This window comes from Zonotrichia leucophrys, chromosome Z (assembly GCF_028769735.1).
Source record: "Zonotrichia leucophrys gambelii isolate GWCS_2022_RI chromosome Z, RI_Zleu_2.0, whole genome shotgun sequence".
In the NCBI taxonomy this organism is placed as follows: domain Eukaryota; kingdom Metazoa; phylum Chordata; class Aves; order Passeriformes; family Passerellidae; genus Zonotrichia; species Zonotrichia leucophrys.
In genome coordinates this window covers 38,614,777-38,686,865 of record NC_088200.1, presented here as the reverse complement: position 1 = coordinate 38,686,865, position 72,089 = coordinate 38,614,777, and the positions used below count along the sequence as shown (strand labels likewise).

At 41.5% G+C, this 72,089-nt stretch overlaps 2 protein-coding genes across 3 annotated transcripts in view; both read right to left on the bottom strand.

The window, feature by feature from the left end:
* Positions 1-2,033, bottom strand: part of KCNV2 (potassium voltage-gated channel modifier subfamily V member 2) — a 5,152-nt gene extending 3,119 nt beyond the window's left edge. The window contains exon 1 of the mRNA XM_064736568.1: positions 594-2,033. Within this exon, the coding sequence (XP_064592638.1) occupies positions 594-2,033 (1,440 nt within the window). The remainder of the gene's footprint in view (positions 1-593) is intronic.
* Positions 2,034-37,074: 35,041 nt separating this feature from the next.
* VLDLR (very low density lipoprotein receptor) lies at positions 37,075-51,581 on the bottom strand. Of its 2 annotated transcripts, XM_064735274.1 has the most exons (19): positions 51,306-51,581; positions 47,343-47,462; positions 46,260-46,382; positions 45,277-45,399; positions 43,593-43,964; positions 43,364-43,486; positions 43,156-43,278; positions 42,578-42,697; positions 42,375-42,500; positions 41,829-42,000; positions 41,275-41,499; positions 41,002-41,120; positions 40,487-40,626; positions 40,243-40,384; positions 39,781-39,927; positions 38,773-38,862; positions 38,313-38,390; positions 38,035-38,204; positions 37,538-37,721 (listed from the first exon to the last, which is right to left on the bottom strand). In XM_064735274.1, exons 1-19 carry the CDS (start codon positions 51,517-51,519, stop codon positions 37,686-37,688), a joined length of 2,763 nt encoding a protein of 920 aa, XP_064591344.1. In that variant the 5' UTR covers positions 51,520-51,581; the 3' UTR covers positions 37,538-37,685. The 2 variants fall into 2 exon arrangements, with proteins under 2 accessions (XP_064591345.1, XP_064591344.1); XM_064735275.1 differs by lacking the exon at positions 38,773-38,862 and having other exon boundaries at positions 37,075-37,721; positions 51,306-51,577.
* Between the last annotated feature and the right edge of the window lie 20,508 nt (positions 51,582-72,089).

The following is a 72,089-nucleotide window of genomic DNA, read 5'->3' as shown; positions in this document are numbered from 1 at the left end:
TTCTGCAGCACAGCAGAGCACAATCTCTTGTGTAAAACAACTGTTGGTCCTAGTGGATTTTTAACAGCCAGAGTTCTGAGACAGCTTTCACTTTTAAAGTGTGGGTGATCTGACTGTAGTTAATAAACTATGTCTCATCATCTTGCAGTTTTATGGGTTGCAGAAGACCTACACATAGAATAAGAACAAAAATCCTGTTTGTAGAGTGCCAAATGCATGCATTTTTCCTCCTATTGTTTTGACAACACTGACAATGGCACTAAATTGGGAAATGCTTTTTTTTCCCTGTCTTTGACCGCTTCTTCTTTAAAAGTGAAAATACTGTCTGCATTTGGAGATATGGGAATTTCAAGACCACCTACCTGATTGTCTTGATTTAAGCTTACAGAGAGGTGAATGAGTGCATGTGTGTGTGTGTCTGTGTGCACGCAGGCATGCATATGTCCTGTAAGCTCAGAATTCAGAGCAGATGTTCACTGATCTAAGCCTGTTGTTTTCAAGACTGTCAGCAACTCCAGCTGGAAGGAGAGGGGAAGGGGAAGGGAAGGAAGGGAGGGTCTCTTTACTCAGCAAGGTAAGATGTGTTTACTTACGGCAGCCCACCACCAGGCATGGGGAATGCTGGTGAAGTTGGTACTGGAGACATCGTGCTCCACTGTGTAGACCATGGCAGAGAAGGCAAAGATGCCCATAGCAATGAAGAGCAAAAGGCAGCCCACCTGCTGGTAGCACTGGCGCAAGGTAAAGCCGAAGGCACGCAGCCCTGTGGAGTGGCGGGCCAGCTTGAGGATGCGGAAGATGCGCATGAGGCGCATGATGCGAAGCACTTGTCCTACCTTGCTCACTCGCCCTACCTTCTCGATATCGTGCTCGTGTTGGGAGCCCCGACCCCGGGGCTGGTCATCGTCAGTAAAGCATTCAAGCAGCAGCTGCAGATAGAGGGGCAGGATGGCAATGAGGTCTACTGCATTGAGGGCACTGCTGGCAAAGCGGCGCAGGTCTGGGGTAGAGACCAAGCGCAGCAGGTACTCCAATGTGAAGAATGCAATGCACAAGGTCTCCACATGCTCCAAGACAGGCCGGCTATCCCCACTCTTCCAGTCTACCTGCTGCATCTCCTCTACTGTGTTGAGTGCCAGGGCCACCACGGAGATAAGCACAAAGAAGCTGGAGGCCACTGCCATCACTTTGGCGGTGACAGAGGAGAAGGGCTTCTCCATGAGGTTCCAGAGGCGCCAGCGCTGGGGCCCGTAGTAGCGCATGTGGCGGAAGAGCTGCTCATTCTCCTCAGCCTCTGCCTGGGAGCGCAGCTCCCGCTGCACCTTCAGCTGCTCGCTCAGCTCGTCGCGGCGCTCCTCGAAGCAGATGCGGCAGCAGCGGGGTGTGTATTTGAGGCGCACGCCCCAGTAGCTCAGCTCCTCCAGGAAGCTGCGGGGGCACAGCTCGTCCCTCACCCGCAGCACCCCCGAGGCATAGAAATTGTACACCAGCTGGAAGACAGCTGGGTCCCGGTCAAAGAAGTACTCGTCCACCTGGGCAGCGTAGTCGTCGCACAGGCCCAGCTGGCAGCGGCGGTCAGTGGAGGTAGCCAGGCGGCCCAGGCGCGTCTTGGGGTAGATGGCCACTGCCTGGTAGGTGAGGCGGTAACTCTGGCCACCAACATTGATGTTCAGCACGGATGGAGTAGATGATGTGGCTGGGGATCTAGAGGAAAGAGCAGGAGAACAAGGAATAAACGATGAGGCCTTGCTTTCGCCCTTAAATGCATCTTCATGTTGCCAATTTCCTTCTTCTTTCTCTTCATCTTCCTCATCTTCATCATCCACATAATAGTTGTAATTCCCTTCAGGTCCTAGTTGGAGCAGGGGCTGGGTGTTCAAGGCAGTGGTGGCAGAGGTACCACTCTGCTTGTCTACATGAACGACTTCCTTTTCCTTCCCCTTGCTGGGCCGCAGAAGGATGTTCGGTGCTTCCATCTCTCTGCCTTTATGTTTTAGGAAAAGAAACTCTTGCTGACTGTTAAACTGCAACATAATATTATTCCTTACTCTTCTCCCCTCTTTGCATTCACGCAATCAAGCGGTTAACACCAGTCCTTTTCAACTCTGCAAAAGCTGGCAACGTGGTTTTCTTTCCTCTTTATCTCAGAAGTATTATGCACAGCAGTAGCTCTGCATATGTCTCCCTGCTGGCCACCACTCCAGTTGTTGTGAAAGCTCTGTGTGGGATATAGACACATGAAGACTGCTGTTGACCGTTTTAATCTTGCTGACAGCAAAGATCTGAGTGCTTAGAGGAGGGGATTTAAGGGCTATTATCCTGTTCGAGCCTCGTTTCCCTTAGGCTGTGACGTGAATGATTATGGATCTATAAATCTATGAAAAATCAGTAGGGGGGGAAATCCCCTAAAATTTTATTGCTAATAAAATCCACACATTTTCCTATTTAAAATATATATGGATTAAAAGTAATCTGAAATAAAAATGTATGAGGGCCAGAGAGAAAGAGAGCAATACAGATTGCTTTCATCCTCATGGGCATAGCATGGCTTGGCTTTCTTTAATGAAAATAATGAATAATTGATATGCAGATAAAGGGCAGGAACTCATTGGTGTATCTCTTAAAATGTTTTCAAAAGGTGAGGAAATAAAAGTAGTTTCATTTTATTTACAGTTAGAATACCTCCATTTGGTTAAGAGCCGAGGAATATTTCAGTCTGTGCCTGAAGCTTTGAATGTACTCAGGGAGCGCAGGTCTAATGTTCTGCTGGGCTCAGTGGAAGCAAAGGGCAGAGGTGTGAAGGAGTTTCCAGCTTCAAACTCTTAATGAGCTGCTGAGAAACAGCATAAAGCCAGTCTTGTTTCTCTTGCAGATGGTGTTAGTGTCCTATAAAGCTGCAGTGAGTAACTAGCAGGACAGGAGAGAGGCTTTCTCTGTGTTTGGTTGGAGGTTTCATCTTCAGCTCTGTTGGAGCTGGCATCAGCAATTCCTGTAACAATGACCATCCCCAAAACCAGGTTACTTCCCCTTGTCACTGGGAGCACTTCAGCTAAGCTGGAGCTCCTGAAAAGCAGGGGATGCACACAACAAAGTGCTGGTTCCTTGTGCGTGCTCTTAGCACCTCACTTATAGCTCCTAAGCTGCAGCTCATTATTCTGCCTGTATCCAGGCTGGTGCAGGAAGGGACAAGGCACCGGAAAACTACTAATTTTGGCAACATCCTTGCAGGTCTGTAAGGCCTTCCATGTGCAATTCTGTATTCTGCCTTCCGCTTGCAGCTCCCTTTCACATAGGCTGCTGGGACAGTGTATCCCAGAGCACTGCAGCAGTGCTTTCCCTTTGCTGTACTCAAGCTCGCACTCTTCTGCACTGGTCTCAGGTTCTTGCTCCTGCAGACCCCAGTACTGTTGTTTTGGTAGTCCTATGTGAAGCAACTGCTGTCCTATGTGAAGCAACTGGTGCTGCTATGATAGTGTCTCCTTCTTTTTTCCTGTTTCCTTACCTCCAGTTATAGCTTTTCTATTTATATTTAATAGTTCTTGACAAAATGGAAGATGCCACAGCTGAGCATTTTGCAATACTTTTGTTCTCAGTCTTTGTTCTGCTGAGTTGATCACATGAAACTCTTCAAGGTTTCTTTGAGTCACACTGTTTAAGGCCTGAATTATTTGTAATTCATATTTAACTCTGCTTGAGAGTGAATTTGTCTCCCTTGCCTGTTCTCTTTCTTGATGCAAGAGAGGCAAGCCCCCTATTAATAGGGATTGTCAGCAACTCTTTAGAGATACCAACCTGCTTTGCAGTTTGCTTTGAGCATTAAACCATACCATGGTGAATCCTTGTATAGCAACTTCAACACAAATTAATGCCAAGTTTCAAGGCTGTTTCTTTCTCCTAAGACAAGTGATTCAGACATAAGAAAAAGGCAGTTCGTGATGCCATCATTTTAGTGCCAAAAATGCTGGAATTTTTCTTAATCAAGATCCAGGGTAGACTATAACCATATTCCTTATGCCAGTCTCTGCTGTAACATTTAATTTTGCTTTTGTCAGCCTCCCTGGCCTCACTTCTGAGAAGTATCCACTAACATGTATTGCTCACTATTCAAGAGATCATTTCTTATGCCATAATGCAGCAGCAGGAGCTTCTACAGGGTGAACTTCATGGATGTCAGGTACCAGCTCCTCATGCACATGGACTCAGATCTTGGACATCATTACTCAGAAAAGCAAGGAAGATCACTAGCTTCAGTCTGCTCAGATGAATCTCTTTGACCTAAATATTCTTGGGAACAGAGTTCTGGGGCACCTGCTGCACTCTGCTCAAACTTGTCTCTAGCTGGCAAAATAGCTAAAACAAAATTAATTCGTATATGTTCTTTATTTTCAGGTGGGAGTTGATTCTGAAGTGCTAGATTCTCAGTCTAGACACATAAGAAAATGAAGTGACTAGAAAGAGCCCACTTTTCCCCCTTATCTACCTTATTAACTGTGCTGCTTTTCTTCATAAATGCCATTAGTAGTAATTGCTCATTTTCTTATATGGGGAAGAGGAGAGTATGGGCTGTTTAAAGAAGTGGTCTTTAGTAAAGTCTCTTGGCAATCTTTTTTTTCAAAGTTATGTGAGGGATATGCTTGTCTCTTTCCAAGAGCTCTCTTTTAACAGTGCAGGAGTAGTCAAACACATCATGTTGAAAGCCAAGCCAATGGGCCAAAATGTTGGCTAGGCTGAGCAGAGAACTTAGATGGAGAAGGAAAGCATATGAAACTTGGAAACAAGGTGACATGGGGGGATGACAGAGATGCTGCTTGTCTCTGTGGAGAGAAAATTTGTGTGACCAAAACTGAGATAGAATTCAAGCTGTGCAGGACAAGCTGTGAAGGAAAACAAAAGGGGCTTGTTTGGTTTTTATATGTTAACAGCAAAAAAAGGATCAGAGATAACATTGGTCCATTGCTTGATGAGGTCCAAAAAAATTGCAGACATAGCAGAGAATGATCCACCTTTGCCATCTGTCTTCAAGACCAATGAGAGGCTTGGTCTCAAGAGCCCATTGTTGGAAGACTGTCACTTGGGGAATGATAGATTCCCAGGCAATCCTGAAATTGTTTGAGACTTGCTGTTTCAGTTGGATGCACACAGGTGTATGGGGCAGATAGGATTCTTTCCATGGAAAAACTGGCTGATGCACTTGGCAGAACCTTTCTCCATTGTATTGAATTTGTCTTGTGAGTCTGGAGATGTCCCAGATCTGGAAATTTGTCCCAGTTTTCAAAAAGGATAAAAAGAAAACTCTGGAAGTTATGGGTCTAGCATTTTCACTGCAGTGTGTGGTAAAATCATAGGGAAGGTTTTTCTGGGAGTTACTGAAAAATACTGTTTGAGAGAAAATGCAGTCATTACAGTGAGCATGGGCTCACAAGGGAAAAGTCCTGTTTGACCAATTTAATTTTCTTTTATGTCAAAGTAACCTTAGGTGATCAAGGGATGCCAGTAGATGTGGACTGGTTTTATTTTACAGAGATTTTTGTTCTGTCTCCCACAGTACCCTGCTGGATAAACTGCCTGGCACACAGCTACTGGAGTCCACAACACATTGTGTGAGTAACTGGCTGGTGGGTCAGGCTCAAAGGGTTTTGGTAAATGTTACATCAGGCTGGCAGCCAGGGACCAGAGGTTCCTCAGGGCTCCATTTTAGCACCAGTGCTCTATAATGTTTTTCTAAAAAGATGTGGATGCAGGGATCAAATGCACATTGAATAGGCGTGGTGATGTTACTACACTAGGAAAAGTTTTGGACTCCCTTGAGGACAGAGAGGCTCTGCAGAGAGATGTGGGTAGATTGGAAATTTGGGCAACTACCAACCATTAGGAACTAGACAAGATCAGTCGCAGGATTCTTCACTTGGGATGGGGTAATCCTGGATGTACATGTAGATTTGACAATGAGAGGCTTGGGGGGATCTGAGGGGTTTGTGTTGGTGGACGCAAGCTGAGCATGGGTCAGCAGTGCCCTGGCAGCCAGGAGGGCCACCCGTGTCCTGGGGACATCAGGGACAGCATGGCCAGCCAGGCAAGGGAGGGGATTGTCCTGCTCTGCTCTGCACTGGGGCAGCCTCACCTCGAGGGCTGGGGGCAGCTCTGGGTGCCACAATAAAAGAACATGGAGCTATTAGAGTGTCCAGAAGAGTGCGACCAAGACGGGGAAAATTCTCAATGGCATGACAGGCCATTTGATTTCCACAGCTTGGAGAAGAAAAGGCTGAGGTGACCTCAGGACAACCTACAACTTCCTCAAGGTGGGCAGTGAAGTGAGAGGTGCTAATCTCCTCTCTCTGGTGATCAGTACAGGATAAGGGGAAATGGAATGAAGCTGCACCAGGAGAAGTTCAGACTGGACATTAGGAAAAGGTTCTTCATGGAGATGGTGGTCAGTGATTGAATCACATTCCCCAGGAAAGAGGTCACAGCACCAAGATTGTCAGAATTCAAGGACTGTCTAGAGAACACTCTTAGTCATATGGTACAATTTCAGGTAGTCCTGCGAGGAGTGGGGATTTGGATTCAGTGATTCTTATGAGTTCTTCCCAAATCGAGATATTGTATGATTCTCTGATTCTATGGATAGAAGAAGAAATGTGAAAACTTAGCAGTCAGTAACATTGGAGAATGCTATCCACTGCTATCAACCTGACAGTGCTCTGGGTACCAGCTTCCTGAAAACAGGATTTTAACAACAGAAAACTATACTTAAAATGGAGTGAGCAGATGGGTCTTTGCAAACCTTCATTTTTAGGAGTGCTGACTTTTCCAGGATAGGGCACTGTTGTAGTAATACAACTGTAGATATAATGCTCTTTCACTGAGCAAATCAGCTTCAGAATTGAGTGTGTGTGCTTTTTCTTGGTTTAAAAATAAGAGAAATTTTAAATTAAACTTGCTTTAAAGAATTTATATGATCCTATAAGGCTCAGTCGATTAGTTCCTACCTCATGAGGAATTTTTTGTAGATTAGTAGTTTTTTAAGGTCAGAACAGGCCTATAAGATCATTTGTTCTGACCTACTTGAACAATGACCCCAGAATTTTGTCATTTTGCATGTTTCAAAGGGTCCAGCCAGGCTCTTTCCTTAAGATCCAGTGACTTCTGAAGCTAAGTTGACCACGTGGGAAATATGGCTAATGGTGATTATTAGCAATGCAATAATTAATAATGTCCTGTTTATCCTTTTAGGGCCCTCAAGAAGCTGTGTAATAGGACTGAAGGTAGACTGACTGACTGCAGTGTCTGCTAAAACTGTAAGGGGTGACTCAGCAAGTAAGAGAATTAAGATTATTTTCTGTCTGCCTGTCCACATACCAGTACTTTGTAAGAGAGACTGTCAAAAAAAAAAAAAAAAAAAGAAAAAAGAAAATGGATTTTTTCTTTTCAGTCCTGAGCTAGAGCTTTTCCAAAATACCAGATCTATGCAGAGCTGAACTAACATTCACTCTATGCTTTGTCTCCACTCAGTTCAGTTATTTAGATTCAAATGCAAGGAGGTAAGCAAGAGGACCTGTTTTGCTCTGTAATGTCAGGTGTCTTTGCACCCTACCACCCCGGCAGACTTTCTCAGCCATCAGAATGCCATGCTGTTGCTGAACAAGTGCCTGCCTATTCACTGCTTTCTCTATTTCTGCTTGTTTGGTTTTCTTTTTCCCCCACTTGCCACGGCTGCAGCTGCGGCCAGCCAGACAATGCTAGAAAAGGATGAGTAAGTGGGAAGAGAGGCTTTTTGAGGGGTGGGATGATCAGCGTCATCTAGTCCATCTCTTCCTGCTTCCAGGGAAGAGCTCACGTGCCTTTGCTTCACTCATCAGTGTTGCCTTCTTCTGGGAGGGAAAAGCACAGAGAATGCCAGCTACAGACCCTGAGAAGAGGCAGAGGGGCAGGCTGGGGTTGTGGTCTTGTCACCTGAGCGCTGAGGCTGTGCCATCCAGGGCAGCAGCAGTGGTGTGTGTCCCAGGGGTGTACCAGCTGACTGCAGCAGCATCCCTGAGCACAGGCACCCGGGATAAATGCCGTGTGCTCCCACTGCTGCTGTGCATCAACCTGTCCTTGTCAGTACCTATTTCCGCCTTGGCCACTCCACATTATCACTTTTCTTTCCTGGTGAACTTCTGCTTAGTTTTGTAAATTGCAATTTTTTTGAACAGGTAAATCTACAGTGTTTAGGTGCTACAGCAAGTCAATGCAATACAGCAGCAAATACACATGCTGCTGTATTGCATTGTGACACACTCAAAAGTAACACTACCATATTCCCTATCTCAGTGAATTCATAATCCTTTTTTACAGATGCTGAAGAACGAAATTATTTTACCTGGAAACAAGCAGGAGAAGAATAAACCAGTATGTTCTCTATTTCATATTGCTGGGCTTTCCACTAGGCCTTGCTTACTGCATGTGGTGTCTCATTCATAAACATTAGCAGCTCTTCAAACACAGGCAACTGATGCCAGCCCTGCAGTGAGCACAAACAAACAGAAAAAACACACAACAGCAGCAGTGTGAAATACAAAGTTGTGTTTCGTGTCAGGTACAAACAAGCGATGTGTGTAGTTGTGAATGTGAAATGTGTGGACCCCAACAATGGGAGAGCTGTGAATTGTAATAATAACTGAAGAGAATAAAGCATGGAAAAAGCCTTTGAACCTATCTGTTGTTTGCAAATTAAACCTAGTTGATTTAGGAGCATTGTAATTAAAGTGTTAAAGATGTTGCTTTTTGCCTGCATTTAATCCATAAAGAGTTCTGCAATAATAACCTTTTGAAGTGTAATTTTAGAATATTCCTTGTGTCCTTGAAACTATAGTTTTGGAATTTATATAAAGGAAATATGCTTATCTCACGCCTTATTGAAGCAGAGAAAAACAGCTTGAGAAAGGAAGATGAACATCACCTCAAGGGTTTATGTTTTCTACCGAAGGGAAGCTGGACATCACTGTTGTTAGATTTATAGTCTCTGCAATTAAAAGGTGGACCCACACCTGGGGAGCTGGACCCCACCAGATGGGATTCGTCTTTCTTTTTTCGGAAACTGGATCATCACCATCTGGGGATACTCCTTTGAGATATATCCTGAGAAACTAAGATCACAATAGTGTATAGAATCATGATGTAATAATTTGGAATAAAAAAAATTGCTGATGAGTAAAAAAATTGCAAATAGAAACTGCTGAAAAAGCTGATGAGTACCCCTATAAATACTTGTAACCCTCAATTATCGGTGTGCAGTTGGAGGGAAAACTTCCCCCACTGTACCCAGTGCTGTATTGCTCATACTTTACCATATTAAATAATAAATTGATTGCTGCTTGAATATTGGCCTAGTCAAGCTTCTTATTCATAACAGCAGCAAGAAAAAAAATTTACTGAATGAGTGGGAATGAGTATGAACTATATGTAAAGAAACAGTAAATATGCTGGAAGCAGAGACTGAGTCATGGCAGTAACACATTGCTAAAGCTATGGGAGGAGTGACTTGTGCAATCAACGGCTTTACATTTTCTGAGCATTACAGATTTCTGGGAATAGACAGTTCTCTTGCTGAGAGAGTCGCCAGTTTTCCTTTGAAATCTTTTTCATATCACTGAAAGGGAGGAAGTATTGATGTGTTTATGCAGTGTGTCCACTTCCTCTCTCCGCCTGGAATTTATATTTTGGGTTTTTTTATTTGTTTTGCTGTTTCCTTATGTATGATAGAGGCACTTTTGACAGGCAGCATGTAGTAATACAGCGCTTTTTTTTTTTTTTTTTTATGTGAGAGGCCCCTGCAAAACAACCATGCTGCTATATAAAGAAAAAAACAGTAAAAAAAATCAACAGCAATAAAGTCACAAAATGGAAGCCACAGATGAAGGTGTGGAACAGCACCAAACAGCCCTTCCTGGCACAGTAAGCAGCATGACATGCATTCTCTTTTCAGATTTCTGGATCACTGGTGGGCTAGACATCAATCTGTCCTATGAATTACAAAGAGCCTACTGAGCATGTAAAGTGTGTCATTCTGGTACTGTTCCAGTCACCCTTCCATTTTTTTACCCTGTTCAAATTCCACCCCTAGCAAGAACCTGCCACCAGGAACACAAGTCTGAATGTGACATAGTTTATGGTGATCCAAAAATCAAGAGCTCAAACAGCACCAAACAAAAAACTCCAGCCAGTCAGCCAACCAACCAACCAACCAACCAACCAACCAACCAACCAACTTCCCTCTGCCCCATGCCACCTTTCCCGGAAAAAAGAAAAAAAGAAAAAGAAAAAAAGAGGTGCAAAATAAAGAGATACATTAACCTTGGACTCCTCTTGGTGGCATACTGGTGAGTTGTGTTGGACTCAGTTACAGAACAATATGATAGATACATGTGTCATGGCCTCTGGATAGAATTTTGTTTTGATTTATGCATTCTGTCACACACTGCTCTGAAAACTGCTTGTTCTTTTCTTAGGCTTTACTAAAAACCAGCTAGCAACAGGGAAAAAACCCAATTCATTTGTGCATGCTCCTTGTAACAGGATCACACAGAATTAGAAAGGACTTAATGCAAGGCACATATCCAGGAATAGTCTTTTCCAGGTTCTGTTCTTTAACAAACATATCCATTGAAATAACTTCTTCCATTGTTCCTTCTTGTTTCCTTGGGTGTAACTGGCCCTCCTGAGCCTTTCTTATACGAGCACTAGCAGCGATTGTAAATTAGCACAGCTTACCTGTCTCCTTAACATTTACTTGCTTCTTTTGCAGCTGAATTACCTTTATGTGCTACACCTGAAATCTGAAAGAATAGCTTGGCATCTGCCAGATCTTCCACCAGAGACATATCTAGCTTCACCCCAGCATTACTTTTAAGTAGGGGAAAAGGGGGCCACACTCCCTGAAGTGAATTTTCTGACCCTAGACTTTTAAGTCCATAATCCATAGTGATTTTTTAAGGCTGTGCTGTTGCGAAATTTAGTTTGCTTCATGTATATGCATGCCACACCTCTCCCTCTCCCTCTGAGTTTAGACTGCAGCTGCATGGCCTCTGCTTTTCTGACATTTACCTCTTGCTTCCTTGTCCTCCCCTGTTGTATCTGCTCTGTACTGCCTTGGTCCCACCTTTCTGCCTGTTCTACAGCAGCATCTCTCCCTACAGAATCAGTGACACCAGCTTTCCTCCAAGTCAGGTGTTTATATTCCTCTTGAAGACAGCATGCTTGAGGGCTCATCTCTCAGCTTCTTTATGAGCGTGTAGTGTGCTCTATCATGATGAAGTTCAAAGAATACAAAGGACTCTTTTACCAATGCTGCAAAATTATTAGAATTTCCTTACACACAAGAAAGATTGGCTAAAAATAAACCAGCTGCTCCTTGAACTTTTCAGAGGAAATTAGATAACTTTGTGCAGTGGAAGAAAATATTTCAGTCATTACTGAGATTAATTCAGTACTAATTGTGATTTTAAGTTCTGGGGGATATTTTCCAAACATTAACAGATTTATAATAAAGCTGCACACAAAAGAACAAATTGGTTCAGGGGCAAAAAAATCTTTTGCAAGCCTGGATTTTAGCCAGTTTTTGTGTATGGATGTTTGCATACACACATATTTTATGCATATGTATGCAAATCTGTCAGCAAGATTGCTATCCTTATCCTAACCATGTGCCATTTGCCAACCACTTCAATGCAGTGAGCATTTTGGGCATTCATGAACATATAGTTTAGTGATTTGAACAGGTTATCTTTTCTTTTCTTGCTGTGGCCGCACACTGCACTGCCCTGACTTAATATACAGGCTAAACTTTTCTAGAGAAGATTTCAGTTCTCAACTCTGTACTTCTCTTGCCCAATGCAATGCAATACCCCAAACTTTTTTTCTTTGTTGTTCTCAGAAATTGCCATTATTTGGAGAGTGAACAAGATCAAGAAAAGATCTTTAGCTGATATTGTCTCTGAAGATATAATGAATATGCCCTTGAAAGTATTGAAAGTATTCCTTTGATATTGACTTCTGGTAAAAAACAAGTAATTCCTTACCCTACCCTCAAAGTCTGGCAAGAGGAAAAACACAAGTAGAGCTGCAAAACTGCAGAAGGCTTTCAAATGTGACAGAATAACAAGCGCCTGTTTAAGCTAATCACTACCTTTGTCAAATACTGATTTAAAAATGGTCCTGAAAATTTGTTCTTTTACAAAATACACTGTGTTCTGCTGTTTTAAAAAAAGATCATAAATCCCTATTTTGTAATTATGAATGTTAATTTTGTAATGACAGGTTAATTGCAAGATGTTTTCTGCCAAACTGGAGTTGCAGACCTTTGTACAAAAGATGGTCTCTTGAAATTTGCTTGGGAGGGAGTATTTAGAAAATATTCTGCAAAAACATGATGTCATTGCTATTGTGAATAACTATTGCACAAATAAAGGATCTAGACATCTTAAAAAACAGTATCAGCAGACTTGCATTTTATCTCTCTAAGTAGCCTTAGGAAGGTAAAAGATGTATTGAAAGGTGACTCATAATAACTTTAATTTGATCATGAGCGACCTCAGGTAATCAGAAGAAAAAGTCAGGCATAGGTCAGCTCTTTTCCCTCATGCAAGTGCAAGTGAGTGGCATAAGTGGTGAGACACGGTTGCTGGAGTGGGTTCATTGCAGCTCAAACTGGGCACGCTGATGCTAATGTCCAAAGTGTGAGAGCATCTCATTCACCCTGTGTGAGGGTGGCTTAGCAATGAGCTATTGGCAGGGAGGCAGGGAGGCAGGCAGGAAGGAAGGAAGGAAGGCAGGGGGGAAGGGGGGAAGGAAGGAAGGAAAACATTTCCTAAGCTGGCACTGAGTGATCTGAGGGAGCAGTAAGAGGAAGAAGAAATGCAGTCAGGGCAGTATACAGTTCATTCACAAATGAGGGGTTTTGGGAGAAGCAATCCATACATAACTAATTAATAATATCTAATGTAGGTTCTTGGCAGTGTGGCAAACGGAGTTTTGCCTAAATTGTCAGCACCTCTGTTTGAAATCCATTGGAGGAGCTGTAAAGCACAGTACAAGTGTAATTATGCTCCACGTTAAATTTTTTGTATGGGTTTTTGTACCACTTACAGGACCAAGGGTATGGAGATAATGGCCAGGAGGTCCCTTCCAGCATGATCTTTGCCCTGTGATTAGTCAGTCATTTGTGATGGGTCAGGCACACATGCCTGTGTGATATTTTCCTGCCTCAGAGACCATATGGTCCAATAGTCATTTTCATATCCTGTCACTCAGTGATTTCCTTAATATGTTCTATACAGATTTCTTTCTTAGTAACTTGCTAAAATCCCCTGCTAGGACAAGTGGGTCCTGAAGGACAATTCTCTGTCACAATTCTGCTTCACTAGCTGCATTGGGTTATGTCTTACTTCATTAACTGTCTGCCATCCAATGTTTTACTTTGTTACCAGTTTAATTCTCCACTGGCTCATCACTGTACTTTTTACATGTGTCTTCACAGCAAAACTTGTCTGTATGGGGTCAAGGGGTTCAATAATCTGCCAGACATAATTTAGCTATGAAAAGTGTGGGATGCCATTGTAGAGGGAGATAAGTGTGAGGGTGGAATGGTAGGGAGCAGTGATTGCAGATCAGAAGGACCAGAGGAAGCAAGGAAAGAAGGAGACTTGATGTAAAACAGCATATGCAGAGGTATTCCTGTTTAAAGATGTAACAGGAAGTCAGGCAGGCGAGGAGACAGGGAGACATCGTACTAAATTGCTCACAGATTCCATAGAGTGATAAAGAGGGTGCTTAAAGAGGGCATTCTTTTCCTTACTTTCCCTTCTGCAATGAAAAAATAAATTATCCACTTTGTGATACTTTACTGCTCTACTTCTCTCAGGTTGCACTCAGGATTTTAGCTACTGCTGGGGGCCGTGTTCACAAGCCCACCAGCACTAACACAAGAACATCACCACCAGTGGCATCTTCAGTGGAGGACAAGACTAGTAAGAAACCTTGGTCTGCTGTCTTTTCTGGTTGGAAACAGTAAGGAAGCCTACACCTAGTAACAAGAAACTGCTTCATCTCTGTGCACCAGGGGCACAGTAGTGGAGGGCATCAGCATAGGAATGATAGTTTATGGCTAAGGAATACTGAGGTACTGAACATTGAATAACAAGGAAGATGATGAAGAAGCACCAAAATCCATCCTCACTGAAAAATCCCAGGAAATACAAAAAGCAATGTGGTTCATCCAAAATTAATTATCATCGGAGCTTACAGCAAGAGGTAAAGTAAGTAATGCACATGTAGGAGAAGGCGTACAGTAGGAGTGAAATTGTTGTGATCCTGTGATAACCAGTAGTCACAGGTCATCAGTTACTTCACCTTTTCTAAGTCTGTGGTGGGTTTTGCAGACCTTGGGGAGAAAGCCTAATTTTTAGAAGATGAGAGATGTATAAAGAGAAAGTTTCTCTCTGTACTGTTTTCCTACCATTTGTTTTTCTGAACCTTCACAGAGGTGGCTGCCAGAGCTATTTCTATTTTTCCTGGCTCTTCCTCCATGTTTCCCCCTTGAGATGAACCAACATGTTTACACAGAGTCTGCTGGAGGCACGGCAGTGCATGGCAGTCATGAAGCATCACAGGGCAGCTCTGAACTTGCCACATATGCATGGGACTTTGTGTAAAGTATTTTTCTTAGAATTAGATCACCATGTAGAACTGTAAGCTGAGGCACTGGCAGTTCAGATGTTCCCACTAGTGTTCCTCACTTCAGCCTTCTTGCCCCGTCTGCTGCTGATGTCCACAGCCTGTCTTGAAGCCTATGGTGCTCCATTGCAAACAGTGATTTGCATGCATATTGGGGGAATATTTACCTGAGAATAGGAGGGACCTGGCATACATTACAATGTCCTAGGTTGCTTTCCTGGTGCTCAGAATTATGAACTGCAGTTAGTTTTGTTTTGGCATGAACCATGCTTTAAGCTAAATCCTGATCTTAAATTGACTCAGCAATATATCTTTGGCTCCTGGATTTCTCTTTTTATGATTTTTTTCTAATTTTCTTTTTCTTCTCAAATGTGAGCAATTGCATATCCATCCTAGGCTGGTGGGACTAAAGTGTAATGAGCATAGAAAAGATATTATAGCCCATTTTGGTAAGTGAAGCGGCACACAAGGAATATAATTTACTTGACTGCAGTCTTATTTGTAAATTGAAGAAACATAGACACATAATACATTTAACTACAGATGGCATAAATCAGTCAATTTAATTTAAATTTAAAAATTTAAATTTAAAAATTCTGTGGTCCTCCCCAGAAGCATGAGTCTGCTTAGAATGGTGGAATGAGCTAAATCATTTAGGTGGTCTGCTAGGTTGTAATGGAAAGCAGGCAGGTTAAACTGGCCCTTGAAACTCAGCTGAATTTCAAGAGTATAGAGTCCATCCTTGACTTGATTTAGACAAGCTAAATCTACACCCACACATGCTCAGCAGTGGTAGAAGAAGCGAATCTTCCACAAGCTTGATCCTCTGTCTGAAGAAATCCATTTAAGTCATCATGATATTGTGCATGCCAGAAGGGAATCCTGCTTTAGCTGCAGTTCTAACAAATTATGGGATGATGGATTTTTAGTCCATTTAAGATAAACTTATGCCTTCAAATTCAAGACAGTATAAGACTTAAGACATGCATACTAAGACATGTATTAATAGATGTTAATAGGTCACTGACAGAGAGTCCCTTTTTAGCCTTTTTTAAATGCAAGCTTCCAGTGGTGTTCCACCTCAAAAGCTAGTGATCAAAAGAAATTCCAGTGGAGAAGGCATTTAAGCATTCAGGATTGCGTGTTGTCTCTAGCTTGAAGTGAGTACTGCACGTTCAGACTGCAGATGCAGCACCCTGGGAGCTGCAGAGGGTACTTGCATGAGCAATGAAAACAGGATCTGATGGCTTGTACATGCTGATAATGATGACTAACAAATGAAAAGGGGTTTTTGTGAGTTTTTTTCCATTTGTTGTGACTGGATGCCATGGTGATTGGAAGTATAAATAGGCAGATGGTTTAGATGGATAGAAACACTGGTTCTTTATGGCATAAAATACCAGTTTAGCTAAAAAATTCTCTGCATTTCAGCATAATGCTTGCACAGCACATTTATCCACCCTGAGATCAAAATTACTTTTTAGGAAGCAGTCTTTATCTCCTGGGAGAAGCAATACTTTGGGGTTTTAAAGCATTTCCTGGGACAACGCCATAATGTCAGAACACCAACATATTTTGGGAAGGAAGGATCTTCTAAGAGACTTAGGGGATAAAATCTTCCTCAGAGTAGTTTGGAACTGTGAGGTTTGGAGATTTTCTGACAGAATCGCAGCAAAGTGCTAGATAAAAATATTACACTTGTCATTTTTCATCAGTAATGCCCTAAAGGCAAATTTCATTTATCAGGCCTGTTCACATAAGAGTTTATGTCCTGTCTAATGAACCCAAAAAAAAAAAAAAGAAAAAGGAATTTATTTCTCTGTTTTAATTTGTTGCGTTAGCTGTAAAGTTAAATTATACTAATTGTTTACTGTGTTTGTGAGAGCTGGAGTACCTTAAGTAATTAATTACCCTGGAGTTATTGCTGCTCTCTGCGTGATAAGTGTAATATTCAGTATGCTGATGAGACCAGACACAGCCTTTCTCCCTGCCTTAGTGAATTCAGCAATATGATTAAAATGCAAGACCTTGCAGTCTCCCCAGCTGGGAGCAGTATGTGAAAGCACAGCTGTAGGTGTGGATAGACAGCAAACAGAGAGCTTTGAGCATGACTTTGCAGGGTTTAGTGTTGGACAGGTCTCTGTGTCCGTGATGCAGACGAGCAAAGGCTGAGCCAGGTCACCAGGTGCAAGGCTGAAGGTGTCCTAGTACACTGAGGTCAGAAATTCAAATTGCACTGCTACCAATCCCCTCCTGTCAGCTTCTGTGGAGAAGTGCATGGCCCAAAGCTGTGGCCTTCCCTGGCTAACCTTCCCTGGCTCTGTGTGCTGAGCATGACACTGTATGGTATGGGGTATTGCTGTGCTCAGCTGGGGTCAGCTGTGCTCCTGCATGCCCTCTGATGGCCTGGGGCGAGGGGCAGAAAAGGCCCTGATAGTGTGTAAGTGCTGCTCAGCAATAATGAGAACATCTCCATGTCATCACCACTATTTTCAGCAAAAATCCAAAGCACAGGCCCATACTGCCTACTAAGAAAATCAACTCTGCTCCAACCAAAACCAGATCATCTGTGAAGCCCCTCACACAAAGACACTGTGTGTGCTAAAGTTTTCCTAGCTCACAAATGAGACTAGATGAATTCTTAGAATAAAACATGAAGGACAGTTGTGAAGGAAGACAACTGCATTTAAGTGACAAATCATTCTGTCAAAGTATTCTGTCAAAGTATCACTGTATGGTGTCCTTAAATACTCCCTAGGCACCCACAGATGGCTACTGCCAGGGAGCAGACAGTGGGTGAGATAGACCTCTGAAATGCCCTGGCACAACTGGTATTTTCTCCTCATGTGATGACCTTGTCCATCTGTTGTAACTGTTGTCTGTAATGTGCCCACTGACAGGAAGTTATGAGGGCAGCACAGCCTTGGTATTCTGTATTTATAAAATCAAGGGAATTTGATTAAATATTTTGTGTTCCTAGTACAAGTAACAATGTTGAGAGAAATGATAAGTATCTCAGTGCTGCAGCACATTCCTCTGTAGCTGGTGCTTGTACAGTGGTGCCAGTTCCATTTCTGCCTAAATGACTTTCAAATGTACAGTATGCACATATGTCTGTGGTGCCATATTCAGCAAAGGTGTTGTATGAAATGTTTTAAAGGGTTAGTTTAAACAGAAAGCAGAGTGTATTCCTCTTTGAAGCCTGCACAATAGAATTTTTTCCTAGAGCTGGTAATCTGCTGCTGCTACTGGTTGAGAAATGGTAAGGGAAAACCTTTGCCTTTGCCAGATAAAGCTATGGTAAGGGAAAACCTTTGCCTTTGCCAGATAAAGCTGATTTATAGGGTTTCTCTGGGCAAGGGTTGCTCCCTGGCTCAGAGGGGATGTTTTGCAGGCACATCTGGAATCAGAAGTACTGAATGTAATTGTGATAATGCAACTTGTCCTTCTTACGGCATTTTTTACTTGTTGCATTGAGGACACAGCTCTCCCAAATGGTCTAAAACACTTAAGTGACTAGGTAAAACATCTCCAGATAGGTAAAATCTAAACCACGTAGCAGTCCAGAAAAATGAAGCCCAATGTCTTGCATTATCCTACTGCGCCATCTTGTCAGTTGCTATGAGTACCATCAATTCAACAGCTGAACTACCCTCACAGGAGCTGGCTATCTTGGGACTCCATATGGCCCTTCCTCCTTCTTGCAGCCCATAACCTAAATATGTAACAATTCATTCACCATCACACTGAGAATCTCTGTTACTAGAGTGACACAATTGCTGTGGAAACAAAAGGCAATTTGGGGACTTTTGCATAATGTTCCCCTCTGAATTCCAGGCTCTCTCTCTCTCTTCTCAAAAAAAAAAAAAAAGGTCTTATTTCACCATGTCTCGTGGTATGAAATATGTAATTCACAGGAGGGTGTGCCTTCATCACACTACACCTTAAAAATAACAGACTACTCTTCAGGAAAGAAGTTTTCATTTTTGGAAAGAGACAGTTTATCAGCCTTCCCTCTGCCATAAGGTCATCTTTATCCACTGAATGCTATTAAAGATCAAAATAAGGTTCAGATTTTTCAGCTGATGAGATATAGGAGAAAAAAAGGCAGAAGGCATTTCAAAAAGCAAAACTGAAAAAAGTGGAGTGATCAGTGCCTCCCACTGCAGGTGCACACTTGTCATTTGTGCGCCTCAGGGTAAGAGGGAGTCAGAAGTGCTTTCAATTTACTGTATTTGATTTCACTTCTGAGAGTAACAATCTGTTCAGGGACTCTAACTGTGACGCTGGAAGTATGTCAGATTTTGGATTTGCATTAATGAAGGATTTGGAGAAGAGAACAATACACCACTCATCCTAGCAAGTGTACTCAGAATACCCTTCTACAATTACCTGTTTGGCACAGGTTTTCAAATGCAGTATTTCTTGAGGTAAAATGTGTCATGAACAATTCATTTGCTTTGGCCAAAATGCGACGTTCCCAATGTAATTTGGGATCAGGAGAGAGGATGATGAAGAGCCTGCAGGGCATAACATAACCTGAAGAATCCTTATGGCTGGGATAGCGCTGAGCAATCTTCAGACAAATCATTAAAGATGAATGATAAACAGGTTGAAGAGAACAAGGATTCCAGTAAATGTTGATGGATCAGTCAGAGGAGTTTAGCTGACATCTCAACTAACCTGTCATTTGAGAAAGGATTTTTTTGGCTGTGAGTCACAGAATCATTTAGGTTGGAAAAGACCTCTATGGTCACATCTAACCTTTGACTGATCATCACCTTTTCAATTGGAAAAGCAAATCAAAAGTTCTTGGAAGTCTGTACATTTTTTAAACTCCCTTGAGAACTGAATGGATATGTAGAATTTGCCATTACCAGGCTTTCTTTATCCTGCAGCATGCAAGTTTGAATCACCAGTTCCACAGACAAGAGGTTAGTACAGCAATTACAACACACTTTACAGCCTTTTTCTCTCAGGACAGCTAAGGTTGAGAGTTGCTCAATCTGGTCTCTGTGAGGTATAAAAACATGATGCCATTAGATCTCATTAATGAGCTGCTGAGAGCCACACTCCACAGTAAGCAACATCTCCATTTTCCCAGGCAGTAAATCAGCACTACTCCATTAAGTTTAAAGGGCTCCAGCTAATTTACAACAACTGAGGGCATTTTGCTGTAAACTTAGGCTCCTGCAGTGTATGGGTTGCTTCATTCATCACAGAATCACAGCTATCTCTAGCTGGCAGACAGCACCTATTCAGATCCTTAACACAGCACAATAAAGCACAGTAAAGCAGGAAATGGATAAGAACTTGAGGCCCTTCTGGGATTGTATGGTGTATGTATATTTTCTGAACATTATATGGACTTTGGCTTATGACTCAGCCACTGTGCTTGGGGATAGGATAAAAGAGATTAAAATCTCTGCAGGATCGTAAACTATATATAATGTAATGATATATCTAACATAAGTATAGGACAGTGTAGATCCTATGCTAGTCCATTTGTGCAGTATTTGTAATCTGTCAGAAGTTTAGTATAGCCTTTAAAAGACTTTAAAATGCAATATTGCAACATTTCTGGCTGTTGTAAACCTGAAACAAAGGATAATATTAAAACTGCAGTTGAATGAGAAAGCATTTCTCATTGGGCTTTTTGTTCTCTTGAAGCTTTTTCAGAGCAATTTAGTTGAGCTCAGAAGAGAAACAAGGAATAATTCAAAATTTATATAAATAACTTTTTTTATACTGAATTAGGGCATTTCTACCTTAGATAGTAAATTTTTCTACTTTCTATCCTTTAGTGGGGCTCCTGCTTTTAAAGATCAGTAGCACTAGTCTGAAGGAGAAAGCCTTAATGGAATTTAGAAATCTTTGTATAGACCATTTAAACATCTGTGAAAGAATACAAATGTACATATTAGCCAATCAAAAATTTGTGGTTTTTTCCTGCTCTGCCGAAACCTGAGCTGTTGGTACTTCTGTACCCAATCTCGCCTTTCCAGAAGGACTGGTCCCTGCTGCTATGCTCATCTGTGACAACAGAGGGATACTACCTGGGCAGCAGGCACCCTAAGCAAACAAAAAATTAACAAACTGAGACTCTTCTGCCCTTGCGTTGGTTACAAGGAATACATATGTCCCAACTATTGGGAAGTTAGTTAAGAGAATGATAAAAGGTTCAGGCTGTGAGGAGGAAAGAACTAAAGAACTATTTCTTTCCCTCCTTTTGTTTTTTTTTTTTTCTTTTTAAGGGTACAACAACAACAAAAAGCTATTTAATTTTTGAAGGGTTTTGAAGGCTGAGATTTGTGAGTGGATGAAAAGGTGGATCCTGACAAAGGAGTGGGGAGGGGTGTAAGACAGATCTATGTGTGGAGTTCCTACTAGGCAGCTCTTTGTTCAAACTATGAAAAGTTAAGTGGTTTGTATGTACAGAACCAAGGTTTTCGACAGAGGGGCTAAAAGAACTTTAGAGATGAAGGTAGCAGGGAAGACAGAACACTTACAAGGAATAATGCAATAAAAATAATCCATTAAGAAAATACTACATGGCATGCAGCATCGGTGACCTTGGTGTATCCCCAGGGAGATTAACAGCAAATCTTAGGTTCTTAAGTCTAACACCAGTAGGTGGACTGTCCTCAAGAGGCAAATCTATTCTAAGCTCCAGAGGTTCCATTACAAAAGGAAAGAGATGATCTTGCTGCACCTGCAGGCAGATTCCCTGCTTGAACAGCAGATGATTGCAAGACACATTCTTAAGTCGTTAGCTCATCACCAGTTCTGTTCATTAAAATACAGCTGCATCAATAAAAATATAGAAAATCCATTATTGGATTGTGCTATGGACTCTTTTGGCCTGGTGCTGAAAATGTTTTTCCAGCTTTAGTTTCTGATGCTTCCTTCAATTCTGTGGCTGCTTTGGCTCCCATTTTGCCTGTTACATGTTTACCAAAATTATGCTAACCTGTGGACTCTTTAAAAATTACAAGAAATCTACAAAACTTCAAGAGAACTATTGTCCTGTTCTTTTTAGGGGAAAGCAGCTTGGGGAAATCCTAATATGGATGCCCCAATTCCCCTCCCCCTCCTGTTTTGGGAGGAAGTATTTTAATATTGTGCAGGGCTCTGGTTTTTGGAATGATTCCTGAAGGCTTCACTTTGTGGCTCTGAGGATTGTGATAGGCAGCTCAGTTAATAATAGATCTAGTCCTGAGTATGGAAAACATGACTATTATGACAATGAAAAAACCATTTTTTTCAAGAATGTTATGATTATATATTTTGCCTGAATGTTATTTTTTATATTACACTCTGTTCCCAATGGAGTGGAAATCCTTTAGGGTAGGATCACTTTTCCTGTTTCTATTCATTATTGAGTACAGTGGAGCCCCTACTTTTATAGTGAATTTGGGTTATGCTGAAATGTCAACAACATTAAAATAAAGATGATAATCTTATATTAACTTTCCCTGCTATTGTGCAATGAGCTGCACACTCAGATTTCAACATGTCCTAACCACCTAATTGCTGCTCTCTGGCTCTAGAGCAAGCCTTTTCAAATTTCAGACTTCAGATGTGCCCCAAATAAAAATGTGGCCACACAGTGGCTACACAGCAACATTAAAGTGATAGGATGTGACAAAATACCAATCATTTTTATTGAGGTGGATTGTAATTATTAATGCTGAATTAGATGGGAAAAGCAGCTGTGTCCTGCTACAAAATTCTCAATGGTACAGCTTCATTTTGTAAAGAGAAATTCCAGTGTGATTTCTCAACTCAGACTGAGACTTTCTACATTTCCTGTGGGAGTAAAAGTACTCTGACTCTGGTCACTGCAACAGGAGTTCTCTGAGGGCTTGCTCTCTGCATAACTTTGTCATATGTGAATTTCTCATGTGAGATCTCCCATTCAGGAGCTATTTGGACATGCTATTGAGTCTAATTAGAACATAAAACGACTGGAAAGACAGGGAAATGAATGAGAGGAAAATGTACATCCTGTGTTTTCCAGTTCTCTGTTAGCTGCTAGTAGGAATGCAAATGGCCCCTGGCTGTTCAGTGATTAGACAGTACCCCAAACAGAGAGACTTCACAGCCCACGAGTTCTGTTTTAGGTTGTATCACCAAAGCAGATCTATCCTGACTCATGACATCAGGACCTGTGATTTCATGCAACCACTGGTGCTCAGATGCTGGCTGCTGTTTCCACAGTTTAAGCATGCAGTTCAACCCCCATTCCTGCTGCCCAATTCTGCTGCCCTTTGCAGACAGGCAAGAGTGTGTGAAGGCACTGGGCCTTGCCTAGCCGAGGCTACAGGTGCTGGAGATGTGGCACAGATTACCAAATATTATTTATTATTATATTTACAAGGAAACAAAAGGCTAAACTTGCAATGCTACACAAGAAAGTCTGATAGCTATATAGATAAATTGGATTAATTGAGTTTTGTAAGAAAGATAGATATTGACTTCAACTATATGAATGTGTGGCAGGCAAAATGGCTTAATAACCCTAATAATAGATCTGCACACATGCTGTATAGTCTTTGTTTTCTTTGACAGCCACAGGCTGTGACAGATTGAAAGTCAAGGTCATAACATTCTCTGGGACTCTAGATGTTCTTGCATGTGATGCATCCATAACATTAAGTTTCAAGACTGGAAAAATTGTTAATGATCAGTTTTCCTTCTGTGATAACAGCTACATGAAACTCAGATAAGGAATAGGGGCTCGCTGTGCTTTCTTAACATTTATAAACATTTGGTTAGGGATACATCAACACTTTTCAGTTCTATACGTAAATTGCTGTAAAACTAACATTTGCAGAAGAGAATGAACAATTTAGATTACTTGATATAAGATTTGGAACCTTTCTCCTATTTTTTCTCCAGTTTTCACTACATTCTCCTTTTTCACTACATTTCACTACATTTTTACTACATTTCACTCCACTAATTGTGGAGTAAAATTGGTTATTATTGCTACTATTGTGGTTCAGCCATCACTGTGAAAAAACAAGCAGCGTAATTTCTTTTATTTGTGATGGTGCTTCAACACTCCAGCATTCACCAGAAGGTGCAATAATGGGCACTGACAGCAAAGACCCTGAAGATTTGGCTGCCAAATCTCATCACTGGAGTGATGAGATGAAGTTTACAGCAGAGGAAATGACTACTTTTTACAGCTACAATTTGGGTGGTTTTTTTACCAGCCTTATATTTTCTTCGTAGAAAAATGTCTTTTTAGATGAGAAATTATAGCCTACAGAAAACATCTGCTAGTAAGTTGATTAATTAAAGATTACATTCCCTGAAAGCAACTGTTGTGTCAGTCAGACTGAAAATGAGAGAATACAGAAAGCATGGCTGAAAGGCTGGGGGATACAATAGATGGTCGATATAATTGATGGTAGTAAAGGTTTCTGACAGGTCTGGATTTACAGGTCTGGAACAAGCCATGGTGTACAAATAGGCCAAAAAATTTGGAGGTTCTTCATTCTTAGTAACCCAAGGAATTTTAATTCATTAAGACACAAACTACTTAAAGCTCTCCTGAGTGTACAAGTGTGCAATTTTCCCCTATCTGCCTGCCTCGTAGAAAGACACCAAAGGCAGGTGTGTTTCATCCTCCTGCTAACAGTAGCCTCACTGAAAGAGCCATGGCAGAAGTTTGAAATCTTCCACTTGTACTGGGCTTTCTCACGTAACCTCTGGGGACTGCTGCTTTTCACCAAGCAGAAGTGAGAAGCCAAAGTGCCATTCCCAGGCCCTCTGCTGGGAAGCAGCATAGAGAGCCCTGAGCCCCGTGGGGTGGTCCCAGGCTGGAGCATTCTCTGGCCTCTTCCTCGAAGTGTGCCAAGCTCCAAGCCCATTCTGCACCTACCTGATATTACAGGGTTGATTTAGGGGAAGCTAAAAATCACTTGAAATTGCACTTTCTATGTGGAGTCAGCCATGGGGCTCTGTGTTTCACACCTTCTTGGGCACCAAGTTACAGAGCGTGATTCTAACACAGCCAATGCTGCCATCATGCTTGTGTCTTTAGTGGCATGCTTGGACCATTGTTCTGGAGCTGCAATTTTTCACCAGGGGTCTTGGCAATTAAGAAATATTAATTCTGGAAGATTTATGGCTCATGAGTTCAATAACAGTTGCAATTCGTTTTCAGACCTTTCCCAGGCTGCTGCTGAATGGCTGAGGGCCACTGAAGCCCCAAAACAAATTGTGTGTAATCATACTGTGATGAGCCAAAAATCTATGTGTTCTCTATAATCTTTCTCTCATGATGGTTTACTGGAGTCTTTCTGTCTATTTGGTTTCTATCTGTAATTGGGTGGATAAATAATTTTGTATGCAGAAACCCTTCACACTCGTTCCCAACAGTCAGGGGATACCCACCCTGCCCTCTGAGGAGGGAAGTACACCAACTGCCTTCCTGAGAAATTCAGATTTGCAGTAGCAAAACAGCTCATAGGTTTTCTGCTTTGAGGTCCAATTAACCATCTTTGAATTCTTGAGCAGGAAACTGCCTGGAGAGCCTGGTTTTTATTCAGCTTCATAGTACAATGTTTGACCTCAGCTACCAGTTACAGGACCCAAACCTCTTTTGTTTAAAAAGTAAAATCTCAGTTTAGTAACATGACCCCCCCTTCAGCTTGTCTAAGAAAGACATACAATCACAAGATAATTGAGCTGGTACAGAAGAAGCTCTTGGGAAAGAATCTACAAATATAGGATCAACGGTCCTATTTTAATTCAATAAAACAACTATTTGTTATCTTTAAAACATAATCTAAAATTAAAATAGTAGAAACCAAAATGAGATTGTCTCATTATTACAGGTAACTCTTGATGAATCTCATGCCATAGAAACAAATGTTTGTTTAAATCACAGGAAAGAAAATATGTTAGTACACATGTTCTGTGGTGTAAAGGGAATAGAAAATGGTCTAATAAGGATCTATCCTCTGATGCAGAATTAAGCCTACAGATTAATACTCAAGCATATCAGCCAGTTGTTCAGAGGAATTATTGCAGACTGCCCCATAGTGTAAGGTACAGCCCTGAGCCTGGGAAAACCCATTAACATGAAAGACAATGGAAATGCTAAACTAGGAATTTATTATCTGCTGCCTTTCTTTCCCCTCTTTCTTACAGCAGAAAACAGACTATTAATGCAATATATGAGAACAAATTGAAAAGGGCCAGTCAGAAAACCCCATTTCCAGCTGTTCTAACAACACTAATCTACTCCCTTGTCTGCTCGGCTCCCTTTAAAGGGAACATTCAGCATTACTTTTGAGCATGACACAGCCACGCTCTGTGTGTGTGTGTGTACGTGTGCATGTGCACGTGGAGAGGGCACATTTTGGAAGGAGCATCACACTGCAATTTCTCGATTTTTTTGCCAGCTGGAGCATAACATTGCCTTTTAAGTAGATTTTCTTGCATTTAATTTGTTGGATTAGCATAACTAAAATGGTGGTCATAGGACAGAAAAACATTGTGTCTCTGTCTTCTTTTCTTTATTGGCTTGCCCTCTGACAGTATTGTATTTCACTGTCTGCCAGCTGGGTGACAGACTGCCTGATGAAAATTTATCATGCTGCCCTCCGTGGTGGACACAACAACATGTCATGAGGAAAATATCCATGACATCATAGTTTTAGCCTCTGGTGGATGTACACACAAAATAGCACAAAAAACAAAGGTTATAAAACAACTGTTTCAGAAAAGGCTATTTCTCTGTGTGAATTCTCTTGCTCCTGCTGGTGGCTGACATTGTTATATTTATTAATTTTCTTCCATTAAAACACATAACACTATTACATACCAAAAATTAAAAAATATTCTTTCCTTAAAAACAATAAATTTCATAGGTCTTCATATTCAAGTACAGGTTTTTTTTTTTTTCATAAGCCCTGAAATACCATGGTTCTTTCTGCTTGTAACACATATCACCCAAATCAGTTCATGTCTCACAGCAGTGTTGGATTTACATGTGCATTTGAGTACATCAGAAGATAAAATTTTGCTCCCAATGATTTATTTAGTTGTTTTTTTTCTTTTTTAAAGTAACACAGATGATTCTACCCATTTAAATATTTAAACCTGTGAAGATGTCCTTTACCAGCCAAGGCAGTTTGAATTTTAGAATGTCACTATTGAAATATGTCATATATGTTTTCTTTGCATAATTTCAAGTAAGAGAATTCCTTCTGGCATTTAACACCATGTGGTAAAAATAGATTTCTCAACCCAAAAAATTGAAGAAAACTCTCTTTTGTTTTTTAAAGGCAGATCAAAATTATCCTAGAAGAGAGTGGATATTCTAAACTCAGAGTGTGTCCTCAAAGCTTCATTGATTTCTTAAGCTGGTATAATTGTGGCAAACCCTATCAACTCAAGAAGATTAAATTGCTTTGCAACAAATATACACTCCAGAGTTTTACAGCATCACAGACATTTTCCCCTTGCACAAAGACTGCTGTTTCCTGCACAGAGCAGCCAACAAGATGCCTGAAAATTGAGATAGAAACTTTTGCTGTAAATTTAATAAATTAATCTCAGTAATATCTTCATTACCAGTACCATTTAGGCTACTCTGATCCTGGAGATTTTTCTTCTGCAAAATGTGTCCTGCTGAACTTAGTTGACTGTTACCTTCACACTATTGCTTTGTCTATGAAGCTGCTACTTTGAAGAAACCAGGTTTCAGTTCCAGGGTTCCAGCTTTGTGTGGATGTTTGAGGAAGCACCGTGCTCCAGACTCCATGTGATCATATCTCAGACACTGAAAATTATATTCTTTTATTATGAAAAAGGAAATTATCTCTGACACTGAAGCAGTAACCAATTAAGAAACCTTCCTAATACATGGTACTTTTTGTAATTTGTGCCATTCTTTCTCCCCCTTTATCTGAAGCTAATAATTTTGTTTTGATTTTGTTGAAAACAGGGCAAACATTCATAAACATACAGGAAAAATAGTTGTTCCATCTTAAGTGTGCACAATGCTACACCTAATGTCAATTGTTATGCCTGGGTACAGGTCATGAATGTATCTCAATATGGGCGTCTCCTTCTTTAGTTGCACGTAGTGAATTTTAATTAATTGTAGTAAGGATGCGGATGACAATACGACAAAATTTGCTGCTTGTTTTACACCAAACAAGCTATTCTATTTTGCCTCTTGTATAATCGATTGTCTGTACACAAAAGATAAAAAAAAGAGCTGGTCAAGGGTTTAGTGCTGTTCAGCTACCGTTTGGCATGCCCATTAAATTACTGCACAAAGCAGACAACAATGCAGATTCAAGCCCCCAATCTTGTGTTAACTTGACTGCATAAAGGGGTCTCCAAGTTTAAAAACAGTTGAACAAAAGAGCCACCATGGAGTGATTAAGACTTATTTGGGTGCTGGAGTGCACAGCTGCTGCAGGGAGGAGGGGGAGAGACAGCACACATCCTCAGGGCTCCCTGTGCTTGGCACAGGTCCCAGCTGAAAGGGAAGGAACTGAGCAACCGAACAACATTTGTGTTCCTTGGCTTCTTCAGGGCTGTCCCAGTCCCCCAGCCCCAGCAGGATCAGTCCCACAGGGCAGCACGCTGCAGAGGGTCTGCCAGGCTGCAGCAGGGCTCCAGCGAAATGTGCCGCACCACACTCCAAAGTGCTCAGCTCTCCTGCAGGCACACCTTGTTCAACTCTCCTGCAGGCACACCTCTCTGCTCCCTTTGTGATACTGCACAAGGGCAACGGGAGAGAAGCCAGCTGGGGGAGTGGTCTGCCAACTTAGCAGTGAAATTTATTTCTTCAGCACGCGAAATTGAATGCTCAGCACTTCAAGCACAAACTTGAGCACTCAGCAGAGAAAAAAAAAAACCCCTTTGATTGTTTTGATGCCATCAACAATACAGGGGTGACATAGCTTCCAGCAGAAAGATGTCTCTTCCTATAATACTGACTCTGTTGTCTTGCTTCCTATGTAACTGATTATCCCAGACTGCTTGTGTTTGCTAATGACTTCAGGAGTCTGTTGAGAAGGAAGATCAGCACCGTAGAAACTAAAAATGAAAGCATCACGTGGCAATATTAACCCAGAAAGGAAACATTTCTTCATGACTGTTATAAAAAAGACAAATTACAGTGGAAAAATGCCTACTTCCAGGGAGAAGGCAGTGCAGGATTGGAACCAAAACAGGCAAAGTCAGGGAACCGTTTACATGCTCAGTACTCCGGTTTTATCAAAGAGCTAAAAAATTACTGATTTTTTAATGCCACCAGGAAGTTTTCTAGTACCACATTTTATTCACTGTCCTCCTTTAACCTAGCAAAGGATGGGCAGATTGGTACAGTGCATTCAGCTTCTATGCCAGTCTTCTGTCCTAAAGACAAAATGGTATACTGATACAAGCTGTGTTAACTTGATTTTTACTTTTTGTCTTTGGGATGAAGAAACTAATCAGCCCCAGACACTTTCCTTTGTCTCTCCTTTTACTTACAATTTTGATAAATTCTCCACTTCTTTGGGACATAGATGGTTTAGCAATATCACGATGTAAATGTTGCAATCACAGCAATGTATTATGATTTTGTTAAGTTTAAGAGAAATCTTGATTTAAAAAATATTCTTAGTAGCATAGTCCTATAAAACTGAATAGAACCGTTTGAAAGTCGGCAACACTATGTCCTTAAGGTCTTTTCTTACACTATTAGCTTGAAGCTTTTGAAAACGTTTTTATGCTGTTAATGTATGACCAGTACAGTAGGCATGTGTATGAGACTTCCAAACAACATAAAGTAAATCCAGATTATTATTGAACTTCCCATGTAACCTGAATATATGCACAATATGAGTCTAGGAGCTACTGATTGAGGTTGAGAGTTAACAAAAAAAAATCAGTCTTAAGCACGTCAACATATAAACTTGCTTCAGGAGTCAGGTCCTGAAATATATTTCTTTTCATTGAAAGCATTACACTAATTGTGCTAAAGAACTCATTCTTACTACTCTGATGGCTGACATCTGCATTTGAGTCCGTTTCTCTTTTCAAAGAACAATACCTTGTTTTGTGTCCTTGTACCAGAAAATCTTGTCAACTCATTGCTAGAAGAAACCAGCATCATAAAGATATGTTAATCAAATCTGAGTAATAAAGTCTGATCTAAGTTGCAAACTCACACCTTGCCCAGCCAAGCAGCCTGATTTAGCTTTGAAAGGAGCCCTGCTCTGAGCAGTAAGCTGTACAAAATTACCTCCAAGGATTCTTCCACGGCTATTTGAAATCCAGTTAATGACATAATATTCTGTGCTTACTCTTTCTATTTCTTTCAAACATGCATCTTACTAATGCAGTAAGTCTAGCAGAATGAACATATACATTATGTCATTGGATTAAACTTCATATATATGTAATTTCTGTTTTCTCTCTCCTTTAGAACCGCATGTTTAATGCAAAATCTTACAACTAACAGAGAAGTAAACATCCTTATGGTACACATCTGTGGTTTAGGAATGGTGTTCCCCAGTTCAATGCCCCCACCAAGACTCTCCCAAACCAAATTGTCATTCACTGCCCCCCTTCCCCTAATGCTTCCCACTCCAGCAGGACGGAGAGGAGAATCAGAGCCACAAAAGGTTAAAATCAGGTTGAGGTAAGAGCAATTTACTGGAAACAGCAAAGCGATAAGAAAATTAACAGTAACAAATACCATATTAACAACAAAATGTGTGAGACATAGAAATCATTTACATGGAAAGCCCACAAGGAATCCCAACCAGCTCTTCCCCATCATGCTTTCTCCCATCCAGAAATCTCAGTCTTTTTGGAAGAGAGAGTCCCTTAGCCTGTCCCTGGCAGTGATCTGAGGTGATATGGTGTAACATCGGGGTCTGGCCATCCCCGCTCTTGGCTGTTGCCAAAGATTTACCCTGTCCTTGGCCAAAACTAGGACAAGCACCTACACTGCTCACCAGAAAAAAAGAGAGGCAGAGCACCACAACAACTCCCCTCAGGTCTCTGCTAAAATTTGGTTAAGTCATGGCATTGGGCATCTTTGAGTGAAATCTGCTCATACAAGTGTGCTTCTGCATATGAGTACCACTAAGCACATGCACCCGTCATTCCACTAGAGCTTTACAAGCTGTGGTTTACATTTGTAATAGCACCATGACTTGGTACAAGTGGGAAAGCTGAGGCAGAGAAGAGATTTGTCTTAGATGAAGCAGGAAACAAATAGCAGAATAAGTGCAACACACTTTCCACTTGCCACGTGAGTTGTTTAATAGCCTTTCATACATACCTAATCTGAAGGCAGCTGCGACTCCTTACAAAGCACAGGACTGTATTGTCTACACTTCTAAGGTCCATGAAGCTTAAACAATCAAACATGATGGACCAGCACACAGAAACTCCAGAGTGCCAAGGAATCCCATGACAATTCCTCTTCATAGCTAACTGTGTCAGCTTGTGTATTTAAGATAAATTGCTGAGCAAGGCATTTTCTTCTGTGCCAGGCTGAGGATTTCTCTGAGTTTTGTTTCCTCTTTCCAGTGAACTGGGCTCTTTTTCAGTACACTTCTCTGTGTACTGCTTCTAAAAGCAAACAGTAAGTTCCTAGCAAATCAAGTTACAAATTTGCCAAGATGAGAAGACATTGATTCGATTTCCTCCCTATTTGTAACAAATACAAAGAAACAAAATTAAATAATTGGAAATGTATATACTCTGCTACTGTCTGGTAATGGCCCTTTTAATCCTTATCATTTTAAGAGCTGATCTGTACCTAGCTGGTCCTCTGGACTTTCATTTATAGTCAAACTTGAAAATGGTATTTAATGCAGCTCGTAAATTAATAGCTTGTACTGAGAACGATTCCCTGCAAGAAGAATTAATATGGCAGCTTCTCCTTTGACTTAAACTGATTTTCTGCTCTCATCTTCAATGTATTGCTCCCCTTTTAATATTAATTTCTGAAAATCTTAAATATCATAGGATGTCCTTCTGCCTGATTATCAGTCCTTGATCCTTTGTTTCAACAGATGGATGAGGCATTGCATGCTGCCCTCAGAAGGGGACTGGAGACTTTCCATTAGACCCAGACTTGCTGACAGGGACTCCTCCTTCAAGGAGCACCTAGGGATGTTGCTGCAGGCCTAATGGATGCCTCCCAGACTTTGTCTGCTATTTCAGTTGCCCTACATTTTGCAACATGAGCAGTAGGGCTTCTGCATATCTTGCTTTTGTTCCTGGATTTACCCATGTGATTGCTTCTGATTGTTATGAATTTGGGCCAGATTCCTTCCTGTGAACTATGGCTAAGACTAAAGACCTCATTTTACAGCATCAAGAGTCTTCTCAAAAACAACTGAAAGAGGAGGTGCAGGCAAAGGGGAAGCTGCCACATATTTAAGCACACCAGAGATACTGGAACAGTCTCTGATGAGGATCGAACTTCTCACAGCAGATCCCTAGCTCAGCCCTGTCTCTTGAGGCAGATAGTGAAGCTTCACTTCTTCCCTACAGGCCAACAGGCTCTGGAGATAAGTGATTTACACAAGTTGTGATTATTTCAATTCTTCACTGATTCATTAATGTGATTGTTACGCTCCTAATGACCAGGCTGGCTGTGTGACTTCCTTCTATTCTGAGGTATTTAAAGGCAGTTTCATTTTCTCAGTTGCCCCTACAGTACCATGTAAAAAAACTGCTACTTAGTGTTAAATTAACTAACTGCTACTGAAGTGTCAGATGAGAAGAGCAAAGTGAATGTCAGGTCTAATTATTAAAGCTATACGTCACAGTCACTTGCAGAATCCTACTCTGGAGTGGACCCTCTTAACTGCTGCGCACTGAAAGAAAGCATTGGGGTAGCTCCTAGTGAAAGTCATGTCTGTTATGCTAATACAGGGAGCACTAAACAGCTTTCTGACAGAGATTCTTGATGGTCAGCAAGGGACCCTTATGCGATATCATGTAATTGGGACCATCCACTGCTTGCCTGTGACATTCAAATTACAAAGACAGCTAACAAAACATTAGTCCTCAGCAGTCAGGGGGTATTTGCATCTGAAACATAAGATGGTGAAAAATGGCTTTTTTGAGTGGTTTTTCTCTCAGATGGATGCACTACATCAAATACTGAAATGCAGTTCTCACGACACCATTTGAATTATGCTCTCTGTAAGCAAGCAGTTTTACAACTTTTCTTTCTCCACATTCACTTACATAAATTAAACTAGAAGTGGAGGCTGCCAGAAAGACAAAGGGCTATGAAGAAATAGCTCTTTATATGCTACAATCTGCCAGCTACCCACCTCTGTCCAAGCAATTCTTCAAACTCTATTTCTGAGACAAGATATAGGTATGCTACAATTACAAAATCACCAGGTTTTACCTGGCACCAGAAATTTGATAATGTGTGTGGATCATAACGAAAAACTTACACATAAATTCAACAGATACCATTCACCCTCTGCCCCTAAATGACTTCCACTTATTCCTCCACCAAAAAAGAGAAGAGGGGCAGTGAGTTGAATGCTGTCTAATTAAAGAATAATCAGTGAAACCTTCTAGTAAAACTAGAATGACCACATTGCTCCTGTATGAATATAGCACATGTAACTTGAATTTTGTACTGAGGCTTCATTAAGGATCATTATTTGTAGAAAGTTAATGGGATTAAATTTTTTTACCACTAGAGGCACCAGCCAAAAAGTTAGAAACTAACAGCATTTCTAACTTAGACAGTAGCAGCCACAAGACACTGTGGAATTATAATCTAACTTTTAAGAAAGTCTTCATTTAAATGCACATATGACCTGTCATATTTAAGGATCCAAAAAAGGAATAAGGAATAATGTCTAAACCAAACCACACTTCTCAGCTGCACACATCCACAAAGGGGACATTAGAACATGCAGCACTGTTTCTAGATGATTGTGGCATTGACTGTATTCAATGATCAGCCTTTCAAAAATACTTTCACTGGAAAGAAACAAGTGTTTTGAATGTTAAGTTAATCTTTTTACATTGCTATCTACCTATCAGCTTCAAGTATATGCACTGACATTATGATAAAACATTTCCATGTATTTTGAAGTTTGACTCTAGGAAAGGATCTAGGAAAGGATCTTCTTAGGAAGGAGGGAAAAAATTACTTTAAAAACATCTAGTTTTTCTACAAAGGACATTGCACAGCAAAAATCCATTTCTGTGAAATGTGTTTTTCACAATCATTTGTTTTGATTTAATGCTTAGTGTTTCCTATCTTCAAGCAATTTATTAGAGAGCAAAAAGTATGTTAGTGAAGTTAGCTTTCAGTTACATGTTTAGGTTTTTGGGATGGGGGGAAGTTTTATGTATGATACAAAGCATTTTCCTCTGCTTGACAGTGGTGTGGAAGTGTCCCAACCAGGGTTGTGCAAGGAGAATTAAGACAATCATTCTTTCCACAGGCAGTCTTTATTTCACATGTTTAACAGCCTGGATATTCAGCAGCCTGATTGCACAGCCTGTCTGTTCCTCCCCTGCTCTAAAGAGTTTTTCATCAATATGGGCAAATTTCAAAGCTCCTTCAGGAGAGGAAAAGCAAAATCCAGCAAGCAAGGAACGTATTAAGTTTGCTTCAACAGAGCATACCAACCTCTCCAAACACCTTCTTCCAGTAAGTGACAGTACCAACCACGGTTGTGAGGCAGCTCAAAGAAGGAACACGAGCACATTCCTTCCCAGCCATGCTGTGCCATACCTACAGAAAGTACTGGCAGACCTCCACTTATATCCAGGTTGTGAAATGAAGAGAGTTTCTTCAGCTGTATGCTTTTTTCCTTTAGCTGAGGACTCTCACACTATTTCTTCCAGCCTAAGTTTTTGGTTTTGTACTTGTCTTATCTAGCAAGATTCAGCACTTGCATAAAAATAGATAAATGTATCTTTGCTGTTTCAGGAAAGATCTGATTGGAAATAAGGTATGTCCATTAAAAATGTAGGCAAATACAAGCTGGGTTGGAAAAGGTATATTGTAGCTAGCTGTAGAGGAACAAGGTGCAGAAGAGGAAGAAAATCACACACACAACATCAATTCCCTTTATGTTAATTTTCCTCTGAGCAATAATGTAAAATATTTACAGTGCTATAAAAACAAAGGCAGATCAAATAGGAGGCAGAAAATAATGTGGGGGTAGAGGAAGTGTATTAAAAGAAATTTGCGTGTTTACAAGATTTAAATTTAGCTTTGCAGTCACACTGGCCAGCAGACACTGAACAGAAATAGGCAATGTTTAGAATCAGAGGGCTTATTTATTTTTCTGCGAAGCCAATACTATACCATTACCTTGATACTACCTCAATGACCATCTACAGTCATATTTTTCTATCTATAAGCAGAAAATTCTTCAGGAGGAATATAAAACCAACCTAATAATGAAATCTGACCAAAGAGGTTATTAATGTCCCATTGCTCTGGGATACCACACAACTGCAGCAGAGGAGCTGAGACTGGGATGATGACTGAGAATTCCTTCTGTGGACACCAGCACAGCCACAGGGTGCTGCTGTAGGAGTGCTCAGTATGGCTATGCCACCTTCACTAGATGCCAGAGGAGTCATAAGACAAGGAGTAAAACAGAGTCAAACACTTGGAGATGGCAGGGGAAAAAAACTGTTAAAAAAGAGAGGATGGTATTTGTCAATGCAAGCTGGATCTCTTTTTACAGAAGGAATCTCTACCACTATCCAAGCCTGCTGTGCAAGTAAACAATGATTTCATAACACAAAAATGAAGAGGGGCAGGAAAGAATAAACCTAGTGAGACTTAAAACCAAACAACATTTGCAAATAAGTACAAGCTGTCTTGTATCATCTCCTGCTATTGCCTTATACTCCCCACTCCTCCCTCCTGCTATATGAAGCCATATAAATTTTATCTGGTAAAGTGTTAAGTCCCCTCTAAACTATAGGAATAAATTTTGTTTCTCAAGGCACTATTCTTTGTTCAGCACATTGGAGTAAAGTCAGAAAACAAATTCCTAGAGTCCACAGTGTCTGTAAATCTCCCTTGGGTTCCCAAAATATGTTTGAGTTGCTACATCAAATAAATATTAACCTCAGGAAGAAATGTCTTTATTGCTCTTACTGGTCTCTACTTATACCATTTGATATGATACTGGCAAGAGCAATGAACTTAATCAAAAATAGTAGAGCTGTTCTGTACAAAGACTGGGAAGGCAGAGCATTTTGCCTGTAAGTAGCTGCCATGTGAATTTATAATTAACCATCTGACTGAGAATTATGTTTTGTTTTACAACTTCAGAGTATCCAGAGTTCAGAGTTTAACTGAAAAAGCTGAATTCTACCCCATAACTAATGAACCTCACATATTACACAGCTATGAAAGGCACTTTATCCCAAAAGGTACTTTGTAAAATAGATACAGTATTGCTAGCCAGAAACTATAGAGGCCCCCTGACATCCTAATCTTTGCAAGACAATTTTGTCCACATGAGTTCCTGATATCTTAAATGCCTGCAGTCAATAGTTGCCAGAGAGAGCTGGTTAGAAGCTTCAACTCCCCGAAGAGTTGTGAACTTGCTAGAAACAACTTATTTTAAATCTGCACAAGTTGGCAGCTGTCCTCCTCTGTTAATAAAGGAGTCCACAATACAAGAAGACCATTAAGAGAACAGACCCCAGCTGTAACTGCAATGAGAACAGGCATTAGAAGCAAGCCTAGGAACTGATCCAAGTTCTGACTCAATGATTTTTTTTGTTACTATTTTAGAGACAGGATTGATTGAGAATGATTTAATATGTCATCACGAAAGCATAACCAAGAGATTATTGCTTCTTCCAAATTATGTCTTAGCCTTGAAATTGCATCCCTCCCACCATAAACAATTTTTTTCTTACCTTGAAGGGGGAAGGATTAGCAACAGTCAAGTAGCACCTCATACTACAAAAGGTACGGGGAGTAACTGCCAATAGCCTGGCACTGCGAGGACCTCACACTCACCTGGCAGAGGTGAGCTCTGACCTGTCTCCATCTTGCACGTCTGCCAGTGCTGCCTCTCAAAATATGGCAGCAGTAGTTGTGTCATTTTTGCCTGTGTCAGTGCTAACTTATGAGATCAGCTGGGCTTCTCCAACAGGAGACCCACACTGTCCATTACTCTGTGCAGACTATTACTCTCAAGAACAAACACGTTACCTGACACTTGTGCCTAGAATGCTGCTGAAATAATTGAAGAAATACTTCATGATCTGGCTGGCAGTGGTAGTGCAGCCTACTAAAGCTTTCAACTTAGGAGATACATCATTTTACTTCAGTGCTAACATAATAATCAAGAACAATACTTTAACTGCTTGACTCATTTTATTTTTATCCCCTTGGCTGCATTTGAGTTTTACAGTGGTTTCTTAAAGATCATTCATTCTTGTAGACCTCTAGGAGGTAACAGACAAGATTGAAGCAATTGTACATATAAAATTACTTATGTTTACAAATTTTTGGCAATCATAATAACCCGTTTTATCCTATTGCCATTGCCCCAATCATTGAAAAAGAGAGTGTACAATAATTTACATCTGAAGTATTTCAAAGTGCTTGATAGTGATTTTCCAATAATTATTTACAAGTGGCCTATAGACATATGTACAGGTGTTACAAGTTGTGGCTGGAATATGGCTTTCTATGGAAAGTGCTTTATATTTGGTCAGTGATGTTACTGACCAACCAACCCAAGGGTTACTGATAAAACTGTAACCACTAACAGCTGAATTGTTGTGGACAGGTATTTACAGAGTTGTTAAGCTGTAGAAAATAACTATTTACACAAGTGTTCCATAAATACAGAAAGTATCTTCTTTCTTCCAAGAATGGAGGAAGTCCTTCAGCCACAAACCTGGTTACTATCCCCAAAGAGTGTAAGACACAAGTAAACTGAAAGTGATTGCTGATCCACTGCTCACGCCATATCATCATCTGTGCTGACAACAGATATCTGTAAAAAAAGTAAGTACAAGTTAGCTACAGTTGCACTAATAAAAGACAAAGCAACACACATCATTGCTAGTTCTGCAGGCTAGTGACCACATTCAGCAGACTACTCCATCCTAGGTACAGACACTAGTTACCTACCAGAACTTTAACCTTAATTATAGGGTAAAGTTGTCAGTTGGTTCAACGCAGTAGTGTTGCAGCCAGAAGCTTTCAAAAGCAGTGACCTCTCCTAAATTCAATTCAGGTGCCATTTGGCAGTCTTTCTACTCCAATTATTAACCTGGATAAACCTCAGACATAATAGGTTTACTTACTGCAGGGTAGGTATGTCCTACTGAACCACTGTGTCTTCCAATATCAATTGTGAGGTCCTCTTCTGTGGTTTTCAGGTAAACTGGATTATCAAAATTCATGCTTTTCATGTTCTTGTGCTGCCAGTTACGCCACATGAAGTAGCCAGCTACTGCAGCCATCATCAGCAATACTGCAAGGGATAGAGAGATTGCGAACATGGAGTAGAGTCAGGTCAAGCTCCTAAGAGTGGCTTGTCCCACAATATGGTGTCCAAAAAGCTAGTAAATGCTCTACTCACCAGCAGGAAGAATGATCCAAGCTGCTGATGTTCTTCCAGCTGCAGTTACTTCAGAGGTTGTACCACTAGTGTTGAACGCTGCATGAGAATTTGACGCAGTGAGCTTGCGTACTGACAGGCTGGCAGATTGTCATATGCAAGCATTTCCCAAACCCAGAAGCTCCTACTTGATTAGCTTCTCTGCTAGAACAGCCTAACATGCTTCATCCTGTATTAGTTGGAAGTTTCTTTATTGTTTGCCTTTACTGAGCACTCCTGGGATTTCATGGAACCTACAGATTCCACACTGTCCTATGTGAACTAAATCTGTTTAACACATGCTCCAGATGCTACACTACACAAGCGATCTGGCCTGCGCTCTCTACTTGCATGCAAAGGAAAAAGCTTCCATGTGGGCTAGTTGGTCAGTTTGCATTTAATTTCTCTAATGTTTAGCAGTGTGAGTTATTGGGACCAGTACCTCCAGGAACTAGTCCAACAGTTGGAGATTTTTCTGTTGTGCTGGTATCTTTAGCCTCAGTGTAAGCCACAGTTGTTCCAGTACCTGAAACTAATTATAGATCAAGAACTAATTATAGATCAGTTAATCCTGAAGTTCTGCAATGGCTTTGCTATGAGAGCCATGGTAGTGAAGGTTCAGCAGATGGCAAAAATGATCATGCAGGTTGTTAGCTTCACTGGGAACACTGACTTTAACTATTTCACTAGCACACCCTCAGCAGAGAGTTCTTGATGAAAAGTAGTTCCAAGAACAAGGCCAGGCAGTTAATCAGGAATGAACTGCAGGAATTTAAAGTCACAACAGTCACAAGCCATCCCATCCTTCGCATTCAGGTTTTCTGAATAAGATTTTAGTTTTACAAGTTTACTGATTAGGTACAGCCTTTGATACCCATAGCAACCTTTTAGAGCAGCCAAGGGAGGCCAGCATCCTTGCATTTAGCAGTCTGTGGCAGTCAGAATCAATATGCAATACAGTCAGTGGCACCTTGGAGTTTCTAGTTCCACTCCACAGGACAAAGCAAGCCTGCTGCATAGTCAGTAGTGACAACTTCAGTACAGCAGCATGCTCAAAGGGAGGTACAAGCTTCCTCGGGCAGCAGCATTAGCCAATCACCTTTTGATCTGTGTATTTATAGGTACAGCCATGTTAGTTTATACCCCTGTTTTGTAAGAGGCTGAGTATGCTTTGTCCTTGTGCTTGCTGTCTGCAGAAAGCCATGGAGGTACAAGATCCTGTTGCAAATGATGATGATGACGCAGAAGCAAAGCATGGACTTTGAACAGCACCTACAGACTCTAAGGGCCACATTAAAGCATAAGGACCTCCCCTCCAGGATTAATTACATCAGATTAATTTTAGCAAAGCTGTAGCCTATAGTGGTGTATTTCCTTCCCCCTAATGGTTCAATACTCTCATACTCTTTCCCCATTCATCCTGGGAATGATCTCAGTTGTGTTACAGTACCTGTACATCTCAGACCATCCTCCTGTAAGAAGTACCCAGCTGGACATGCACAGGTGTACTTTGGAGAATGTTCATTTATCTGAGGAGCAGGCAGGCACAGGTACCTACAACCTCCATTTGCCATGTGCTCTTCACACCAGTTCCTACCTGTTGGTACAGCAATTCAGGAGTAAACAAGAGTGAGCCTTCATGCTCCAGGTGTTCTGCTGAAGTATTTGCTCAGTAATTGTTTTAGTAAAATTACATGTCTCAGCTGGTTATAGATTTATATCTGCTCTGCCCCAGAAGGAGCAATTGCAACTAGACCTCTCAACCCCCATGGGGCTGCCTATATTAGAAGCTCCAAGAGCAGGAGTAGGAATGGACAGCTGTACAGTGAAGGGATAACATTTGCCACCGTCCAGGCAGGGCAGGCTTCTTACAAGTATGCACTCACTTAACTATAAACTGTATTGAAATTACCTGAAGGCTGAACAAGTTCATGATACACAATGATGTCCTGTGCATCATTGAGGTTGTTCACAAGGGTAACCAAATCTGTTCCAGTAAATTTGTTGGCACCATAGACTGCCTCATTCTCTCCGTCAATCCAGTACACACGGTCCTAGAAGACAATGCCATGGCATCCCATTACCTCCATGGTGCTATCAGCCCCATACCAGCAAGAAGAGGATCTTTGACAATGACTATAGGAAGTCATTCTTACCTCAAAAATGGTTAGAGCAAGAGGATGAGGAAGGAACATATGTGACTTCAGCACAATTCTACGATCCTGGCCATTTAAGTCCACACTTGACACCATGTGTAGTTTGGAATCAAGCCAGTACAGGCGGCTTTTTACAAGATCTAGGAGGGGGAAAACACCAATGCATTTAGTGTCCACATGGAGGAAACCTCCAAAGCTCGCTGCAAGAATTGAAACACGCACAGGTTTGAGAATGGTGGCAGTGTTGCCCTAGTTTCTTACCATTCCAGCATACAGAGGGCTGCTGCAGTGATGCCTATGTGGCCTGTGCCTCAACTATAATATACAGCAGTTCAGGAAAAGTTACTATTTCAGTATCTGAGAAGTGTTGATGCCTGTTGCAGTGTCTTCAGGCATACAAAAGCTTCCCTTTCTCAGAAGCTGAAAATACTTCTCTGAAGAATGACCTTGGCTTTTGTAGCAAAAAAAATTGCTTAAGCTCCAGAATACCTCTGGCAGAGACAAGTTCAACATACCTAGAGCAATTCCATTAGGCCATTGGATTTCTGTTGTCACAAGCTGCTGTCTGTCAAATCCATTCATTCCTGCTTTTTCAATTTTTGCTGGCTCACCCCAGTCTGACCAGTACATAAAGCTGTGAAGCAGAATTTATGTTGTATGATGCACTATAGTACTGTGTAGTATCACTCTTTATTATGACCAATAACTAACAAAGGCTACCTAAGTCAGTTATCAGAACACGTAGCTGGTAGGTGTACTCTTTTAAAAGAGCTTGGACAAATACTCACCCAGAAATAGGATCTACAGCAATAGAAGCTGGCTCTCTCAGCTCAGAGAGAAACAAAACCTTTCTTTTTGTGCCATCTAGGCTAGCCACTGAAATGGTCTTTGCAGCTGAGTCTGACCAGTAGATGTTCTTATAAACCCAGTCAACGGCAATTCCTGCAGGGCTGTGTATGTTGTCCAGGATTCTGATGTGTGTCCCAACTTTATCACGGGTATCAATAGAGGCACTGGAAGACAAGAATTACTTGCTTTCAACCACTTCCACTGCAGATACTATCCCTTGGCACACCTCAGCAAATACTGCGCAAGATTTCAGAAGAAGATGCATGTGGGACTTTCCACAGAGTGCCTTTTGTACAAATGTAGCAGCAGTTACTAGGAAGTGCAACAGGCATACACATCGGTAGCTATGGGAGCTTGCATCAACTGTACTTTGTCTTTAGGACACCAGGAATCTAGTTTTCTTTACCAGAGACTAGAGAAATAGGTCTTACTTGGGTAAAACCATGGGATGGTTTAGGGAAGTACACTAGGTTCAGAAGCTAAGCCCATTTACCTGAAGATTGCTTTCTGGCTGAAGTCTGCCCAGTAAAGTTTTTGCTCAGCAATATCAGCATCTAGAGCTATAGAGTTTCTTAGCTGCTCTACAAGCTGAATATATTCTTTTCTCTCAAGGCCAATCTTCCTTATGTCCCGGCGGTTGGTGAAAATTAGACTTGGTTCTTTCCCTGTAAAAAGAGTTTGTTATCTATACTTCTGGATATTCAGTCACATGCTTTTCTTTTACAGAAAGTTTTAAGAGTCATCATATTTAGCATTTGCCATTCCACACTTGCTAGCAGATGCTGACAGAGGTCTTGGCTGTACCATACCTCATCCTTTTCTCCCTCCACAACTTGATAGGGAGGATCCTCCTGCCCAGGGAGCAGACACAAGCAGTTTATGTCAGGCAGCTTTAAGTACTGTATCATGGCATCATTTGAAGTGTTAGTAGTGGCCAGTAACACCATAATAGCTAGTGTAAAAACCACAGTAGTATAAACAGTGCATCATTTGCTGGCTCATTTTAAAATGGGGATATGAAAGTCATGTCAACACTCACCAACTGCCTTGCACACCCCAGTAGCAAGATCCATCTGATAGCCACGGCTACATTCACATTTGTAGCCCCCTTTCAGGTTGATACAGATCTGACTACATATACCAGGGTTCTGACATTCATCAATATCTGTAAAAACAAAAATTTAATTTATGCTCACTTCCAGTATCACCAGTAGAGGCCATGTCAAACTACTAGACACGTACCTCCACAGGTTCTCCTGTCCAGAAGCTCAAACCCAGCTGGACAGTCACATTCATAGCCAATAATGAGATCTCTGCAGATATGAGAGCATCCGCCATTGTTCACCAGACATTCATTGATGTCTAGAAGAGAGAATTGGCCACTTCTGAGAAGGCATTCTTGTTTAGTTTTATAGTCTTAGCCATGGAGCACTTTTCCAGGTACACATCCACTTTCTAACAAAGCCTGTCACATCTGATAAACTGTTCCGGCACTCAAAGTCACATACAAGAGAACCCCCCCAAATTCATGTTCACTCAGCTACCAGCACTTTCTCTGTGTTACAAGCAGGCAGCAATAAAGATTGAGGTTCCTGAAGTTTCAGTGTTTCTAATGCATTCAAGTGCTTTCCTGACTACAAAGAAATCATCCTATCAGCCAGTTTGGCTATGATAAAACTAGCCTATTAACTAGGTTGGTCTCAGTTGTAAATTTGCCACCAAGGAGTGCCAATGGGCATTCCAGCTGACATCTGACAACTCAGAGGCTGTATCTAAGCATATCTAGTAATCAGCATTGTGCAAAGAGTTTATTCACTTACTACACTCCTTGAGGGGCTCATCACTCCAGTCCTTGCAGTCTCTCTGCTGGTTACACACTTTATTGATATCTATGCATTCTCCACTCTTGCACTTGAATTTGCCAGGTCCAGAGCACTGAATAACTGACATAAAGAAGATTGTGAGGGTGACTCCCAACTTCAACAGATATTCTGCAAAGACTTTATTCTTGCTCAGTTCCACACTTACCATTGTTACAATTTGCTTCATCTGTGCCATCCAGACAATCTCTCACACCATTGCACTGCCTAGTCCCATGGATGCAGTTCCCATCTTCACATCTGAATTGGTCTGGTCTGCAGGTCCGAGAAGCTGAGGACACAGTCATTACAGACTTTTACTCCTGAGGTTTACTGAAGCAAAGGAAATAAAAGAGGAGTCAAGCAGTACCTCCTAGAGAAGGACCAAGTGAACTTACGGCAGTTGATTTCATCACTTCCATCCTTGCAGTCAGGATCTCCATCACAGCGCCACTTTTTGTGGATACATTCACCTGAGCCACACTGCACCTCACTGGCAGAGCACTTCACAGAAGGTGCAGGCTGGCGGCCACATTGCTCTAGAGACTCATCTGAGCGGTCAGAGCAGTCAGCATCATCATCACACACCCAGCTGAGGGGAATGCAAGTCGAGCTCTTGCACTGGAACTCATGAACTCCACAGGTAGGAGGTGCACACTCCAGCTCATCACTCCCATCACTGCAGTCATCTTGACCATTGCAGACAAAGCTCTTGGAAATACATTGCCCACTGCTGCATGTGAAGTCTGCTGGACTGCAAGTCACATTGCCTGGGGTAATGGGAGTAAGAGAGATTAGTACATTGTCACAAGAAGGCTGACTTTTGTGTGAAGATATTTTGTTTTTCAGCTGCTAGCTGACACAATATCAGCATCCTGTACAAGGCAATAGGGAAGCCCAAACAACCACCTACAGGACACTTGAGTTCCACAGACCATCCTCATTGCCTTTGGACATTGTAAGTGATAGGCATCAGATTTGAATTCCTGAGTGAAAATAACCTTTTGAAGTAGCTAGGCCGTCCTGCACTTCAGATTGCAGGTCTTTCAGAAAACAGGGTCTAACACTGTGAACTAAAGACAGAAGGTAAAAGAAATGCTAACTCAACAGACTGAGATTAAGGTAGTCTGATGTATGTACTGTAATTTGAAATTAAAGTGTTTTGTGCTGGTCCCCAGGACAGCAGTGCCCTATTTGCTTGGACCAGTAGGGATGACAGACCAAGGTCTTGCCTGAGTTGATCCTGTGGTTAAGCACACCCATGCAATTTATGTCAGTACAAATTATGCTGGTTTAATAGCAATGTAGCTCATAGCTCAGTGTGCCTAGGCTCATAGTTTTATCAGCTTCTTTAGAAACACTGCCTGTAGATTTACTTGTAGATTAAGGCATTAGTTTGTTGAGTAAGATGGCAACTCCACAGACACACAGCAAAATTCTGGAGATCTGTGTCTCATTAGGCCATCCACGTAAGGTGGTTCTGATGGAAGCCAGCCCTGTGCCTTTGGTTACAGCAAGTATGTCTCAGAACACCTCAGAAAACTCAAATGTACGCAAATTCTTTTGAATAAGCCAGGAATGCTGGCTTTAATGCTGCAATGGCAGCTTTACTTGCAAACTAGCCTGAAGTTCCATCCCCACTGCCCCAGCCACCCAAACATCAGAAATCCAGCTCCACAGATATTTCAGGATAGGACTATAAGGTAGATTAGCTATGCTCTTTGCTAAAAGTTGCTGCTACACTTTTAGGAAACAATTTGTTAATGTAAGCAGCAATTTCAGGAATTCTCAACAAGTTCTGACAGTTGGCTTGCCAAGTGACTAAACATACCTTTGGCTGCTGCCAAAATTAGCAGAGAAAAAAAGACACACATTAAAAAGCTTACATTATTGTAGCTCTTAATTTAGCAGGAGAGAGAATTGTTACAAAAAGTTTGCTTTAAGTAGCTGCAAAACAAGACTAATGTAGGAGAGATATTGACACTATCAAAAATTTATCTTCCCAGATGTACTGCCCAGGTAGCTCCTTTCCAGACAAGTCAATTTCAAATAGAGTTATGCAATCGCCATTTCTCTCCTTACCACAATTCTGTTCATCTTCTTCACTGTCACAGTCTTTTTCACCATCACATTTCCAGGACACTGGGATACACTGAGTTGACTGAGGACCACAGCTGATTTCATTTACCCGGCATGTTCTTGTGTCTATTGAAAAAAAATTTTAGTTCAATCTAGGAGCCACTTGGGTATCAGCATTTGTGCTGAAAATTGAGACTGAAAGGCTTCAGATCTGGACAAAGTTGCAATTATTTAGATGCCAACATCTGTATAAATTGATGGAAAAGGCTATACTATTCTGTAATGTTCAGTTTAAAAAAGATGTTTCTAATTCCTAAGAAATTAATATTTTAAGGGTACCTTTGTAGCCGTAGCTTTGTGACTACATGCTCATTACACTGTAGCAGCTTGAGCTACAACAAGTGGTAGTGGGGAGGAGTAATGCCAAAGTGCACTAGGACTTGGGCTGAAATCTTCCACACTGTGGATCGTACTGATACAGGAAAATGACACTTTCTATACTATAGATCTATACTGCTTGATGAGTCATGATACTTCAGACCAGAGCGTTAATACTGAGACCTCACAGCCAAGGCTCTGCACTGCTGCCTCCCACACCCAACAGGCAGTCAGATACGCAGTCCCTACATTAGCTCTGTAGTACTGGGGCTGCACTTGCAAAGCAGCTGCCTTGGAGAACAGCAATCAGTTGGCGGACAAGCCACAGTGACAGGCCTATCATGTTCTCCTTGCTGCTTCTGACTGTGGGGAAAGCCTGGTACTTGCTATCTCTTACCAGCGCAAGTGCAAGAGTGCCCACTCAGTTCTGCATCTTTTTAAGCAGTGAAAAGTCTCCTCAAGACCTTGACAAGGCCAAGCACTTAGGAAGGTGCTCCCCAAGACAAGTTCATCCCTGCTTCAGGAGGAGAGCCAGACTGCAAGCAGGCAGGAAGTCAAAATGCTCCTCCCCAGAGGCCTGGCTACACCACCACGCCAGGTTCACTTACGGCACAGCTCGGAACTCTCATCAGACCCATCCTCACAGTCGGGATCCCCGTCACACTGCCACCTGTTAGGCACACATTGACCACTGAGGCACACAAAGTCAGATTCGGCACACGTCTTCTTCACTGCAAGGGAGAAAAAACCACTTGTTTAGGTACCAGAGCTTAGCTTATTTATTGGTAACAGGGATCAGCTTTGCTGCCCTAGAAAGTTATTCAATATCCTTGGTTTGTGGATGCCTGGTGTTGCCCCCCACCAACCCAGTAAACAGTGCTGTTGACCACTTCCTACAGAGTAGGAAGGGGTCAAATATTTCTCTGTGTACAGAGAAGCACTTATATTCATCTAATCAGGCACTGAAGGACCATTATTGCTAAGGAGACTAAGCAGGTTAGTTTATATTAGCTGCTGCTTTGAACAGACCTAAGTTAAAATAAGGTCTGCTGATACTAATATTTAGGTTTTGAACTCTGAGTTTATAGTCAAGGCATTTGATTTGTCATTACAGAAGCATGGTACTATGTAACTCTAGGGTAATAGTTTAGGTCTGCCTGAGGAGACTGGCAGTTCAACCACACCAGTGATGGATATAGAGTATGCTTTGCCTGGTCTCCAAGTAAATCTAGTCATCTATCTTGGCTTCTATGCCTGCTTAAAGCAAAGGTTGGCAGCCAAAGCTAGACTTAATGTTTATAGGAAACACAGCAGAATTACTTCCACATATAAAACAGGGCTTTTAGCCACGGAATAGCCAACAGCAGAGTGCTAATAGCAAACATTTTCTATTATGTATTCAAGAAACAACTGAGAACAGGCTTATATTCTGTTCCTGTCAGTCATCACTCTCACAAGTGAAGAATTTTGGTCACAAGCTTTGTCTCAGTTGCCAATTTCAGGAGAGTTAGATAACACTCAGGAAAATTCAATTGCCTCAGATGGGTACAAGGAATCAATAGTGATTATTCTAAGAAATTTGTCCTTGTGTTCAGATGGCCTGAAGGAAAGTATCTCTCCAGCTATCTACTGTTAAGTCCCCACTTCCAACTAGCAAGTACTACTACAGAGGTATTATTTTGATTACTTACCACAAGCACTCTCATCACTGCCATCTGAACAGTCTTCATCACCATCACATTTCCAGATTTGAGGAATACAGCGTCCATTACCACATGCAAACTGGGATTCTTCACATTTTGTTCTTGCACCTTCAAAGAAAAAAAACCTACACCTCAATACTGCTAAGCAATGCTATGCTGTCTTTTTTACCACCTCCCTAAAACCTTCTGATTTTTATAGATTCCCACAAAGCAATACCTTCTTGCTTTCCCCACAGATCAAGAAACTACCCAGCCTAATCAAGAGCATAACATCAACACAAAACCAGATATGAGCTCCAAATTTCTGCAATCATCTTATTAGATTATGAAAGTAAAGCCAAAAGCTTTCCTTCACAGTGCAAGAAAGTTTAAGCACCATAGCCATTCACCTGCCAAACAGCAGCAAACAGTCTCAGTGTTATTCTCACTCAGTTTTCCTCTTCAAGGCAAAGTCAAGCTTACAAAAATGCGTGCCCAAAATTACTTTTGCTGCCTCGCACCTAGCATCACATTCTCAAAACTCTTCTAACTTTAAGCAAATTGGGTTTAAATTTGATTAATGTCAAGCCAGATTAGCATTTCAATGCTCTGCTGCTAACACATTACAGCAGAATCCCCAAGACATCTGTAAAGGTAGCTTAGATAACTGCTTTGTAGCTGAGCAAGTTTTCATGCTTTATGTTACCCGTCAAAAAGTGGCATCCAGAGACATTCCTTGGTACACATTAAAAGAAGTGTGATGCTAAAAGAGCAAGGTAATTCATCACTTCCTTCTGGAATGAAGTCCATTGTCTCACAACTGGAAAATCTTGGTTTGCTAGCATGTTTGAGTAAGGTACTGCTTTCTGCAAGATCCTTAGAGTGCATTTTCCAGTGTATCTTCAGCTCTACAACTGTGTGACCCCATCCCTCAAGGGAATGTGCTTTGTCTTGGAAGCCCTGTTATAACTGTCACTAAAAGCAGCAGCCTGCATCTTCAGCAGCTAAGCCAGAGCTGTTCCACTTAATGCACGCAGGCAAGTGTGTAAGATAGTGCATCAGTATTGGCTGCACATGCCCAGAGCATGATGCAAGACTCCTGATCCTTCTTGGTTTATTGCATCATTTAGTGAGAGTGCTTTGTCCTGGCATTCAAAGGGCATCAAATTTTAGTAGAGTATTATTTGCTATTTTTATGTCCTCTCAGTAGGACATGCAAAATGCAGGACAGTTTCCAAGCAGAAGGAAGGTACTCAGCCATTTTACATTATACTGGCTAGCCAACAGGCATGAGGTATTCAAATACTGGACAGTACAAGCAAGAACATGAGCAATTCTATCTGCTGAATGTCTCAAGTAAATCCATGAGCAAGGATGTGAAAAAGCACCTTACTGAGTTCTGCTAATGTTTTAGTAGCATTGTGGGGGGAGTAGAGCAGTAACCCAGTCGTAAGAACAAAGTTAACAACTTTTTTAATGGGAACTATGTTTAAAAAGTACCAAAAATCAGAACATTAGTTATTGTGTATACTATTTCCATTCCCTTGTTTCCTTTTCTGGTTGGGAATTACAGCAGCATGTGCTTTCTAATAGCGTGGCTTTGTAAAGCTGCTACTACTACTTGGTCATGAGCTGCCAGTCAATTAGCTTGCCTTGTGCTAGACAGCACACCCAGCCACCTAAGAGTGGGAGTAGGTGCCACAATTAGAAGCTTGTTGTAAGCCTGATATCTTGCTGTCCAGCAACCTCTAAAAGAAGGTTAGAGTTGTGGGCCCTGGTGACATATTTCAGGTTTTACTGTACTACTGCATGAAATAAAAGAAACAACAACCGACTCCTGCTAGTTTCAGGACTTCCTCATCCAGGCGTTCAGAGTGAGAACAGTCAACCTTTCCCAAAATAGCATACAGAGATATTAGACTAAGCCTGCCACTAAGGAGATCCCAAAATAACTCCATGGCCCTTAGTTACTCTGTTTCAAGCTAGAACAACCAGAAAAGGATCGCTAAGGCTGCCTAGTACGTTGTGACTTACAAATGTAACACCATTTTGATCAAATGCTACAGGGAAGCTACACACATGACTAACAGAAACCAGAGCTGAGCTTGGAGCAACAGCTGTAACTTTACAATTACAATCCTAACAACAAACCGTTCCAAGAATATATCATTGCTTCTGCAGCTAATACCAAGTGAAATGTCAGAGGTACTACTTTTAGCCCACAAACAAGTAAAAAAAATCAACAAGACCTAACACCTACACAGGTGCACAAAGGTAGAGGTCAGCACCTGCTACTGCTCTGAAGATGTGTAAATGTAAAGCTTCTCTTTATGTGCTCTTCTTACAGTAGAAGCACCTTCACACATTTTCTCTTCATTGGAATATATCTTAGGCTGAAAAATGTTGATAACAGTAACATCAGAGCCTGTGCCTGCTAACACATATTGTTTTACAGTTCCCCAGATAACTACTTACTAGAAGCAGCAATGGGTGTAGGGTGAAGGAGCACAGATACACTGGCTACCCAAGTTAAACTACCTTTCTCCATATCTCTGCTATCACTGTTAGTTCTCAGCCCTTAAGCAAGTTGCCAGATTACTTGTCTGGGCAGCTTCAAACATGTGACACTTGTGTACTGTCATCTGACACCAAGTCCCAGAAAAGCTTCGACCGTGATTGGGAAACCTTGTGAGAGCTCATATAGGAACTAGCTTAGACTTTTCCCAGACCCTGGCAATTACAACTAGTAGCAGAAGAGAGCTGATGGGGCCACTAACACAAACTGAAAGAACAATCAGAATAACTTGGTTAGCTAGCCTACTAACTCCCATCACTGTGTATCTCTTGTGATGACTTCTGAGCACAGTGAAGTAGCGTTTTCAGTGCCAGCCAGCTTGATCTTTCATTCTACTACTATTTAACCATGTCTGTTGTGACCAGGCACGTGAGCAACCTACAGGACTGGGAGACAAGAGGTGACTAGCAGACATTTCTCCTCCCTCTCTTTGTATGAATTCTGGATACAACAACACGCTGACAGGGCTCTACCCAACATACCTGGTGTCTAAACAACCGCACGCAGTTATAGGAAACACTACCAAGATCAGACACTTAGGCCTACTTTAGGACAATAGTCACGAGATTTAAGAGCAATACGACAATGCAGACTTCCAACTGCCCTCCTCATACCTAGGAGAGCAGGCTGAAGCTCAGCTCCTCAGGGAAGAAAGGAGTCAGCCAATAATTATTTCCTCCACTAAAGAGTAAAATAAGCCAGTTGGATGGTCGTTTTTAAACCTCTGCCAATACGGGCAACAGCTTCTACGCCGCGAGGCAGCCCGGGAGCCGGCCACGAGCAGCGCCACTGGCGAACGCCCAGCCCCGGGAGCAGGGACCCGGGGCCGGCAGGACCCAGCCTTGCCACCAGGTGGAGACCCCTCACGGTGGTTGCTCCGGACCCTGAACTAGAGCCATGCCAACACCGCTGGATACACAAAGCCTAAGTTGCACCGCAGTTTGACAGCACCTTTAACGCCGCGAGCTTCCCAAGCGCTCCTCTTTCGCCCTCCACAATAGAGCCCCAATCCTCCCCGACCCTCTCGCGTTAGCCTCAGCCCCTCAGACCCTCCTCCTCAGTATCGATCAGGAAGGCGGGCCCCTCCCGCAGCGGGCGGGGGGCTCCCGGGGCTCGGTCGCCCCTCGCTGCTCCCGCCGCCCGGGGCCCCGGGGGGAAGGCGGCGCCTCGCCCGGCACGGGGGGCGGCGGGGCCGACGCGGCGGCAGCGCCCCCCTGTTCACCCGGGCCCGCCCCGCTCCTCCCGGGGCAGCGGGCAGGCAGTCCGAAAGAGCGGGAGAAAATAACGAGAGCAAGGCAAAACTAAAGGGCGGTGGGAGACGGCGTCGCCGCGGGGGCAGCGGCGGGAGCCGCCCCGGCGGTGCGGGCCCCAGCCCATTCCCCCGGCCCCGCACTCACCGTCGGCGGCGGCGCGCAGGCAGCCAAGGGCGAGCAGCAGCAGCAGCGCCCAGCAGCGCGGGACTCCGCTCCGCTCCGCGCCGCGCCTGCCGGCCGAGGGGCTCGGCTCTCCGCGATGCCGGTCCAGCCGCATCGCCGCGCCGGGGACGGGGTGCGCGGGCAGGCAGGCGCTGCGGGCGGGGAGCCGAGGAGCAGAGGCGGCAGCCGGAGACATACACCGGGGGAGGCCGTCCCCGCGGCGCTCTTATAGCAGCCGCCCGGCCGCCCTGCGCGCCCGCTAGTGACTCACGGCGCCGCGCCGGGCCCCGGTTGGCTCGCCAGCACCGCCCGCCCCCGCTGCCTCCTCCGCGGCACCTGCTGCCGCCGCGGCGCGCCCGCACACCGCTCGGCGCTGCTCGGCGGGGCACGGGCGGCGCGGTGAGTGGCGCTGCGGCGGCGCGGAGCGGTGAGGTGCTGCGGGCTGAGCCCCCGCGCCCCCCCGCCCGGCCCTCCTTCCGCAGGGCGGGGACGGGCGCGGTGCGACCCTGCCGCCGGAGCCTGCGCCGGGGCGGCGGAGCGCGGCACTCCCGGCGGGAGCGGGTCGGGAGGCGCGGCGGCAGCGGCCGCTTTGTTTCCCCGGCGTGTCCCCAGCGCCGCTGCCGCGGGGAGGGGGGATGCGGCTCCCCCGGTCCGGGCGTGCCGAAACCCGCGCTGCCTCCGAAGAAGCTTTTCTTCCACGCGGCGCTCCCCGCCCCATGCCCACATGCTCGCGTGTTTGTGCGGTTTCCCCCTCCCTCTGTAGCGGAACTTGATTTACAACGAAGCAGGCGCAGCTGTAGAGGAAGACAAGCGCTACTTCTGCTTAATCCGATCGAAGGATCGTAGTTAATCAGTAATTTTACAAAACGATATGTCAAAATCGTGTAATTACAAGCTTAACCTTTTATTTAAGGAGGAGAATTGGTCGTTTTATGCCACGTTTGTAGCGTTTTATGCATCCAATTACGTCTCGGTGAAATATACATAGAAAAGAAGGACTGATAAAGTGCAAAGTTGTGTTTGTATACGCGGCACCCTTCGAATTTGAAATTGTGCTTTCTAAAATACACTGATTTTTTTTTTGAAAAAGTATGTTTATAGACCTGCTAGTTCATGGTGGTACTGTGTGCTGTGCTTTTAATACTGTTGTGCAGATACAAACCTCAGCAAGCAGCTCCATCCAAAAATGATGCAAAATCTGATTGCTGTTTCTTCCCTTGGAAATGAAGTTTTTGATTTATTAGCCTAATACTTTAAGTTTTATCCAGTAACATGAATGATTCCTCCAGTGAAGCGAGTATCTTTGATTTCCCATGTTTCCTCCATGTCATAACATATTTCTTTGTATGTTATTTGCAGAGTGAAGCTCTTTTTGATTCACATCTGGTTGTATCATGACTACACTAAAGTCAAACCATACTACTGCATGAATAACTTTGGAGTGGATTATCTCTTGCAGTTCATGTAACGAATGACTGCACACGCCATCCAAATGGGCAAATAGCTGGTGTATCAGAGACTTTAAAAGATTTTTAAAAGTCAAGATTTGTTTTAGTGTAATTGAAATACATCTGGGGATTATATTTCTCATATGTATGTGTAAATATGAAGAGAGCAGTTCCTAGTGTTTGCCTTCCTACAGCTCTTCCACTTCATGGCCTCAGGGGCAAAGACTGCTTTCCCAGCCTGCCTGCTATGTGGCATTAGATGCTACAGCCTTCTTGCAAACATATGCTGCTTCAAGCAAGAAAAATCTTTTGTGTACACGGGGGTTGCCTGGGGTCCTCAAGAAGGCGGCTTAGTGTAAGTAGTGTGTTGAAAATATAATTCCCCTTGCAGATCTACAGCACAACATACTGCCTTCAGTGCTCACTGCTGCATGGTCTGCTGTGCTTTGAGCTGAACAGTATTTTCATAAAGGTCCTGCTGTCAGAATTACAGAAATATTTTATAAGCCATATCCTGATATGCAGTGCACAAGAAGACTCTAGTCATGGAGAAATGAAAAGCCGGACATACCTTGGTGTATCCTGGTAGCTGATGGCCTTCCTTGTTTGTCTGTAGAAGATACAGGTTTACTGGAGGGAGAAAAATCATTCATCGTGCCCTGCATTATAGCTGATAAAATCATTCATTGTGCCCTGCAATATGGCTGCTCCATAATCATCTGCACCTGGTTTTGTGATGGGGGTCCAACTTTCTGTCTGGGATTTGCCTAGCTCTTCGCACACCTCAGGGTTTGGACTCCAAACCAGAACTTGGTATAAAGTAATGTTTATGATTTCAGCTATATTAAAGTGCTTGAGTAACTTAGTGTATGAATCTTACATTCCACAGGTTTTGGTGGCATCTCCATAAAGGGTTTCCAGACAGAAAAGTTTTCTCCATCCTTAACACCATCCTTACAGAAACTCTGTTCAGGAAAGGGGCAGGAATCAGGATGCTATGAGATGGTCTGCAAGATGGGTGCCATCTGCACTGAGGTTTCATGCTTTTGCAGCAGCTATATTCTTTCAAAATCTTGTTTCATGTGGGAATGAATGGTATATTGGGGAGGTCTGCAGTGTGTATAATGAATACAGAGTCATTTGTTCATACAAGGATACAAGCCAGAATATATCTCTACAGGAGAATAGAATAAAATTGTGGGTTTCTGTCTGTTAAAAATACATGGAAGAATAACAGTCCTACTGTGCTAGTGATGATGTAGGAGCAAAGCACCCAGGATGGTCTAAGGTGTAGGAAGCGTGCTGAACTTTGTAAGGAATGTGAGCTGGCTCTTGTAATTGTAACTCCTTTATTCATTTTGTTGGGGAAAATGCATTAACATTTGTTTGTTTCCATTAGTGACCTGCAGCCTTTGTTTTTTGCAATACATGTTTGAGTTAAACTTCTTCAGCTCCGAGGAAGTCAGGAAGCTGCAGACAGCATGTGGATAAGAAAGTGCACCACCTCAGTACAGAGAGGGAGTGTGTAGAGAAGCCTGGCATTGCCACCTCAGTTAAGCAAGTTCCCATAGTCAAGTGGTATATGGTATTGAATATTATGCGTAATTGTTTTATTACTGCTAATTGTTTTTAGCAAAGTCTCCAAGTCTCCACCCTCTTTTCTGGCTGTAACTGGTGAATATTCTTGAGTATGAGATGTTCCCTTGAAAAAGCTGTAAAGTACTGCCAAGAAGCCAAGTGAACCACTTAGGCATTTCCTTCACCTTAAAATATGACACAACAAGAAAAGGCATCATATTACCTGTCCTTTTGGGAATTGTGGCAGATATGGTCTTCCTGAGACTTTACAACATCAATTCACTGGTTAACGCATTTGGACTCACAAAAAAGTGGATAAGTGGTCCCATCCTTTGGTTTGGATCCTTTGGAATAATTAATGTACTCGTTGGTTATAGAGTGTAAAGTCAGCTTACAAGAACAAATAAAGAACAAAAAGGACTTTCTGGAGTACACGTAACATGAACTCAGTGTGTTTTGTTCCTTTCTCTTACTGCTTTAAACACCATATAGCCTCCATTTCTAAATGAATTCCTGAAGCACTGGGGTTCTTAATTCAGCCTCAGGTCTTAAATCAGTGGGACTTTTGCCTTCGGCTCCTTTGGTGAAGGACATGAAGTAAGGATGTGTCTACAATATTCAGCCTAATCTAATAAAGAAAAGGAAAGCCTTATGGGTAGAAAAAGCAGCAGCTATATATGATGGGATAACACCCTGCCTTAGGATCAGTCGCAGAAGTATTTTCATCTTTGTGTGCTGGCATTAAAGACATTAACTGCTTTTGAGATTGCATGCCTGAACTTACTGTAAATGAAGGAGGTGTGTTCATGGCTGTGTTTTGGACATGCAGAGCCAGGATCTGTATTACTGACTTCAGAGGAGTTGTACAGAGGATGAGAGAGAGAGAGAATGCATCCTTTGGGAATAATTTAAAATAGGTATGTGCATGAATCCTGGTTCATGTGATTGCGTGTCTGTATCTGAGGGATAAATTGGCCTATTCCTTCTTTTTTAAAGGCTTCTCTACAAATTGTGTGAAGGTTTATACCCTGGTTAGAAAGTCCTGCTCATGTCCATGTTCTGTGTTCTGTCTGCAGCTTTACACAAAAAGAAGGGGAATAAAGTAACACATACACAACTTTGCAGTGAAAATGCACCATTCCTGTGTTCTTCAAGATATCTAGGAGTGAATCAGGACTCACAGAAAAGTTCTATTTACCCACTATTATTATCTGAGCTGTAAAGAGAAAGCAGAACTTAAGTTTCACTGGTGATTTTATTCCACTTTTTTCATTAATTTTTTCCGATCATTTGTGGTACAAGAAATGTATTGTTCATCTTTGAAGGAGTCTAGAAAATAGTTACTTCCTTTGGTTGTGTTCTTCACAATGGCAAAAAAAACCCAACAAAACAAACCAATTCCCAATATCAACAATTGGAATTTGCTTCTGATTTCTGTGAGGACACGATTTCCTTCTCTGTGCTACAAACTGGTCAGTTTTCTTTGTATAGTCACTTATTAATGGGGCTCCCCTATTTGTGAGCATGTCTTATGAACATAAATGCATTTTTCTTAGTGCTACAGTACTAGAAAACTTCATAATAGCTATGTCATGTTAGGAATGGAAACATTTAATTTATTTTCAAAACACAAGTTCGCATTTCATTGGTGGTAATGTGCAGTGTGTAAGCCTGAAAATGAGAGAATTGTAAGTCATGCTTTGGAACCAAAAATTCCATTATCGTTTTTGTTTGTTTGCTTGTTTGTTTGTTTCAGTAATATGTGATAAAACTTTAGTTGTGAAAAAAGAGCCTCAGTGTCTGTCAGATGTGGCATAGGATGTGGCTTCAGAATGTAGCCTTACCAGTTTCGCAGCTGTGCATTTCTTATCTTTAGAAATGAGAAACTCTATAGAATATCATGCCCTGATGTGACACCAATTCTGTATGCTTAGTAGTAAACCAAATAAAACTTGATCTTGCTGATACTGCAAGGTTTGTTATACATAAACTGGAGTATATCCTGATCAGATTTTCCAGTGAGAAAACCTGCTAGGATGAAGACATATTAAAATTCTACTGGAAGTGCATGTTTGCAAAGTTTTGCACTGGAAAATGAGGAATTTGAAATTTGTTCTTCTTTAATGTTTTTCTTAATATGTTCACCTTTGTGGGAGTACACATGCATTCACATGGTAAATCTGACATTTGTGTTCCAAAAAACTCTGTAGTGGAGAAGGATATTAATACTCGTTTTCTTCTTTACTAGGGATAAAAAAATGATATGGTGTGTGTTAGAAATGCGAAATGTGATCAATTAAGTGGCTTAAAACTTCTGATTGTGGTGTTGTGCCTGTAGAGCATAGAAAATAGGAGGCAGAGCAAGGATGTTACTGGCAAGCTTGGAGTGGGCCATGATGTTCTTGCACTATTTTGGGTGCATTTAGATTTGGAGGATAATGTGGAAACAGAATAAAGTGTATTATGCTTATAAAGTGTAATATAGGAATCCCCAAACAGGTTCTTGCTTCACACAAAAGGTAACAGGTGGTGCAGAACACCAGTGTGTACCTCTGTGTAAGAATAAGCAGCAGAGGACCATGCTCACTGGGGAAATTCTCACTCTTCTGTGCAGATAGACTTGCTGATCAAAGAAAGAACAAACTAAGGACATGGTGAGAGAACTGCCCTAGGCTCATCAGTTATTTGGACTTAACAGTGCATTGTGTTTTCCATGTCCCATAATTCTTGCATTGTTGTTACGCTCTGCATTGCCTACTCACATTTCAAATGCAGATATCATTTTTCATCACTAAGGGTGTTGTAAACTCTTGCCATTTTCATTCATTAGCCCTTCCTCTTCCCCATATGTTTAAATTTCAGAGTCTTTTTTTGGATACTCTCATTAGGGAAGAGGTGTAATATTTGATAGGCAAGTGGTCAAGCTTGTCTCTGCTGCAGGTGGTGTTTGGCAAGAAGTGGTAGACAGATTTATAAAGTAAAGGAAATGCAATATAACAGCACTCCCTTACATTTTAACTTACACTGTATTGATCAGTTCTGATGCCTTTGCATCTATCTGCAAGATTCTATTATTCTGCATATTGAAATATTGTTAGATTTTGCTTACAAGGAAATTGCTTCTATGAAATTAAATGATGCCATGAAATACAGTTTCTGAATCTATTTCAGTAGCATAATGTGTATAATAAAATGTGTCTGCCTATAGCAGTACATAGACTCCAATTTCAATTCTACAGGCCCAGGCCTCTCAATTTCTTAGGCCCAGGCCTAAGAAATCTGCAAATCAGCTTTCCTAGGACTGGGCCATCTTAGGGCATACCTAGATAGGATAGAAATATTCTATCCCTTTAAAGTCAGTTGTTTCCTTCTTACAACTGATTTCAAAGGGAAAATGAGGGTTTCTTGATTATTTTTTGCTTACAATGAGACGTTTACTGTAAACCTTATGAAGAGTACCCTGATGTCTTGTTTCTCTGTTACTCAGTTTCCTTTTAATTTACACACAGAATTTCTTTATTCTGTTAGTTTGGTTCCTGTTGCTTCTGAGACTGCGATTTGTGTTCAGTGACTGTGCCTGACATTCTTCCTTGTCCCCTCTTGCTCTCTCTTTTCCAAGCTAAACTAGCCAAACTCTTTTAAGCTCTTCACTGTTGAGAGACCATTCATCTAACCATTGTGATTGGGATCATCAGGCCCTCTCTCAGCTGGAATCCACCTTTCCTGAGTTTGGCTGAACAAAAAGGTAGGTGTTGCTCCAGTGCTCAGAGAGCTCCACAGGAGGACTTTTTCAAGTCTTCTATGCTGACATTAAGCTGATACTGATAATTTTCCTTGCTGGAAGTACCTTGATTGATATGCTGTGCTCTCCCTCTGGCTGCATCAGATGGTGTCATGGTCTCTGGTGTGCATATCCACCTACCCTAAGTATTTATCTTGAGGAGCAAGTGAACCTTTATAATCAAAGGGGAGAAATGGACATTTCTGCATGGCCATTCAGAGACATTGATACAACTTCTGTTATTTAGTTTATCTGTTGGCTGTCTGTTAAAGTGTGCCATCCAACTTCATGTTCTTAATTTTGTTAACCTCCTTTTTAATTTCTAGATTATTGGTGATGATATTTAAGATTTATGGTGATACTATTTGATAGGTCCCATGGTTGATCACCTCTTAGTAAACTCCTTAAATTTTCTTTTTGCCATTACTCCTCATATACCCTTCAAGTTATATATGTTACCCCATCTGGCAACTCTTGTACAAATTGCCAGCACTTGCTGCTTAACTAATAGTTTCCCATGTTAATTTCATTTAGATTCTTTACTGAGTAACATGTGGACTTGATCAAGCTAATTAGTTGAAAAATTCACATGGCTTGTTGAAAGAAAGAGTGAAGTTAGCTGGGTACAGTCAAATTCCGGTAAATCCCAATTGCTTTCTCCCATTTTCCAAGCACACATGAAGTTTATGAAGTTTTCTATTCTGCATTTGTTCTGAAACTTAGTATATTATTGAAGTTGAGACTGTAGGTGCCTGGCTGAGCAGTTGGAGAAACTCTTTCCATTGTCTTCCTTAAATGTAAACCGTGTTCATTTTGTTCTTCCAAAGCATGTCTTAGCATGTCTTTTGCCACCGCAAGTGTTTTAGGGTTTCAACTCTGCTCCACTTGTACTGTTTCCTTTTTTTCCTTTAACCATCCTACACTTGACAGCATTGTCATTGTTCTGTTGAAAAGTGAATCAAGTATTAATTTAGTTACAGATCTATACTTAGGGGATCTTTGATCTTAATGTCATATTCAATATGTGTGCAATGGACTTTCTTTTTTAAATTTATTAATACATTTAATGATCATTTGAAGGAATTGCAAATTCTTGAACTTTCCAGTTCTCTCAGGATTTTAAAATTTGATCTTTTACAATAAACAGTTAATTTGGTTTAAAGTAAGTTGGCTGGTGATCATTCAAATGATATTTTACCAGCTCTGATGTGGAAAACTTAATAGAAAAAACTCCTCAACTACATTAGTGTTGGTTTATTGTCTACCTGGTGAAGGTACACCATCATTCATGTGCTGAAGTAGCCAGAACTGACAGCAGTCAGTAGTATGTTTTTCTGCATATGGAAAGTTCAAGTAAAAATACAAAATCCTGACATATCTTTCTGCCATGTAACACTGTAGAGCTGTGCCTGCCATCCTGTCTGGTAGCCCATATAAGACTCCGGCTGTATCCCCTTAGAATCTGTCTGTTCCAGACTGATTTGGATCTTTTTTCCCTGAAGTCTGTCACATCATTAGTATGAAAAACTACTACACTGTCGTAACCTTATTTCATATTACCCAAAATCTTTAAAATAGAGGTAAGTATCTTTTCAAAGCTGTGTTTTTGTCATGGTTGCAATTTTATCAGGTCTCTGTTATTCCTTGGAGATCCATTTTATCATGATCTCTGCAGTTAGTTTTAGTCCATACAGCATAGCATCTCCTGTTACAAGAATATAAATCTTATTTGCATATAACAGGTGATTCTTTAGGCTTTTCAGCTGCAGTTACCTTCCCTGTTTTTTTTCTAGGAATATTGCTGTGAAGATACTGAACAGCAGCCCAGGCTATCTAAATTCAGTTTATGACTTGGCTTTGTAGAAATCTTTTTCAAATGTTCTTGTGCAGATCAGTTTTTTGATGTCTCTTTGCCCAACAAAATGAAGGAAAAATTGTCCCTCTGTGTCAGAAGGCACTTCCAGGGGGTATATTTATCAGTGCTTGGCCAGGGCTCAAGTAATTTAGTAGTAAATACAACAGAAATAGTGACTGGTTCAGTCTGCGGAACAGCAGTTAGTACATTGCCAGGTTTTTGGTTTCTTTTTTGGAAAATGAAAGCTTAGAAAAATTTCAAAATACAACAACCATTTTGTAGAATAAATGCTATCCATGTCTTTCCCAGTAGTTATTATTATTGGAGCTCTTGGCTTATTTTCAGGTAAATACACACCACTATTCAAATTTTAAATTTCTATTGATATATGTAAAAGGAAATAACTGTCACCTAGAGAAAGGGTTTTGTTAATAATTTCTATTATGAGATTCTGATTTCAGACTGATGTTCTCTCATCACTGTTTATCAGTTTAGCAGAAAGTTGCTTGCTCTTGTATTTCTTACCATATAGTTGAAGGAATCTGCTATGTTTTGGGCATTCATTCTGAGAATTCTCAGAGCTCTGCTTCTGCACTCCAAGTCTGGGACATGTGATTTGCCATTTGAAAATGAGTCTCATTGTCACATAAAACACACTACCTTTTCTCAAGTAATAGTATTAAATTAATGAGTCTTGTGGTTAATATAGCTGTGATTTTCTTACAGTTAGAATGGTGAATTCACCCAAGACCCCATATCATAACAATTATTAAAAACAGAGATGATACAAAGCCAGTAATGCATGATGACAGAAAAGTAAGACTGCAGAAAAAGACACTGAAAGAGCTGTGTTAAATGAAGGACTCAGGAGATTTACAGTTACAGACTATAAATAATTGCAGAGATAATAGTATAAATGAAAGAAGGGAATTACCACATTCTCAGAAGAAGGAAAGACAAGGTGCAATGGCCTGAAGCTGAAATAAGAAAATCTCAATGTTTCTTTCAATAAGAGTAATTGTGCAGTGAACTAGAGGGCAGTGCAATGGCACTGCAGATGGGTTACTGAGGCCATGAGCATTCCTGCAAAGTGGAGCTGGACAGATTAGGTGACGTAGATGAGCTTCTCCAGCTGCTAGTTATTTCAAGGGCTTACAAAAGTCAATCTGTTTCTCTACATCATCTTCATAAATCCTCCTACAGCTGGCAGTCACATTGGGCCAATGGGCTATCATACTGAAATGCCTCTTTGCAGTCAGGATCATGAACCCCAGTGGCTTCAGTGAGATAAGGGTCTGCCTTGTCTCATTTTCTATTGAAATTAAGCGTGTCTTCTGCTCTGGTTTTCCTAGCAGGCCTCATCTTTCTCTCACTGTTGCTTACTCACTAAGTAAGTTCTCATTGTCATCTTCATTGTCATGTTCAAGTGCACTGCAGTGCTTATCTGTTGTGTAAGCATCAGCAAAAGCATGTAAGAAAGGTCCAGCATGACCCTAATCTGTTCCTTCTTCCTGTGTATCTTACTCCATTTGTTGCTGTGCTAGTGACACCATCTATACTAATTCCAGCAGGTGAATATATCAGTGCGGCTTATCTAGGCTTTACTTGGGTTATTTGGAGGAAAAAAAAAAAAAAGAAAAAAAAAAAGAGAGAGTCAAGGTCTACTTGCATTTGGCTTGGATATAGCAGAAGCCCTTGTGGTGTTAACACATTCCAGAGAAAAAACCACAAAAGAAATCTTAGGAAAGTTCCTGATCCCTGAAAGTTCCTCTCCTGTTATGAACTAGAAATTCTAGGTACAAATTAGTGCAAATTGCCAAGAAAAACCATCCCTGTTTTATCTTTGGTGGTTTTTTTAGGTAGTCATATCTGTGATGGGACAAAGCAGGAAATTTCATGCACTGATCTCCAGGCTGTCCGCTGATTTCAACAACTTTTACTTGATAGTTTGCCCTTGCTCATGGTTGTTACACTGCTCTGAGCAAGTAACAAGCAATGAGACTTCCTGCTTTTAACCTGAAAGTTAGCTCAGAAATGGTGTTAGGCTCCAAATAAACAGCTCCAGCAAGAAACTACAGCCTGGGAACACGACTGTTAAACTGCAAAATGGGAATGTGGCCAGGCTTGGTGCTGCGTGCTGCTTTTCAGCTGGAGATGGAAGGCCCATCTGCAGGGTCAAGATCAGAGCAAGATTCAGCCCTTTGTCAGCAGGCTTTAAGTGGCTGCAGGATCTACTCTCTTTCATACTTATTTTGCAGGGAGAGCATTCTTTGGTACCTCCTGACAGGCTGTGCTCCATAGATATCAATAATTTAAGTTTTGCGACAGTTCTGTGAAGGAACTTGTGCATGTGAGCCTGAGGGACAGCCACAGGACTGGTTCAGCAGGAAGGCAATTGCCATGTTAAGCTGCCCTGCTTGTTTATCCAATTCTTGCTGCCTCACTGCGCCATGGAGTCTTTAGCCCTGCTTTATTTGTTTTCACTTCTCAGTGCAGTTACTGCCTCAGGAGTTGGTTCTGGACTAGTGATCCCCAGGAGCAGTCAATCTGATCCAAAGTCAAAGCTTTGGGTTTGAAAAAGCCAAAGCACCTAAATCTTCCCAGACATCCTTAGGCTTGTCAAGCGGGGGCATCTCTGTATTTCAGGGCCAACTCTCCCTGGATAGTGAAGTGCTAAATTTCTCCTGTGCCAAATGGATGACACTTTTGAAGTCATTGAGATCCTATCTCAACTTTTTTAAGGAAATGTTGATATGAGTATTTTTTATGCAGTTTTAGATGTGCTTTTCCCCATTAGTTCCATTTGAATCCAGATTCTTCAATAAGGTCAACACATACATGCTTTATATTGGGGTACAAATTCTATATTTGGACCTTAAATAGAAGCATCTTGCTACTCACGCTGAAAGTTTAGGACTTTTTATGTAGCTGAACTGCAGGCCTCTTGTTCAGTCAATCTGTCTGGTTTTCTGCTTTTCACCCCTATGTAACTGTAGGCCAAAAGAATTCTCAGAGCAGCATCTTGCACCTGGCAGCTGCCTGGGCATAGCTAGCTACTGTGTTTCGGATTTTACTATGGCTATAAATGAAGCAACAAACTTTCTTCCCAGGCTTCAATTTTGGCTAAGGATGTTGTATTATTAGCTTTGCATTAGCAGCTGGGGAAGTGCTTATATGGTCGCTTAACTAATTAGTTTCACTCTTATTTTTTAAGAGTTTAGTCTTAAAGAGTTCAGTCAACTACTTTAACAAAAAGCATTTGTAACATCCATGAATTGAAATGCCTGTCAGTGTTGCAAACATGTTGGTAAGCAGCTGCATATCTCCTTGCATGAAGGTAGTATATAACATTCTGTGTGTAAGCTGTGTGTGATCATCCCAAGTGAAGAAAAAACTTCAAAAAATAAATATTTGTAAAGGTAAAGTGTAGTTGTTCCTTAGAAATCCAAAGTATAGTGATGTGAATCATCAGAGAGTTGTCTTACCATTATGATAGAATTAAGTCTTATATACTATTATTTTATAGCTGTTTTCATCATTATTAATTTTTATTAAAAATTAATCCTAATCACATAATAAATAAAATCTTAACGTCTTCATTGAATTTTTTAAGGCTTCCAGTGAGACTTTTATCAGACTTGGGGGTGAGCAAAGGCTGATGTTAGTAGTTGCCTTTGTAAACTCACATCTGGCTAAGTGCAATTTGGTGGTAAGTAGTGCAAGACAGACCTATAGAAAAAACTGGGCTAGGACTGCTTCTCCAAAATCATCTGATCCACTCCTGCCTCTAGAAAAGGCTGATACTCCCAGGTTGCTCTTGATATGGAAAAAGCACATCTTAACATGTTTTTAAAACCTTTCAACAGTGAAGACCCCAGGTCTTTTTCTGCAACAGCAGGATATTACTGGCTCTGTAGTTTGTTATCTACAGTTTTCCACTTGACATTTAAGTTGCACAAAGTCTTACAGAGAGGAGGTTAACTGTGCTAAGGATGCAGTGTTTGTATTATGCTTTGGACAAGACTGAGAGGCTGTGAAGGTATCTTTGCAAATTTAAATGACATAGTTTTATTCCTGGTTTAACAAGCCAGGTGCTAACAGCATGCCTGTCTAATGTATGAAGAAATTTTCAAGGGCACTTTAGGAGAGGTGAGAACTTCAGTTACAGCTGTTTTTTGTGCCAGAAACAGTCCTCGGATTATACACAAATTCACCTGATGAATTGATCTGAATGTGATTTGGTGAAAGCTCACACCAAAAGTCAAAAGCATCTGGGTTCTGTGAATAAAATGCTCGGTGTACACACTGCCAACCGGGCTCCTCACTCGTAATAGTCATGACGCAGGTGGGTGATGAAATTTACCCTCTGCTAGCCAGAGAGCAGGATGGCAGCCAGCAGCTTGCTCCCTTTCCCCTGTGCATCTTGTTCTCCTTCAGCTCCGACTCTGGTGAAAGGGAATGAGCCAGGCCCCACCCGGGCTCCTGTCCCAGCCCTCTGCTGTTTCCAAGGCAAAGTTTTCCATCACATGGTACTTTTCCACTTGTGAATTGCAAAGCAGGAACAAAGTCAGGTGACATCTAGCCCGGTACTGGAGGCCTCTGCAAGCTCTAAACAATTATTTTGAATTGGTAGATTCATGTGGTAGCAGATGGAGTTCTGTACTGCAATTTCTCACTGAGCCAGCCTACAGGGCAGAGTGCTGACACAGTATATAAACATCCCACTTCCCTCTCAGTCCCACCTTTTCCATTCAGTAGCTTCAACATGTTTATGCAGAAAGCACAATTTTCTGTCATTGAAACTTCAACATCTCAAAACTGTGTTTGCAGGGGCAATGTGATAAAACAACATTCATGGCCAAATTCACTTCTCCCCTGCTCTCATTTCAAGAGATCTTCTTATTTGAAAGGTCAGACTAGGTAAGTTTTTATAGAGCTTGCCTCACTAGAAAGATGCCTGAGGTTGTTATCTTCACTGGTATTGTCAGAAGTGAAAACTTATTTGAGCACTTGTTGATGTAGAATTTATTGTTTCTTTACACTCATATTTGTTAGATGGCTTGACATAAAAGGCATAACATTCTGCTTCCACCTAGATTCCTTAATTTGAATAGTTATCAGCAGCAGAATTGCACAGGAACGCACATGTTATGAGAACAATACCTCCATTATGACCTACTAACATTGTAATCTAATTTGAGTTTAAAGAAAGACCTACATATTAAAATCCAGTACAGCAGGATAGCTGAATGCAATTTTATAATACAGAAACAATGATCTTTGACAGAAGGTCAGAGCTTTTGTATTTCAGGTATTTATGTTTCAGTGTTATTTACTTTGCCATTTTTAATTGGTACAATATTTCAGTTGAGTTAATATTGGTCCTCTTATATAGGCTGTATTTTATTTACTTTTTATTTGTTTGTTTTGGTTGGTTTGGTTTGTTATTTAAATTTTTAAACATTTGAAAATCACGATGCTGGAAAGACTTTGTTAACTAAGGAGTAATTCCTTATTTGGAACCAAATTTGTATCTCAAAACACTGAGGACACAAAGGAGCCTTAATTTTCTCATAATGGCCTAGATTAAGGATAATGTTGTAACTGCGGTGATCAGTCATGTCCTATATCAGAAGCTCAGAGGCTCTTAGGCTCTAATGTATTTCCCAGCAGGGCAGGGATGGGAGTTGGGATGCTCTGTTGCCTTAGCTTTACAGGCTCAGGGAGCTGAGAGCTCAAGAGATTCAATAACCTTCCCAGTACTGTGGCAGGACCTCTGTGACAGAGCAAAGAGTTTGGGCAGCAGCAGTGCAGATCCTTTCTCTCTCAGTGGTACAGCTAGAGCCCTGTAAGAGCTGGTGCATATTCCCAAATGGACGAGATTAGCTGTGTTTTGTATTAAAAACATGGCTACAAGCTATATTTTTTCTGCTGCAGTACGCTGCACTGGTGTGACATGTAACAAAGTTACATTAGCAGGAATTTCTTACCATCAAATGCAGCCAAACTGCAAATCTTGTGAGAATGCTTCGTTTACATGTAAGCCCAACTCTAGCCCACCTTGGAGTTGATGGAAATCCCTCCATTTATATAGCAGGTTCTTAGTGTGCTCAGATTTCCCTCTGCTCCTGTCAAAGACATCTCCTAGAGGCATATTTAAGTGAGTCAGGGTAAAGATACCTAAAGGGAGTTTAAAGTATCAAGTTTAGCTTGCTTGCTTTAACTCTCACTAGGAGCACTTGGAGCACTCACACGTTCCTGGGTCACGTAGGCAGTTTGAAAACACTCCTTGCTCATTCTTATGCAAATCTGAATACTGCTCCTCGAGCCAGATCTCAGTTATGTATACAGTGTGGCAGCTGGTACCTGCTCCCATTCCCAGAGGGGAAAAATATCGATTGTGTGTTTTTTGCTATTGGATTTTGGAAATCCAGGAAACTGAGCTATTTCCTTCAGTGCAGGCAAACTGTATTCAGCTATTAAGTACAGTAGCTTAATTAAATAGTTTGAAAGTTTCTGCTTTCATTATGCTAGTTGGTAAGCTTAAACACATATTTTTTGGTGCCAACAGAATTTTCCCACCTGTTTATTAACACATAAATAATGGTACCATTTTTAATAGAAGTTTGTTTTCACAGTGTCAAGCTTGTGAATCACACTTCTTAGTTCCAGTTTAAATAAGATATTATGAATACTGAGATGGCTGCAAGACACACAATGGCAAATAATACAGACAATTTCTAAATAAATGAAGCAACTGCTTGTGACCAATGTGGGAAATTAAATAAGACCAAATTGGCCTTTCTTAACATTAAATAGCTGTTACACAGTAAAGGCACAGAATTAAATCATAACTTAGTCAGAAAAAATATCTGAATTTCTTTTTGAGATATTACATGTCTTAGTTGTACAGGCGTACTTCTCAAAGGAAGTTTCAACATTCAACTAGCATGCAGATATTTGCCAGACACGCCTAAGTTGTCAGAATAGCTGCCTAACATACATGGTGTGCCTATTCCCCACTTCAAATACCACATTTTGATTTCTGCCTGACTTGCACAATAGTAGGCCTATTTCTCCCTCCCGTTCCTGTTCTGACTTTTAGATTATTTGTTCCTGCTGGAGGTACTCTCTAACATTTAATTATAGCTGCCATTTTCTGCTCAATACCTTAAACAGTCTATTATTCTTATGCATAGACAGAGAATAGTCTTGGCTTTCCAGTTTCTTTTTCTACTCTTATTTTGTGTTCTGTTTGCAAAAGCTTACATGTTTTCAGATGTATGAAGGAAGCCAGCTTTGTCAGCAGGTCTTAAAGAGGAGAGAAAATCTGGGTTGGGGGTGGAAGAATGAAAGAACTGAGTTAAGTTCCAGTTGTATTAATAAAATAATGCAAGTAGTAAAAATACTTGTTTTTCTGTCAGTGGTGGTGTGGTAAATAATTCCAATATCCCTGCTGAAGTGTCCAGTAGGAACTGGCTAAAACCAATGATGGCCAAGTTAGAAAACATATTAGCCTTTATTTATGTTGTGATTGAAGTAATATGAACTGAAACACACATTAACTGTTTTACATGGTCATCATTTGTATAGGTTTATTGATCTCTTAAAAAAAAGCTTAGCTGAAGAAGACTTTCATAATGCATGGTTTCTTGAATAAAAAATATGGCCAAATTTTAGGTTTGTGAGACATATCAGTTACAAACTGGAAGACACATCATGGTGCCTTGTATGTGTTGCAAAACAATGGTAATTACAGGACTATTTCCCAAACCCCATGGAAATGGGTGGTCCCTGCAGCAAGGAACAGCCAAGTCTATCCTATGATTTATTGGGAGTTAACAGTGCCAGAAGATGACTGGATGATGCAGAAAGTTCCCATTGTCTCAGAATGGAAGTTTGGGTGAGATACATGGCAGTATGTTAAAATCTAGAGCAGAGGCTTTGCAGAGAGTGAGATCTTGTGGAGAGAAGCGGTAGCCTGCAGTCTGATGATACCGTAAATATGTGTCTATGGTTGGTTGAGCTCGTGCACAAATGCCCTCTGCATGGGTGCTCAGCTTCCTGGAGACCAGCCAGTTCCAGTTCAAAAGCATGTTTGTGAAGCCCAGCCCAATCACTCAGCCTTGGCATATAGCTTATTAGCTTGGGCCCAGTGTCACCCCAGCAAGGTCACAAGGGTTTTCAGCTCGGTGCTGGCTAGAGGCCCATTAGATTGGTGTGCAGGCAAACGGAGCTCCTGTGTACTTTCTGTAGCTCCTTTAGCCACATCCCATAAGAGCTTATGAGGATAAGCAGTAACACAGAGGTTAAGAAAAGTGAACAGAATGCTCTGGGGCTCTTTTGAACATAATTAGTTTTATTAACCAAGCTTGTATATTACTTGTAGACTGTGTCATTCATATACTTTTAAAGGCCATGGAAAGGGAGGTTAAAGGCTTTTAGTTTAAGGCAGGCTAACACACACTGAAAATGCTGCTATGCCAGCCTTGTCCTGTGCAGGGCTTGCAAGCACAGCTGCCCTGCAGGTCAGCTTTACCCACTCACAGCTCTCTGGCTGCTCACTCAGCTGCAGTGTGGGCTGCCCCTGCAGATGCCACTGTGCCTGGCTGCTCCTCCCCATGCCTCCTGCTGCAAGCAGGAGATCTCTGCAGCCCCATGGAGAACTGTGCTGGTGGACCACCTGATTAAACCCTAAAATCTTTTATTTCCCTGTAGCTGGCATTCAGCTGAGGAGCTTCTGAGTCCCAGCCCCTCTGTGTGGCCACCAGGGTGATGGCACAGGCATGAGGGGGAAAGTGGCTGTGGGCTGGGAGAAGGGGGTGAAACCACTCATTCTGCTGCTGCCCTGATTTTCACTGCCTGTACAGCCGTCCCTGCACACTGCCTACCTCTCTTGGAGTATGCCTGTATGGCTCAACATCAAATTACACTTCTCCTGAGGCACATCATAGCCCAGGTGTTGTGGGCACTGCTTCCGAGTTCCAATCTGGCTTGCAGTGGAATCTAAGCTTAAGTGTCACTACAGTTTTTCCTGACAATATCTGTGTAGTGGTTTTTTGTTTTGTTTTTGCTGTTTTCTTGGTGTTTTTGTTTCCCCTCTTGTATATATGCTTAGTTTTATGAAACAGATGCATTGGGGTTTTTTTGCCTGATGTTACCTTTTCTGAAGTCCTGAAAGCTGTATTAGGCCCATCATAGGAACTGAACTTTGAGTACGTGGTACTGAGAATGAAGTCTTTCATAAGGAAATGGCCTTGATAATTCCCAGATGTAGAAGCAGGGACAGTTTGGACTTTTTCCAGATCATCTTAAAAAATTAAAAAGTGGACTGTATCAGAGAATCAAGACCTGTTTAAGACATGTCTTTTAAGACAGTTTTGCAGGAGAGAGTAGAAGACTGCCTAATGGGAAGCAGCTCCACATTTTGCTGTTTTCATGCGTCATCAGTGCCTTTTCTGAATGCCGTATGCTTTGACAAATACTGATTGGTGGAAGTTGAAGATGAGGAAGTATAAAATAATTTTATTTTATTTTGATGGATGATCTGTCAAAAGTAGGCACAGCCTTAATGACAAACTGTGATCGTGGTATCTTTGTTGTTGGGAAATAAAGTTTATTCTCCAGTGTAAGATAATATGCTGAGCAGATTATGACAGGCATTTTAGGCACTGTGCATGGTTGCTGTCACAGTTATGCTGTGGAATAGTATTTAGTTCTTCAGTAAGAAGTATCCCTTGAGGAAGAGAGGTGAAGCAAGACTAGAATTCACATTGTTTTAAGTTACACATTTTTCTATAAATAGAATGCCTATTAAAAAGAAAAAATAGAGCACCTATTAAATCTGCCATGGATTTCAGTGGGAACTGAAGTGGGTCATAGGTCTGCATAGAAACTCAAAAATGTAATGAAATGTTATGCATGGAAGTGCCTGCACCATGCCCCAGATTCTTTGTCAGGTTTTATACTGCTCTTTTTCCACATAGATTTGAGTTCCTGCAGTGACTCTTGGTCGACTAGTGTTCGTATTTATAATGTGTTTCAACAAAAAGGTATGATTAGCCTTGTGTTCTGGATATTGGCTTGTCTCTGGGGGTAACATTTTTCAGCTCTTATTATTTATGTCTTACCCAGAAGCACAGAAGTTGCATAGTAACCAACCTCACTGGCAAGAAGGTTGCATTGTATCACTGTGGCATAGTGAGAGAGACATACTTGAGTTCTGTCAAATTATGTTTACAATTTTTCAATTACCAAGATTCTTTATGTTGCCAGTGCAGTGTAGGCCAAGGAGAGATGGAGGATTTGTGCCTACACCTGCGTAAGTGGAGAGGGAATGGGATTAACAGCTGACCACAATAACCAAGGTACTGAATAAATAAAGACCTAGATGTTGGCAAACACCAGTAACCAGATTTCCAGCATTTTTCATGGGTTACAGTCTGTTACAGACAATTATTACAAAGCAAGGCTTGATGTCCAATTTTGTACAGTCTGGTTCTGCTGCTCACTTAGGTGACATTTATTATTACATCTGGATCAATAAATCATCCATAAGTATTTTGTGTTGCATCCAGATGCAAGGATTCTGTTTCTTGCACATACAGCCCACAAGCAAGATAAAATGGATTAAGGGCTGAAACAGTGATGTATTCCCCACTATTTAAGAATGTTGCATTTTGGTTAAGACTATTAAAAGTCATGAAAGCCTGTTATAAAATCTGAAAATACTCTATCTTCTGAAAAAACTTCTATCTTCTATAGCAATTTTAAAATTTACACAGTACTGATGATTACATACAGATGCAACTGCTGTGGTAGCTTAGTTGAAAAGGGCTATTTATAATCAAAGTAATATATGCCTAAAATTTCAGATTGACAAAAGACCTCAAAAGAAAAATCAGTATTTCTGAAATATTGCCTAGGTTATAGTATTGTAAACCTAAAGACAAGAGGAACATTACATACTGCCATGAAAGTGGTAAACCATATGGCTTGGCATGGCATATCAGATCATTGATTCCAGTCATCATCATCAGTTATAATAGTTATTATATTTTTAAAATCAGCTGTTCTTGTCTGCATCTAACCAACTGTGCAACAGGACTACATCACAGAGAAATTCCTTCTGCTAGTGATCAGTCCATTTATGCCAGTAAATGAGATTTTATTGTCCCTATCTTGTTTCTTGTGTGAACAAATGGAAGTTCTCAATTTTCTTTTATCTCTACTGAATAGCAGAACCATACTGACATGAAATACATTGGTAGGAGAAAAATAAATAAAGCAACCTATCTTGAGTGCTGTTGTATCTAGATATGAACACAAACATATGACAAATATATGGAGTCTATTTCAGTCATACCTGATGCCACTGGCAGAATTTTAGCAAAGGAAATTGGATATTTTGTGAAATCTCCCACCCAGATCCTGAGCTTTAGGCTATATTCTACAGAGGAGCCAAGACTCTTACTGACCCTCTCATCAACCCTTGAAAACATTCATGAACACAAAAATATGAAATATTCCCTCATTCAGATTTTTCAGTTCACAATGTATTTCCTTTGCTGAAATCAGTTTCCTGGTGGTTTTTAATGACTCAGAAGTTGTGGATATTTTAGAAAAGCTCATTCACAGGCCACTTGTATGAGACATTCCAGTTGGTTTCTCTAACCATAGAAATGTGGTAAGCTGGGTGAAAATGTAGAAAAGTAATGATGGAAACAAGTCAAAGGAAGTTCTCCTTTGTGTTTGAAGATGCCATGAAGATGCTACACCTGCTTGGGAGTGAGTAGCCTGTTATTTGATGGCTTAGTTTAATTAAACTCTGAAGTCTCTTGTATGCCATTTTTCAATTTCCTGTAATTTTTAGTTTTGCCAGGCTCTGACAAGTGGCATTTTGCAGAGTTCGCTGCAATGTACGTTTTCTCTTTGTCCACAGAGGATGTAGGTTGTGTTCTCATGGCAGTTACACAACTTCTGTTGATCTAGGAGCACTATCTCAGTGTATTGCCTTGCAGTGTCAAGGCCTTCCCTCTAAACCAGCCCTCCATCTCCTGAGGCCAGTGGGCTGGGAATGGGCAAGAGGTTGGGAGGGACCACAA

What these genes read in the sequence shown, in the direction of transcription:
- VLDLR (XM_064735274.1), bottom strand. Translation starts at nt 51,519, where the DNA reads ATGTCTCCGGCTGCCGCCTCTGCTCCTCGGCTCCCCGCCCGCAGCGCC. An exon ending in TGAGAGTTCCGAGCTGTGCC is followed by an intron (nt 45,400 to 46,259) that starts GTAAGTGAACCT and finishes TTTTTTCAATAG; the next exon opens with ACACAAGAACATGCCGGGTA. An exon ending in TGAGCCCCTCAAGGAGTGTA is followed by an intron (nt 42,698 to 43,155) that starts GTAAGTGAATAA and finishes TCTCTCTTCTAG; the next exon opens with ACATCAATGAATGTCTGGTG.